We start from the raw sequence: 72,089 nt of genomic DNA, 5'->3' as shown, positions 1-72,089 counted from the left end.
CACGTTTAATGCTTACTTCAGGAACTCTTGTAAACAGGCCTGCTGGTGACAAAATCTCTCAGCATTTGCTTGTCTGTAAAGGATTTTATTTCTCCTTCACTTTTGAAGCTTAGTTTGGCTGGATATGAAATTCTGGGTTGAAAATTCTTTTCTTTAAGAATGTTGAATATTGACACCCACTCTCTTCTGGCTTGTAGAGTTTCTGCCAAGAGATCCACTGTTAGTCTAATGGGCTTCCCTGTGTGGATAACCTGACCTTTCTCTCTGGCTGCCCTTAACATTTTTTCCTTCATTTCAGCTTTGGTGAATCTGACAATTATATGTCTTGGATTTGCCCTTCTTGAGGAATATCTTTGTGGCATTCTCTGTATTTCCTGAATTTGAATATTGGCCTGTCCTGCTAGGTTGGGGAAGTTCTCCTGGGTAATATCCTGGAGTGTTTTCCAGCTTGGTTCCATTCTCCCTATCACTTTCATGTACACCAATCAGACGTAGATTTGGTCTTTTCACATAGTCCCATATTTCTTGGAGTCTTTGTTCATTTCTTTTTACTCTTTTTTCTCTGAACTTCTCTTCTCACTTCATTTCATTAATTTGCTCTTCAATCACTGACACCCTTTCTTCCAGTTGTTTGAATCAGCTACTGAAACATGTGCATGCATCATGTAGTTCTCATGCCATGGTTTTCAGCTCCATCAGGTCATTTAAGGTCTTCTCTACACTGTTTATGCTAGTTAGCCATTCGTCTAATCTTTTTTCAAGGTTTTTAACTTCTTTGCAATTGGTTCAAACATCCTCCTTTAGCTTGGAGAAGTTTGTTATTACCAATCTTCTGAAACCTTTTTTCTCTCAACTCGTCAAAGTCATTCTCCATCCACCTTTGTTCTGCTGCTGGTGAGGAGCTGCATTCCTTTGGAGGAGAAGAGGTGCTCTGATTTTTAGAATTTTCAGCTTTTCTGCTCTGGTTTCTCCCCATCTTTGTGGTTTTATCTACCTTTGGTCTTTGATGATGGTGACATACAGTTGGGGTTTTGGTGTGGGTGTCCTTTCTGTTTGTTAGTTTTTCTTCTAACAGTCAGGACCCTCAGCTGTAGGTCTGTTGGAGTTTGCTGGAGTTCCACTCCAGACCCTGTTTGCCTGAATATCACCAGTGGAGGCTGTAGAACCACAAATATTGCAGAATGGCAAATGATGCTGCTTGATTGTTCCTCTGGAAACTTCATCTCAGAGGGGCACCAGGCTGTATGAGGTGTCAGTTGGCCCCTCCTGGGAGGTGTCTCCCAGTTAGGCTACTCAGAGGTCAGGGACCCACTTGAAGAGGCAGTCTGTCCATTCTCAGAGCTCAAACTCCTGACTGGGAGAACCACTACTCTCTCCAAAGCTGTCAGACAAGGACGCTTAAGTCTTCAGAAGTTTCTGCTGCCTTTTGTTCAGCTATGCCCTGCCCCCAGAGGTGAAGTCTACAGAGGCAGGCTGACCTCCTTGAGCTGTGGTGGGCTCCACCCATTTGGAGCTTCCTGGCCGCTTTGTTTACCTACTCAAGCCTCAGCAATGGTGGGCACCCCTCCCCAAGCCTTGCTGCCACCTTGCAGTTCCATCTCAGACTGCTGTGCTGGCAGTGAGCAAGGCTCCGTGGGTGTGGGACCCTGCAAGCCAGGCACAGGATATAATCTCCTGGTGTGTGGTTTGCTAAGACTGTCGGAAAAGCACAGTATTAGGGTTAGAGTGACTCGATTTTCCAGGTGCCCTCTCTCACGGCTTCCCTTGGCTAGGAAAGGGAATTCCCTGACCCCTTGTGCTTCCCGGGTGAGGCAACGCCCGGCCCTGCTTTGGCTCACAGTCCATTGGCTGCACTCACTCTCCTGAACCCACTGTCCAACAAGCCCCAGTGAGATCAACCCAGTACCTCAGTTGGAAATGCAGAAATCACCCGTCTTCTGCGTCCCTAATGCTGGGAGCTGTAGATTGGAGCTGTTCCTATTCAGCCATCTTGGAACCTCCTATTCCATATTCTTTCTTCATTATAATCTCTATAGAGTGTTTGCCTAGAGACTTATAACCATCATTTTCTCTTCTTCCTCAATCTATTTTTACTTTTTCTTTGACTTTTTATAACATTTTCGTAAGTATTTATTTTTGTTTATACTGTCACTATTTTTACATACACTTCAGTGACTTTTTTCCATTTCTTTCATAAACTTTTCCAGCTTACATTTTATCTACTTTTGTCTCAAAATCTCTTGTTCTTATATTTCTATTCTGTACTACTGTTTTATATGAGCAATTATCTTGATATATACACAGTGATATTTAATTTGTGATATTTAATTGTGTTCATTATTTTTATATGTTCTGTGGCAAAAGCGAGCAAACTATTTCCTGGAAAACAAATCACTTTGTACAGCCATGAGATAAGAAGACATTTTACATTTTTAAATGGTTTTAAAAAGCTCAAAGGAATAGCTTTTTATGATATGTGAATATGTTGCAAAAATCAATTTAGTTTCCACAAATAAAGTTTCATTAAAACACAGCCATGCTTCATTTATGTATAGTTTATGACTAATTTTACACTACATTAGCAGATTTGAATAGTTGCAACAGAGATGATATGACCAACAAAGTTACATTATTTACCATCTGGTCCATCAGACAGAAAAACATGTCAAGCTCTGTTCTATGTCAGCTCATTCTTCCGTCCTATTTACTTTCTTTCTCCTTCCTTCTTTCCTTCCTTCCTTCTTTCCTGTCATCTTTCCTTCCTTCCCTCTTTCCCTCCTTCCTTCCTTCCCTCCTTCCCTCTTTCCTTCTTTCCTTCCTTCTACATTCTACTTGTCATTTATTTACTTTTCCCATTGCTGTACTTCTTTTTGAGTGTTGATTCTTTTACAATGTTGGCATGATTAAGTGTAATTAGCCAATGAAAACAGAAAACTGTGTGAGTGTTGATATCATCATTTACCTTTTCTGTTCAATACCATATAGCAATCATTACAATACTTTCTACAAATAATCAGTGCCTAAATTTCCCTTGGTCACTGTCACCGCCTCTACTGCATTACAGAACTAGTCAATCCAGGAGAGCTCAGGTGAATAGTACATGACCCACACCACTGAAATAGTGGTGCAATTCCTTCTATTGCATCTTTTATCTGTGAAATGTACATTATGTTGGAGCTTTCTGAGATTATCAACCATTGGCAATTTTTTCTCCTATTCTTTTGTTTAGCAATCTCTGAATTTCACAACTTATTTTTTGTTTTTGTCATTTGGTGTTTCAAATTTCTTCAGATTCCATCACCTATAAAGTTTGCATGTTTATTTTTTCATTCTTGTTGCTTGTAGAGATCTGAAAGCCCAAGAATGAAACATCACCTTTACAATGCTATTGTCTTGGGGTCTCTCAGGTGTCACTTTTCCAGCCAGAAACCTCTGTGGCCAGTGGCGCCTTTGCCTGAGTCTTGGTGGGGACTGCTGGGCTCGTTCTGCTTACTGGACCTTGCAGACCATGCTCAGCTTGCGCTACTGGCCAAAATCCCATGTCTGCTAAGGGCAAGCCAGGTGTGGAGTGTGAGGGGTGTGTGAGCGAGTAAGCACAAGGTCCAGCCACTGTGCACAGCCAGGCATGGCAGCAGCTGTGGTAGGACAAACAGCTGCAGGCACCAGTACAGGTGCTGGCTCCATGCAAACCTGTGGCTGGATCAGATGAATGGCAAGTGACTTCTGCTCTGGGCACCCTCATCTGGTTGAGAGGAATGCAGTGGTGCCTGAAAACTTAGAGATTCTAGAAACTGCAGAGCCCCAAAGAGGCTATCAAACATGGTTCAGGAAGTCTTTAGGTCTGTGCTCCCTGAAGGGCCACAGCTCTTCTCTCCCTATTGCCCACAATGTGGCAAGATGGGGAGTGTGTGAGTGTGTTTCAGCCCTGTTTGTGTTACAGATCTTTTCATACGGCCATTTGGCAGGTCCCAAGTTCTTGTCCCACATCCATGAAGAATGAAGTACTCGGATAACTGGAGTGTGAGCAAGGAAAAGAGGTGCTTTATTGAGTGATAGAACAGCTCTTGGGAGACTCAAAGTGGGTAGATCCTTTCCTCACACAAATTGTTCTGATGAGTGCAGCCCTCAGTGGAGAAGAGACCCAGAGTGGGTAGCTCCATTTTGCAGGCAGGTTACCCCAGCGAGTGTCTAGTTGTCAGTGGAGAGGAGACCTGGAGTGGGTAGCTGCTTTTCACAGCTGGTACTCCCAACATCTGTGTGAGTCTAGGTGGGTCTGGAGTTTTTTGACCTCATAAGGGAGAAAGTATGTGCTGATTGGGCCATGGGATGGATCAGAAAAAGCATCATAAGTTCTCACTCTGGGCCACAGACTCCACCTGGAACTGACAGCCTGGTGCCCAGGCTTCAGGCCATCTCTGACTTGAAGGTGAGGCTTCACCAGGGAGCCACCCCTTTCCACCCAGGAGCTTTTCTGTCTCCTGTCACCATCAACATGTTGTCCACAGCACCCCAGCTGCTTGTTCTATGGGGGGCTTGCAGGTCTATGCTGAGCCACCCTCAGTACCCCCTTAGCATTCATTCCATGCTCATTGGCACCCAACATCCAGAGGAGGCTGAGGCAGCAGGGGACTGGCATGTCAGTTCCCCCCAGAACACGCACATACCCAGCAGGGTTATAATAGCATCTGAGTTTGGCCACAGCTTTGCTCCACCCTGGAACAGGTTCTGGGATCTGGGAGAAGCCAGGGAGTGAGATCAATCACTTCCAAGCCTGTGGGGGCAAGGGGCTTCCTGGACCCCCAAGAGCTCGGAAATGCTGGGGCTGGAACTGTGGCTGTCTCTCAACTCTCCCTAGCTCCTGCTGGCCCTACAGAGTGCATAGCCCCAGCCACACCTCTCCTGCTGCAGCCAGCTTCCTCATAGTTGCTGCTCTGAATGGGCCGTTGTCACCATCACTATCTCCAAAATGAAAATATGATTAAAGAAACTTCTTGAGTAGTCTGCATTAGAATAAGATTAATTAACCAAAATCGTCATATTATTTGCTTTTTCAGTGATTCTGAAAGAGTAGGTCATTAATAATATCTCATATTTAAAATGAAACAATAAAAAAATGCTGTGAAATTAACTACATTTCCACCTTCTGTTATTCGTTAATTGCATGATAGGCATCTTAAAAGCATACATTTAGAGGAAGAACCTCCAACTTGTTTTTCTTATTTTGTTTCATGTACCCCAAACCAAAATTAAGACTACAGTATAATCTGTACAGTCCTTTGAGATTCATGTTGGTTGAAGTAAACTTTCATGGAGTACTAAGGAAGAAATAGAGACTCAAAGGAATATATAAATTCATAAATACAAAACTAGCTGATTTTATTATTGGATAAGCAAATACTCTAAATACCTACAAGTAGCAAGGTACAAAGCTGTAGTTAATTTTGAGTTCTATTCATGTAGAATTTGCACATATAGTTGATAAATATCATCCTACTTTTAGTAAATAGTTATCATATATTCAACTTATATCAGGAATTACATGGTGCTTACTCTGACATTCTTTTTTTTTTTTTAATTTATTTATTATTACTATACTTTAAGTTGTAGGGTACATGTGCATAACGTGCAGGTTTGTTACATATGTATACTTGTGCCATGTTGGTGTGCTGCACCCATCAACGCGTCATTTACATCAGGTATAACTCCCAGTGCAATCCCTCCCCCCTCCCCCCTCCCCATGATAGGCTCTGGTGTGTGATGTTCCCCTTCCTGAGTCCAAGTGATCTCATTGTTCAGTTCCCACCTATGAGTGAGAACATGCGGTGTTTGGTTTTCTGTTCTTGTGATAGTTTGCTAAGAATGATGGTTTCCAGCTGCATCCATGTCCCTACAAAGGACACAAACTCATCCTTTTTGATGGCTGCATAGTATTCCATGGTGTATATGTGCCACATTTTCTTAATCCAATCTGTCACTGATGGACATTTGGGTTGATTCCAAGTCTTTGCTATTGTGAATAGTGCTGCAATAAACATACGTGTGCATGTGTCTTTATAGCAGCATAATTTATAATCCTTTGGGTATATACCCAGTAATGGGATGGCTGGGTCATATGGTACATCTAGTTCTAGATCCTTGAGGAATCACCATACTGTTTTCCATAATGGTTGAACTAGTTTACAATCCCACCAACAGTGTAAAAGTGTTCCTATTTCTCCACATCCTCTCCAGCACCTGTTGTTTCCTGACTTTTTAATGATCGCCATTCTAACTGGTGTGAGATGGTATCTCATTGTGGTTTTGATTTGCATTTCTCTGATGGTCAGTGATGATGAGCATTTTTTCATGTGTCTGTTGGCTGTATGAATGTCTTCTTTTGAGAAATGTCTGTTCATATCCTTTGCCCACTTTTTGATGGGGTTGTTTGTTTTTTTCTTGTAAATTTGTTTGAGTTCTTTGTAGGTTCTGGATATTAGCCCTTTGTCAGATGAGTAGATTGCAAAAATTTTCTCCCATTCTGTAGGTTGCCTGTTCACTCTCATGGTAGTTTCTCTTGCTGTGCAGAAACTCTTTAGTTTAATGAGATCCCATTTGTCAATTTTGGCTTTTGCTGCCGTTGCTTTTGGTGTTTTAGACATGAAGTCTTTGCCCATGCCTGTGTCCTGAATGGTACTACCTAGGTTTTCCTCTAGGATTTTTATGGTATTAGGTCTAACATTTAAGTCTCTAATCCATCTTGAATTAATTTTCGTATAAGGAGTAAGGAAAGGATCCAGTTTCAGCTTTCTACTTATGGCTAGCCAATTTTCCCAGCACCATTTATTAAATAGGGAATCTTTTTCCCATTTCTTGTTTCTCTCAGGTTTGTCAAAGATCAGATGGCTGTAGATGTGTGGTATTATTTCTGAGGACTCTGTTCTGTTCCATTGGTCTATATCTCTGTTTTGGTACCAGTACCATGCTGTTTTGGTTACTGTAGCCTTGTAGTATAGTTTGAAGTCAGGTAGCTTGATGCCTCCAGCTTTGTTCTTTTGACTTAGGATTGTCTTGGAGATGCGGGCTCTTTTTTGGTTCCATATGAACTTTAAAGCAGTTTTTTCCAATTCTGTGAATAAACTCATTGGTAGCTTGATGGGGATGGCATTGAATCTATAAATTACCTTGGGCAGTATGGCCATTTTCACGATATTGATTCTTCCTATCCGTGAGCATGGTATGTTCTTCTATTTGTTTGTGTCCTCTTTGATTTCACTGAGCAGTGGTTTGTAGTTCTCCTTGAAGAGGTCCTTTACATCCCTTGTAAGTTGGATTCCTAGGTATTTGATTCTCTTTGAAGCAATTGTGAATGGAAGTTCATTCCTGATTTGGCTCTCTGTTTGTCTGTCACTGGTGTATAAGAATGCTTGTGATTTTTGCACATTAATTTTGTATCCTGAGACTTTGCTGAAGTTGCTTATCAGCTTAAGGAGATTTTGGGCTGAGACAATGGGGTTTTCTAAATATACAATCATGTCATCTGCAAACAGGGACAGTTTGACTTCTTCTTTTCCTAACTGAATACCCTTGATTTCTTTCTCTTGCCTAATTGCCCTAGCCAGAACTTCCAACACTATGTTGAATAGGAGTGGTGAGAGAGGGCATCCCTGTCTTGTGCCAGTTTTCAAAGGGAATGTTTCCAGTTTTTGCCCATTCAGTATGATATTGGCTGTGGGTTTGTCATAAATAGCTCTTATGATTTTGAGGTACGTTCCATCAATACCAAATTTATTGAGCGTTTTTAGCATGAAGGGCTGTTGAATTTTGTCAAAAGCCTTTTCTGCATCTATGGAGATAATCATGTGGTTCTTGTCTTTGGTTCTGTTTATATGCTGGAGTATGTTTATTGATTTGCGAATGTTGAACCAGCCTTGCATCCCAGGGATGAAGCCCACTTGATCATGGTGGATAAGCTTTTTGATGTGTTGCTGAATCCGGTTTGCCAGTATTTTATTGAGGATTTTTGCATCGATGTTCATCAGGGATATTGGTCTAAAATTCTCTTTTTTTGTTGTGTCTCTGCCAGGCTTTGGTATCAGGATGGTGTTGGCCTCATAAAATGAGTTAGGGAGGATTCCCTCTTTTTCTATTGATTGGAATAGTTTCAGAAGGAATGGTACCAACTCCTCCTTGTATCTCTGATAGAATTCAGCTGTGAATCCATCTGGTCCTGGACTTTTTTTGGTTGGTAGGCTATTAATTATTGCCTCAATTTCAGAGCCTGCTATTGGTCTATTCAGGGATTCAACTTCTTCCTGGTTTAGTCTTGGAAGAGTGTAAGTGTCCAGGAAATTATCCATTTCTTCTAGATTTTCCAGTTTATTTGCGTAGAGGTGTTTATAGTATTCTCTGATGGTACTTTGTATTTCTGTGGGGTCGGTGGTGATATCCCCTTTATCATTTTTAATTGCATTGATTTGATTCTTCTCTCTTTTCTTCTTTATTAGTCTTGCTAGTGGTCTGTCAATTTTGTTGATCTCTTCAAAAAACCAACTCCTGGATTCATTGATTTTTTGGAGAGTTTTTTGTGTCTCTATCTCCTTCAGTTCTGCTCTGATCTTAGTTATTTCTAGCCTTCTGCTAGCTTTCGAATGTGTTTGCTCTTGCTTCTCTAGTTCTTTTAATTGCGATGTTAGAGTGTCAATTTTAGATCTTCCCTGCTTTCTCTTGTGGGCGTTTAGTGCTATAAATTTCCCTCTACACACTGCTTTAAATGTGTCCCAGAGATTCTGGTATGTTGTATCTTTGTTCTCATTGGTTTCAAAGAACATCTTTATTTCTGCCTTCATTTCGTTATGTACCCAGTAGTCATTCAGGAGCAGGTTGTTCAGTTTCCATGTAGTTGAGCGGTTTTGATGGAGTTTCTTAGTCCTGAGTTCTAGTTTGATTGCACTGTGGTCTGAGAGACAGTTTGTTATAATTTCTGTTCTTGTACATTTGCTGAGGAGTGCTTTACTTCCAATTACGTGGTCGATTTTGGAGTAAGTACGATGTGGTGCTGAGAAGAATGTATATTCTGTTGATTTGGGGTGGAGAGTTCTATAGATGTCTATTAGGTGTGCTTGCTGCAGAGATGAGTTCAATTCCTGGATATCCTTGTTAACTTTCTGTCTCGTTGATCTGTCTAATGTTGACAGTGGAGTGTTGAAATCTCCCATTATTATTGTATGGGAGTCTAAGTCTCTTTGTAAGTCTCTAAGGACTTGCTTGATGAATCTGGGTGCTCCTGTATTGGGTGCATATATATTTAGGATAGTTAGCTCTTCCTGTTGAATTGATCTCTTTACCATTATGTAATGGCCTTCTTTGTCTCTTTTGATCTTTGATGGTTTAAAGTCTGTTTTATCAGAGACTAGTATTGCAACCCCCCCTTTTTTTTGTTCTCCATTTGCTTGGTAAATCTTCCTCCATCCCTTTATTTTGAGCCTATGTATGTCTCTGCATGTGAGATGGGTCTCCTGAATACAGCAGACTGATGGGTCTTGACTCTTTATCCAGTTTGCCAGTCTGTGTCTTTTAATTGGAGCATTTAGTCCATTTACATTTAACGTTAAGATTGTTATGTGTGAACTTGATCCTGCCATTATGATATTAACTGGTTATTTTGCTCGTTAGTTGATGCAGTTTCTTCCTAGCCTCGATGGTCTTTACATTTTGGCATGTTTTTGCAATGGCTGGTACCGGTTGTTCCTTTCCATGTTTAGTGCTTCCTTCAGGGTCTCTTGTAAGGCAGGTCTAGTGGTGACAAAATCTCTAAGCATTTACTTATCTGTAAAGGATTGTATTTCTCCTTCACTCATGAAACTTAGTTTGGCTGGATATGAAATTCTGGGTTTAAAATTCTTTTCTTTAAGAATGTTGAATATTGGCCCCCACTCTCTTCTGGCTTGGAGAGTTTCTGCCGAGAGATCTGCTGTTAGTCTGATGGGCTTCCCTTTGTGGGTAACCCGACCTTTCTCTCTGGCTGCCCTTAAGATTTTTTCCTTCATTTCAACTTTGGTGAATCTGGCAATGATGTGTCTTGGAGTTGCTCTTCTCGAGGAGTATCTTTGTGGCGTTCTCTGTATTTCCTGGATTTGAATGTTGGCCTGCCCTACTAGGTTGGGGAAGTTCTCCTGGATGATATCCTGAAGAGTGTTTTCCAACTTGGTTCCATTTTCCCCCTCACTTTCAGGCACCCCAATCAGACGTAGATTTGGTCTTTTTACATAATCCCATACTTCTTGCAGGCTTTGTTCATTTATTTTTCTTCTTTTTTCTTTTGGTTTCTCTTCTCGCTTCATTTCATTCATTTGATCCTCAATCGCAGATACTCTTTCTTCCAGTTGATCGAGTCGGTTACTGAAGCTTGTGCATTTGTCACGTATTTCTCGTGTCATGGTTTTCATCTCTTTCATTTCGTTTAGGACCTTCTCTGCATTAATTACTCTAGCCATCAATTCTTCCACTTTTTTTTTCAAGATTTTTAGTTTCTTTGCACTGGGTACGTAATTCCTCCTTTAACTCTGAGAAATTTGATGGACTGAAGCCTTCTTCTCTCATCTCGTCAAAGTCATTCTCCGTCCAGCTTTGATCCGTTGCTGGTGATGAGCTGTGCTCCTTTGCTCCTTTGCCGGGGGAGATGCGCTCTTATTTTTTGAATTTCCAGCTTTTCTGCCCTGCTTTTTCCCCATCTTTGTGGTTTTATCTGCCTCTGGTCTTTGATGATGGTGATGTACTGATGGGGTTTTGGTGTAGGTGTCCTTCCTGTTTGATAGTTTTCCTTCTAACAGTCAGGACCCTCAGCTGTAGGTCTGCTGGAGATTGCTTGAGGTCCACTCCAGACCCTGTTTGCCTGGGTATCAGCAGCAGAGGCTGCAGAAGATAGAATATTTCTGAACAGCGAGTGTACCTGTCTGATTCTTGCTTTGGAAGCTTCCTCTCAGGGGTGTACTCCACCCTGTGAGGTGTGGGGTGTCAGACTGCCCCTAGTGGGGGATGTCTCCCAGTTAGGCTACTCAGGGTTCAGGGACCCACTTGAGCAGGGAGTCTGTCCCTTCTCAGATCTCAACCTCCGTGTTGGGAGATCCACTGCTCTCTTCAAAGCTGTCAGACAGAGTCGTTTGCGTCTGCAGAGGTTTCTGCTGTTTTTGTTATTTTTACTGTGCCCTGTCCCCAGAGGTGGAGTCTACAGAGACAGGCAGGTTTCCTTGAGCTGCTGTGAGCTCCACCCAGCTCGAGCTTCTCAGCAGCTTTGTTTACCTACTTAAGCCTCAGCAATGGCGGGCGCCCCTCCCCCAGCCTCACTGCTGCCTTGCTGGTAGATCACAGACTGCTGTGCTAGCAATGAGGGAGGCTCCGTGGGTGTGGGATTCCCCCGGCCAGGTGTGGGATATGATCTCCTGGTGTGCCTGTTTGCTTAAAGCGCAGTATTGGGGTGGGAGTTACCCGATTTTCCAGGTGTTGTGTGTCTCAGTTCCCCTGGCTAGGAAAAGGGATTCCCTTCCCCCTTGCGCTTCCCAGGTGAGGCAATGCCTCGCCCTGCTTCAGCTCTCGCTGGTCAGGCTGCAGCAGCTGACCAGCACCGATTGTCCGGCACTCCCCAGTGAGATGAACCCAGTACCTCAGTTGAAAATGCAGAAATCACTGGTCTTCTGTGTCACTCGCGCTGGGAGTTGGAGACTGGAGCTGTTCCTATTCGGCCATCTTGCTCCGCCCCCCTACTCTGACATTCTTTACCAGGCTTACTACGACGTTTTGTCTTTCTTACTTCTGTATTGGTACCCATAGATGATATCCTTTTATACTGTATCTAGTACATAAAATAAATCACATATTTCAACATTCTTCAGGAAGTTAGATTAAGTTCATATTCCCCAAAGAAAACATAGTTCTTTCAACTCACATGAATATTATAATTTTGTTATTTATTTTATTACTTCAAAATGCAAGCTCTTGCATACAAATATTTAGCCTTTAAAAATGTCTTTTATAAAGAATAGATTAAGAATGATGTCACCAAGATGACAGAGTAGGAGATACCAGACCACATTCCTCCCACAAAAAAAAAAAAAAAAAAAAAAAAAAAAAAATGTTGACAGCTATTCATAAAACAAACTATCCCAGAAAGGGCTTAAAAGCAATTTAAAGAATTTACAGCAACACAATGAGAAAACACACACACACACACATAAGAAAAAAGAAAGAAAAAGGCAAAAGAAATGGAGATGACCCACATGAAAAGGATCACTGGCAAGATCAGCATATCTGAGATACCATTAGACTGCTAGGAGTAAAGAAGAAAGGTAGAGGCTATCAGTAAAAGCCTCATGGCAGGAATTACAACCATGCCTATGAACCTGCTCTGCAGAAGACACAGCATCTCCTGCCACTGAGGTAACCAACAGGTATTCCTGCCACAGAATACCAGAGAAGGTTGTACAGCCATACAAGCTCCTCCATCCACAAAAGTGACTGCTGTTGAACTGTTTAAAAAAAGGAGCAGTTGCCTCTCCCAAACCTGAATGTGTCCTGACCCTGGAGCTGTGGCTAAACCGCAAGTATCTACACTCTAGATCAAGCCTCTGTGGCTGCAGTGGGCCTGTCCATTTCTCATATATTGAAGCCATTGGCACAGTAAACTGGCTTATATTTAAATTCAGAGCCAGTCACTCACTGTGCATGCCTGTGTTCCAGACACTGCCACAACCAACATAGAGAACTAAGCACTGATCACACCCCACAGCCAGTCTAACTCTGTTCCTATTACCGACTCCCTGGAGACTTCATAAGCATTTATTTCTTACAAAAGGTTACTCACGCAGTGATGGGGGTGCATGGAAGCCAGGCATCAGCTTAGCCACCACAGAGAGCTAGGCCCCACTCTGACCTTGGAGCTGCTCAAACTCTAAGTGTAGCTGTGCTCCTCTATCAGCTCCCTTGGTTGCTTCACAAGTACCTGTGCCTTGCAAACTATTGCCAGCACAGTACCAAAGGTGTCTGTGCACTGACACCAGTGCCATTCCTGCCCCAGGTCCCCAATCTTCAGTCCCTCTACACGTGCTCACGTTTCAGGTCTCCGCTCTGTGACCACTCCATGGGCACCATTCACAAGACACTGGTGCTACCACAACTCGGAGCAGGACCACCAGCCAGACTAAATGGACAGAGAGACACCCTTAACTACAAATTCCCTGATGGGAGAAAAAAAAAGAATTGCAGAACCTTAACAGCTACTGCCACCAAAGACCCCAGCAACACTCATCACCACTATGAAAATCTATAGCATTTGCTGCTAAAGATTTCTGCACTCTTAATGAGGTCAGCTGACAGGGTTGCATAGAGACAACATAGTTGCACTATAACTGGTGCTAGAAGTGCTGAATCCCACCCCGTAAGAACATCACACTCTCTTTTTTGGGGAAAATATTTCCACACTAAAATTAGTCCATAAAGTCTGCAAGAGATGACTGCTTCATGAATTGCACAGACATCAATATATGGCAGCAGAAACACATATAAAGAAACAGGAAAACATAACACCACCAAAAGAACACTGTAATCTCCCAGTAGCTGATTGGTAAAAAAATAGACATATATGAACTACCAAAGAATTCAATACAATTTTGGAAAGTGATATAAGTGATCTTCAAGAAAATAAATGGAAAATAATTCAAGGGAAGTAAAAGTAATAAATAAGTGCAAATATGAGAAATTTAACTAAGAAATTGAAGTTACAAAAAAATCAGAAACCTTGAAGTTGAAAAAATACAACGAATTAAATGAAGATATGCAATAGCGTGCATCAATTGCATAACTGATCAAGCAGAAGAAAGAACTTTGAATTTGAAGACAGATTATTTGAAAATATACAGTGAGAGGAGAAAAAAAAAGAATAAAGGAAAAGGAAAAAAGCTTACAGGATATATGGAACATGACCAAGAGAGGAAACTTTAAATTTTAGGTGCCCATGGAGCAGCCACAGAGCAGAGGCCTGAAACATGGGCCCATGTGGGGGGACTGCAGTTTGGGGACCTGGGCCAGTAATGGCACTGGTGCCAGTGTGTAGACACCTTTGGTACTGTGTTGGCAATAGTTTGCAAGACACAGTTACTTGTGAAGCAACCAAGGGAGCTGAAAGATAAGAAAGGAGAGAAAATGAGTAGAAAGTTTACTTAAACAAATAATAACATAAAACTTTTCAAATCTATGGAAATATATAAATATTCAGGCATAGAAAGGTCAACGGTTTTCAATCAGATGCAGTTTAAACAAACTACTGCCAGACATTGTATAATCAAACTGTCAAAATTAGAGACAAAGAGAATCTGGAAAGCAGCAAGAGAAAAGAATCATATCACATATAAGGGAATTTCAATAAGGTTAGCAGTGAACTTCTCAGCAGAAATCTTACAGAACAGGAAAGGGCATGATATATTCAAAGTGCTGAAAGCGAAAAAAGGAAAGAGAGAGAGAGGGAGAGAGAGAGAGAGAGAGAGACAGAGAGAGAGAGAGAGAGAGAGAGACCAAGAATATTTTACCCAGCAGAGCTCTACTTCTGAAATAAAGAAGATATAAAGACATTCTTAGAGAAACAAAAGCAAAAGGAGGTCATCAGTACTGTACCTGTCTTACTAGAAATGCTAAAGGGAGTTCTCCAAACAGAAAGAAATTGATACTAATTAGTAACATGAAAATATATAAATTTATCAAACTCACTGGTAAATGTGAGTTTACAGTCAAATTCAGAATATTCTCATACTATAGAGATGGTGTGTAAATCATTTATATATCTTAAGCATGAATGTTAAAAGACAAAGCTATTAAAATAATAATAGAAACAATAATTTGTTAAACAATATACAATATAAAAAGACGTAAATTGTGACACCAATAATAAGATGTTGGCAATTGGAGATGTGGACTTAAAGTGTTTAGTTATTTTATGTGGTAAAGCTAAGTTATTATCAGCTTAAAATAGCTTGGTATAACTATATGATGTATTATGCATGTTTCATGGTAATCACAAAGCTAAAACCCATAGTAGATACACAAAAGATAGAGTAATAAATCAAAGCATATACTAGAGAAAATTATCTAAATGTGAAGGAAAACAGCAAGAAAGGCAGAAAAAAGCAAAGGATATACAAAAATAAGAAATGACAGCCGGGCGCGGTGGCTCAAGCCTGTAATCCCAGCACTTTGGGAGGCCGAGACGGGCGGATCACGAGGTCAGGAGATCGACACCATCCTGGCTAACACGGTGAAACCCCGTCTCTACTAAAAAAATACAAAAAACTAGCCGGGCCGAGGTGGCGGGCGCCTGTAGTCCCAGCTACTCGGGAGGCTGAGGCAGGAGAATGGCGTGAACCCGGAAGGCGGAGCTTGCAGTGAGCTGAGATCCGGCCACTGCACTCCAGCCTGGGCGACAGAGCGAGACTCTGTCTCAAAAAAAACAAAACAAAACAAAACAAAAATGACAGTAATGAGTCCTTACTTTGAGTGTGAATGGATCAAATTCTCTAATCAAAGGTATAGAATAGCTGAATGGTTGAGTAAAGCAAGATCCAACTACATACTGCCTACAAAATACTTCACATTTAAGCACACACATAGATTGAAAAATAAAAAGATAGAAAATATATTTCATGCAAATGGAAATCAATAAAGAGCAGGGCAGGTGTAGCCATACTTATATAAGACAAAATAGAAATTAAGGAAGAACTATAAAAGGAGACCAGAAAGTTTAAGGGATCAATTCATCAAGGAGATATTACAATTATAAGTATATGTGGACCCAATATTTGAGCGTCTAAACATATAAAGCGAATATTAATAGATCTAAAGAGAAAGAGAGATTGTAATACAGTGATCCACCTGCAATAATGGACAGATCATTCAGACAAAAAAAATCAATAAAGAAACATTGCACTTAAGACTAAATGAACCTAACAGACATGTACAGAATATTCCATTTATCCATAGTAGAATACACATTTTTCTCCCGTGTACATGAAATATTCTCCAGGATAGATCATGTTGGGCTTTAAAATGTCTTAACATATTTAAGAAGAATGAAATCATATCAATGATATTTTTCAACCACAGTGATATAAAACTAGAAATGGATAAGAGAAATTTCAAAACATTTACAAATGTGTGGGATAATAATATAAAAATACCTTCGGATAAACAAAAGTGAAAACACTGCATACCAAAATTGTGGGATGCAGAAAAAGCAGTTCTAATAGGGAATTATAAAGCAATAACCAAATTCATCAAAAAGTAATAAAGATTCCCAAATAAACAGCCTAATGTTAGAACTCAAGGAAATAGAAGAACAAACTAAGCCCAAAGTTAGTAGAAGAAATAAAATAATAAAGAGCAGAAGTAAATGAAATAAAGACTAGAAAAACAATAGAAAAGATCAATAAATATAAGAGTTGGTTTTTTGAACAGATAAACAAAATTGACAAATCTTTAGCTAGGTTAGGAGAAAATAGAGAAGACTCACATAAATTAAATCAGAAGTGAAAGAAGACATATTACAACCGACACAACAGATTCACAAAAGATTATAGGAGATAACTGAACAATTGTATGCCAACAAGTTGGATAACCTAGAATAATAAATACATTTCTGGATTCATATAACTTACCAAGACTGAATCATGAAAAAATAGAAAATCTAAATAGACTAATAGTAAGTAATGAGATTGATTCTCTAATAAAGTGTCTTCTATAAAATAAATTCCTGGGACCTGATGGTTTTATTGCTGATTTCTACCAAATATTTAAAGAAAAACTAATACCAATCTTTCTTAAACTCTTCCAAAAAGTTGAAGAGTAGGGAATTCTTCTGAACAAGTTTTAGAATGCCAGCATTACTATGATACCAAAACTGGATAAAAGCACTACAAGAAAAGAACTTCCAACCAATATTCCTCATGAACTTAATGAAAAACCTCTTAAGAAAATCCTAGCAAGCCATATTCAACAGGACGGTAAAAAAATCTTTCACCATGATCAAGTGGAGTATACCTCTGGAAGGCAAAGATGTTTCAAAATATGCAAATTAATAAATGTAATACACAGTATTAATAGAATGAAGGAAAAAAAACATGATAATCTAAAAAGATGTAGAAAAGACAATAGGCAAAATTTAACATCTATTTATTATTAAAATTTTCAGCAAATTAAGTATAGAAGAAATGTACCTTAACACAATAAAGGCCATAGAGGACAAACTCATAACAAGCATCACACTTTGCAATGAAAAAAGGAAAACTTTTCCTTTAAGATCAGTAATAAAACAAGGATGTGAACACTTTTGTCACTTTGTATCAGCTTGTTTTCACACTGCTAATAAAGAACTATCTGAAACTGGGTAATTTATACAGGAAAGACATTTAATTGACTCAGTTCTGCATGGCTGGGAAGGCCTTAGGAAACATAATCATGGCAAAAGAAGAAGCAAACACATCCTTCTTTACATGGTGGCAGGAAGGATAAAGTGCTGAGCAAAAAGGGGAAAAGCCCCTTATAAAAAGATCATATCCTGTGAGAACTCACTCTCTATCATGAGAACAGAATGGAGGTAACTACCTCTGTGATTAAATTACTTCCCACTTGGTCTCTCCCATGACATATGGGGATTATGGGAACTACAATTCAAGGTGAGATTTGGGTGGGGATACAGAGCCAAACCATATCACACTTGTATTTAACATATTATAGGGAAATTTAGCCAGATCAATTAGGCAAAAAATAAAACAAAAGAAAAGACATTAGAATTGGAAAGGAATGAAATTATCTTACACATTATAGTTATGCTCTAGATGATATAATCATGGATATAGAAAAATCTATAAATTCCACTAAAACCTCTTAGAAGTAATAAATGAATTCAGCAAATTTGCAGGATACAAAATTAACAAACATTGGTAGCATTTTTGTACACTAAAAATGAACTATCAAGAAATGAAGAAAACAATCCCATTTGTAGTAGCTACCACATAATAAAATACTTCAGACGAAATTTAACAAGGGAGGTGAAAAATCTGTACACTGAAAACTATACAACAATGATAAAAAAAAAAAACATGACACAAATAAATAGAAGGATAACCAGATAACCAGATTCACCGGTTGGAAGAATTAATACTGTTAAAAATGTTCATATTACTCAAAACAATCTGAAAATTCATTACAATCTCTATCAAATTTCCAATGATATATATTATAGAAATAGAAAAAAAACTATCTTAAAATTTTTATGACACCACAAAAGACCCCAATTAGCCAAAGCAATCTTCAGCAAAAAGAACAAAGCTGCAGATATCACAATACCTGATTAAAATCTGCCACAAAACTATAGTAATCAACACAGCATGGCATTGACATAAAAACAGACATATAGGCCAATGGAAAAAAACAGAGATCTCAAAAATATATCCATGCATTTATGGTCAATTTATCTTTCAAAAAGATGCTAAAAACACAAAATAGTGAAAGAAGTCTCTTCAACAAACATGGCATTGAAAATGGGTATCTATATGCTGATAAATATAAGTGTACTCTTATCTCTTAAGATATTCAAATATCAACTCAAAATTAAATGAAGACTTAAACATAAGACCTATAACTGTAAAACCACTGGAAGAAAACATGGGGGAAAGTTCCATAACTTTGGTCTAGGCAAAGACTTTTTAGACACAACTCCAAAAACAGAGGCAACAAAAACAAAAGTAGACAAATGGCATTACATCAAACAAAATCTTCTACATAGCAAAGGAATCAATGAACATAGTAAAGAGATAAATTATGAATGGGAGAATATATTTGAAAGACATACATCTGATAAGAGGCTAATATCCAAAATGTAAAAGAAAGTTTTAAAAACTCAATAGTTAAAAAAACAATTGATTTTAAAATGGGCAAGGTACCTGGATATACATTTCTTTTAAAAAAGACATATAAATTGCCAATAAGTATATGGAAAAATGCTCAACATTACTCATCATCAGAGAAAAGCAAATAAAAAATAAAATGATATATCATCTCATGCCTATCAATGTGGCCATTATCAAAGCAAAAAAGATAACAAGTTTTGTCAGGAATGTGGAGAAAAGGGAATCCTTGTAAAGTACACTGTTGGTGGGAATGTAAATTAGTACAGCCATTATAAAAAACTGTATGGAAGTTCCTCAAAAAAAAGTGAAAATAGGACTCTTGTATGATCAAGCAATCCTACTTCTGGGTATACACATTCAAAGGATTTGAAATCAGTATACCAAAGAGTTATCTGCACTCCCGTGTTTATTGCAGCACTATTCACATTAGCCAACATATAAAAGCAACATAAGTGTCCGTCAGGGGATGAATAGATAAAGATAATTTGGGATATAGACACAATGAAATACTACTTATCTTTTAAAAATAAGGAAATCTTGCCATTTGTGACAAAATGGATGAACCTGGAGGACATTATGTTAAGTGAAATAAGCCAGGTGCAGAAAGGCAAGCACCACATGATCTCACATGTGGAGTGTAAAAGAGTTAACATAGAAACAGAGAGTAAAATGGTGGTTACTAGAGACCATAGGTTGGGAATTGGGGAGATGGCAGTCAAAATACAGAAAATTTCAGTTAGACAAGAGGAGTAACTTCAAGAGATCTATTATATATCAGGATGACTGCAGCTAATAACATTATGCTGTATACTTGAAAATTGCTAAGATAATAGATTTTAAGTGCTCTCACCACAAAATAAGAATATTATGTGAAGTAATGTATGTGCTAAATAGCTTGATTTAGCCATTCCACAATGTATAAATATATCAAAACATTTTGTCATATCATAAATATATACTATATTCACTTTTTAATTAAAAAACAAAAAATAAAATTAAACATTATACATAGTGTTAAATCTCTAACTTTTAAAATAGTAAGCCTTTTATTTAAAGTATAATAAAGCAAATATGACAAACTTTTCCTTTTTTATTAGAATACTCTACCAGAATTCTGGCCATAACAGCAAAGGCATAAACGCTATGAAAAATAACAATAGTCTTTTTGAAATAAAATAAGAATTCTTTTGTTCTCCATCAAAATCCTTAAATTGTGCATAAATTTAAACAAACAGAAACAACAGCAACAAAACCTACTCAGATTCCCTATCTGGAATTAATTATTTAGCCATCATCATCTATTGTTCTTAAATGAGCAAACACAGCAGGAAGGCACTAAAGCAAGAATGATAATTAACTTCAGAAATCACAGATACCTACTAAGTTCAATAGTTATTACTATGCAAGGTCACTTTCAAATGAAGTCCAGAAAAATTGAAGCTTGACAAACATAGGTTGAAGAAATTCACGCACTTCATTTGGGGCTTTCACAGTAACATGTAGCCCCAGGTTGGAAATCTAATTTTATCATTTCAGTCAATCCTTTTTAAGATTGTTTGATTTGGAAAACAAAACTAAAGAAAATCATTCTTGTAGCTAGTATACCTACATTGACTAAAATGATGTAAGGTTTTGTAATAATTACTTTTAGGTAAATTTTGTTTAAAATGCTGTTATTGTTTTATGTTTTGTTAATGCAATATAAATATTTAATAATGTATTAGGATGAGAATTTATATTGCAATAATAATTTTATATGTCTAAATTCCTAGAAAGCATTATTTGAGATACTACTATTTGTATAACAATCAATTGCAAATATCAAAATATATAGAATGTAACTTGGAGAGGATCTCATCAAATTTGAGGTGAATAGAACATTTAAATAAATAAATACACTAAGATATTTTGAGCCATTGAATAAAATAATGCATGAGTCCATACTTATATAATCAAGTAAATAAAAATATAGAAAGTTCTTCATTATAATAAAATGCAAAATACTGAAGAAATTATGGAATTTTTAAAATTGTCATTTGTTAATCACCATAGGAACAGTAGGTTCAGGCAGAAAAAAAAATAATTGGTACTAAAACATTTGGTTAGAAATAAAATATTTTGCCAGGTACAGTGGCTTGCACCTGTAATCACAGCTACTCTGGAGGCTGAGGTGGAAGATCTCTTGAGCCCAGGAGTTTGAAGCTACTGTAAGCTATGTTAACGTCACTGAACCCCAGCCTGGGTGACAGAGAAAGTCCTTGTCTCTAAGAAAAATAAAATAAAAAATGTTTTAAAAAAAGAAATAAGATAATTACAGTCTTAAATGATCTCCCTCCAAGGTACTTTTATCTGCAAAGAAAAAAATAGTAAATTTACAATTGAGAAATGTAATGATCATTACCTTAGTAATTGAAGTTCATATCACAAGAAAAAAATATCCTATAATATGGTTGATATATAATGCAGATGTATCCGTTATTCTTTCTGTAAATGTTAACCAAAATCTTATTATGTGGAAATATCAAAAATGACAAGGTCATCAAAGACAAAAAAAAAAAAAAACAGAAGTACTATGAGGATGCTCCTGATTAGAGTTTACTAACATAAACCATGACATCAATGCCAAGAAAATTCATAATTAGATCTTAGACCAGGAAATATTATTTTATTTTGCTGCAAAAGATTTTACAGGAATAGTTTGTGAATTATAAGTAAGTTCTGCGGACTAGCTTATAGTATTTTTCAATTCAAATAAACAGGTTAATATTTATTTTGAAGAATATTTTTAAATATATTGAGAAATAAATTACAGAAGTAGATGGAACAGATTATTAAAAGCATTCTAAAAAGGAAGATAGGAACAGAGAGATGGATGGAGGGAGAGAAAAAGTGAGAAAGAAACAAAGAATAACAAAGGGTAGCACATTACAAAACATTAACATTAGTGGAATTTGGCCTAATTCTAGGACTGGAGCAGAAAATATATAAGTTTAAATCATCTTGTAGTGCCAGAATATGAGAAAAATGTTTTTTTTTTAATTTTTTTTTCCCTATAAAACTGCAACAAATGTTGATGGATATGTCAAAGGGGATCAGGAGTCAAATGCAAAAGATTTCAGTGACCAAAGCTGGAAGAATTTGAATAATAAAATAAAGTAGTCCCAGATTACAACCCAAAGTCTAAAAGAAATATCCATTAATCCATAGTGACATAATCAAATTCCTGAACAGGTAAATAAATGGAGGAGAAGAGAGACATCTTCCCCTGTGGAAGAATTTCAAATAATTTGTATAAATACTGTACCTTAAATAGTTAAAGCATAACTATCCACTCCTTAAGTGTGAATTGAGCCTGGTGACCTCCTTCCAAAGACCGTAATATTGAAAGGCGGGTTAAAACTTTTTCAAAAAAGGCGATTCTTGCAGTGGAGAAATCTGTCAAATACCATGTCAGCCAGGTGATAAGTTTCACATCAACAGTTAAATCAGGTGCAGATACAATACAGAAATAGAATTTGTCTGAGACATTGCTGCTATGATTGGGCATAGACACTAGCTCACCCATTAACACCAATGACAGCAGACCCTGAACACTACTCCTACAATTATTTCTACTACTGACCACAGAAAAGGGATGAAATCATTATTGCTATAATCACCAAGATTAGAGTAGAGTAGGGTACAGAGTATAATATAGTCATGTCAATAGTATGTACTCCTGATATGATGTGCTAAAAATGGCATACTACCTCTGTGATTTTCCTCCTCAAAACATATTACTCCAAGCTAATTATGGGAAAAAAAATCAAAGAAATCCTAATTGAAGGACATTCTACAGAATACCTGACCATTTATCCTTAACATTATCAATGTCATCAAAGACAAGGGAAGTCTGGAAATCTGTCACAGCTAAGGGGAGCCTAAAGAGACATGACCAATGGATGTAAGGTGTTTTCCTGGATGGGATTCTGAAAGAGAAAAAAGATGTTGAATATAAACTAAATACATTTGACTAAAGGAAGCTTCACCTAATAATGTATCAATACTGGTTTATTACAAATGCAGCACACTATTGTGTGTGTATATATAAAAATTATACATATGTATATATATATATATAATTTTTTAAATTGAGTGTTTGTTGTTGGCTAAGTAGGTATTCAAACTTAGATCTCAAGAAGAATCACAATATAGGAGTGACAAGCAGAGCAATTGACAAAACAAAATGAACAAACTCTGGAAATAGAAACTCAGGATTGTTATACAACATTTTCCTACTACTAAGGTACTAGAAAAATTTTATTTTACTGTTAATTTAATTTCAAGAGAGTTTTTGAGAAAGGCCAAAAAAGCATGTCTAGATTCAACACAAACTAATTGTATTTCAAAACTACCAAACTTAAATGTGAACATGCATTTGTTTAATATAGAGAAAACATGTTAATTCACTTTAAACCCGAGTCATTGTTTCAAAGTCATGTCAATTTTTATCACATTAAAAAAAAAATTCTTGCCTATGCCTTTGCTCATTCAAATCCTTGACATGCTTTTGAAGAAGTATTTATTGGAAGCACAACAGAAGAGTTAGTAGAATCTGAATTACTAGTTGCAAATAGCAAAAATGAAATAAGGCAAAAAATGAATTCATAAAGGATACTGTTGATTTTCACATTTCAAAACTTCTGGGTGGACCAAATAATCAAGTTCAGATACGACACAGAAATATAATTTGTCTGAGACATTGCTGCTACTATTGGGCATAGACACTAGCTCACCCAATAACACCAATGACAACAGACCCCGAACACTACTCCTACTACTATTTCTACTACTGACCATGGAAAAGGGATGAAATCATTATTGCTATAATCACCAAGATTAGAGTATACTCTGCTCTATTCTTGCTTCATTTTTGTAGGTATTGCAGATTCATAATTTGGATTAGTCTGTTGATTGGAAGATAAGGTTACATGTCACAGAATTCAAAAAAGGAAAAAAAGAAATGACTTGAACACTTTCTTTTCAGCATTATAATAAATAGTGGCTGGCAAAGTTATCTGAACTTAGAAAGTGGGTTCAGATGTTAGGAAGCCACCTGTGTTTACAGCATAAGCTACCAAACAACAATTTTAGACAACAGACTTTCAGTCAATGGGGAACTGACAGGCTTATGCAAGACAATAAGAAAATTGAATTTTAGAAATAAACTATGGTTGCAAAAGATAGATTGGATTGTAGATCATAAGATCTGTTAGAAACCCATTGCAAAGGTTTGCTCAAGTATATTTTTTTCAAGGAAACACATTTTTCTCCTAACAATCCTTTTTAAATGTTATTCTAGTGTCTTCATTTGCATAGAGTGGTAAAGAAGATATGGAGTACTATTTTGGTTCTCTTTCTTGAAGACATTTTATTTGGCTCCATTAGATTTTCAGTCAAAAAACTTAAAAATTGTTTGTTGTTAGAAATAGAAATATAATTACAATGTATCTAAATGACTGCTTGATTTCTAAATTCATTTTTAATTTATTGCCCTCATTTTCAAATTTTAAGAAATTTAAAAATAATTTTACCTAACCAGAGCAATTAGGCAAGAGAAGGTAATAAAGTTCATCTAAATTGGAAAGGAGGGTGTCAAACTATCCCTATTTACAGAAGACATAAACTTACTTCTAGAAAAGCCTAAAGACTCTACCAAAAAGTTCTTAGAAATTCTAAACAAATTCAGTAAAGTTGTAGCATAAAAAATCAACATACAAAAATTGGTAGTGTTTCTATACAGGAACAACAAGTTAGCTGAAAAATAAACCAAAAAGGAAATCCCATTTACAATAGAGAAACAAACAAAAATACCTAGAAATAAATTTAATCACAGAGGCAAAAGACCTCTACAAGGAAAACTAAAAAATACTGATGAAAGAAATTGAATAAAGGATACAAATGGAAAGACATTCCATGCTCATGGATGGAAATAATTAATGTTGTTAAAACGACAATACTATCCAATGCAATCAACAGAGTCAATGAAGAAAAAAACCTAAAATTTGTAATCTAGCCATAAAACAACCTCTAATAGCCAAAGCAATCCTGAACATAAAGAACAAAGCTGGAGGTACTACACTACCAGACCTCAAAATATACTGCAAAGATATAGTGACCAAAAGAGCACGAACTAGCATGAAAATAGATACATAGACCAATTTAACAGAATGGAGAACTCAGGAATTAATCAATGTATCTACAGCCAACTAATTTTTGACAAAGTTGCCAAGAATACTCATTGGGGAAAGGACAGTATCTTTAATAAATGGTGCTAATAAACATGGGTATTCATATGTGGGAAGTGAAACTAGACACCCACCTCTCACCTTTTAAGAAAATCTAAATGGATCAAAGATCTAAATATAAGACTCAAAGATATAAAACTACTAGAAGAAAACATGAGGGTTACACTTTAGAACATTGACCTGCAAAAAGATTTTATGAATAAGACTTCAAAAGCACAAGCAATAAGAAGACAAAAATAGGTGGAATTATAGCAAACCACAAAGCTTCTGCACAGCAAAGGAAACAATCAACAGAGTGAAAGGACAACCTACACACAGAATGGGAGAAAAGATTAACCAACTACTCACGTGACAGGGGATTAATACACAGAAGATATAAGGAACTCACACATCTCAACAGCAAGCAAAACAAATAAGTTGATTTAAAAATGATCAAGTGATCTGAACAGATATTTCTCAAAAGAAGACATCAAATGGCTAATAGATATATGAAAAAATGCTCAACATTGTTAATTATCAGGGAAAAGCAAATTGAAATCACAATGAGGTATTTTCTCATCCTAGTTAGCAAGACTATTATCCAAAAGATAAAAATTAACAAATACTGGTGAGAATGTGGAGAAAAGAGAATACTTATACACCCTTGGTGAGAATGTAAAATAGTATAATACAACCACTGTGAAGAACAATATGGAGGTTCCTCAAAAAACTGCAAATAGAACTACCATATGATCTAGCAATCACACTACCAGGCTGATATGGTTTGGATCTGTGTCCCTGCCCAAATCTCATGTTGAATTTTAATCCCCAGTCTTGGAGGTGGGGCCTGGTAGGAGGTGATTAGATAAAGTGGATGCTTCATGAATGGTTTAGCACCATCCTTTTGGTGCTATTCTTGTGACAGTGAATTCTAATGAGATCTGGTCTTTTAAAAGTGTGTGGCAACTCCCCTCCTCTCACTCCTGATTGCACCATGTGAGATGCCTTACTTCTTCCTTGCCATGCACCATGATTGTAAGCTTCCTGAGGTCTCCACAAAAGCAGAAGCTGTCATGATTCCTGTATAGCCTATGGAACATGAGCCATTTAAACCTCTTTTCCTTATAAATAACCCAGTCTCAAGTATTTATAATGATGTGAGAATGGACTAATATACAGGCACTTATCCAAATGAAAGGAAATCATTATGTTGAAGAGACATTTGCATGCCCATGTATATTGCAGGACTGTTCACAATAGCCAAGATCTTAAATCAACCTGGTTGTCTAACAACGGATTAAAGGATTTTTAAAAGGTGGTATATATGCAAAATAGAATACTATTCAGCCATAAAATAATGAGATCCTGTAATTTGGGGCAACATTATGGAACCGGAGGACATTATGTTAAGTGAAATAAGCCAGAAACAAAGGAACACTGCATGGTCTCACTCATATATGCAATCTAACAAAAGAGCTCATAGAAGTAGAAAGTAGAAAGGAGGATACTGGAATGTGGAAAGGTTAAGGAGAGAGTGGATATAGAGAGATTTGCTAAAGCATACAAAATCACACCTAGATAGGAGGAGTAAGTTCTAGTGTTCTATACCATTGTAGGATTACTATAGTTAACAAGAAACATCTATAGTTTTAAATAGTTAGAAGGAGGATATTGAATGTACTCAACAAAAGAAATGATAAATGTTTGAGATGATGGATATGATAATTACCCTGTTTTGATCACTCTCTATATTATATGTATTGAAACATTGCTATGTACCCGATGAATATGCAATATTATCCTCAATTTAAAATACTAAATTAAATTAATTATTAAAAAATGAATGATGTTAGACTTACAGAAAAGTTATAGGAAAGGGGAATATAAGGTAAGGAGTACAAAGTTTCAATTATACAAGGTAATTAATTTCTAGTGATGTGTTATACAGCATGGTAACCCATATCTATTGATAACTTAGTGTATACATAAAATTACTAAGAAAGTACATCTTAAATTTCTTATGCATGCACAAAAATAACAATAATAATAATAAATGAGGAAGGAGGGAACTTTGAGAGATGATGTTTATGTTTATGGTCTTAATTGTGGTGATCGTTTCATGAGTATATACCTATCCCTAAATTAATCAAGATGTATATATTAAATATTTACAGCTTTTTATATGTCAATTACACCTCAATAAAGTGATTTTTTTAAATTAAAGATGAGTTACAAAAAAATACAATGAGTTCCCATGTATCCTTTATTTCTCCGATAATTATCATCTTATTGCATCTTATGCAAAGACAGCACAATTTTGGAAACAAAAACATTTATATAGATACAAAACTATTAACCAATCTTCAGACATTAGTTGAATTTTGATGGTTTTCCACTAATGTCCTTTTTCTAGTCTATGATTAAAGGCAGTATTACTAATTGTATTTTGTTGTCAAATTTTTAATATCTTTTAGCATATGAAATGTCCTCTATCCCTCTTCTTCCATGACCTTCCCACTTGTGAAATGATGAAGCCAGTTTTTTTTTTTTTAGATTGTCCCCCAATTAGTGTTAGTATGATGTGGTCTCATGATTAGATTGAGGCTATGTGTTTTTACCTGATGGTGTGCTTTTCTCAATGCATCATGTCACAGTTAACATGGTGTAGACATATCCTACTATTTGTAATGTTAATTTTGCTGATCGAGTTTCTAATGTGGTATATGCCATGCTCCTACACTGAAAAGTTACCATTTTCTCTTTATAGTTGTCTCTCGAAATCCTTTCTTATACGTTTGGCCATTAATACTGCTCTGTCTTCTTCCCCCGACACAACCATCACCTTCATTATTTACATATTTCTTGACCATTTTATTAGGATTTTTAAATAAAGAAAGATAAATGTGGGAAGACATCCATGAGCATTAACTGGGTGTGTTATAAACCAGGCACAGAAGTAAATAAGAAACACAGGAACTCAAGACTTATGGGAAACATAACTTGTAAAGAAATACAATAAATATACAGTTATGCTTAGTTTATTCAAATCTCAGTACTATTTTGTGGAAATTATTTTTACATATTAAAGATTAAAGAAGATTAAATATTTTGTTTCACATTTAGCAAATATTTAAATATTCACTGTTAATAACTAATTTCTCTTAAATCACATATATCAAGAAATCCATTCATTTGGAAAGCTTTTACTGAGTGCCTACTGTGCCTAGCATAGAGCTGGGCACTGGGTCTCATCTGATCCTCTGAGTTATCTCCCCAGCTGGCATGTTTGTTTGGCAGAATGCATTACCCTGCAGCTATATAACTCATGGAGGCTTCATCTTCAAAGAGCAGTAAAACTATCCTGTTTTAAAAAAACTGACATGATTAGATGAGTTTTAAAAACTCACCTAGAATAATCCCCCTTTCGATTAACTTAAACTAAACTGTTTAGTCACCTAATCAAGAGAGTATTATCACATTATATTTGCTGGATTGCCCACACACAAAGGGAAATAAGTACATAGGGAGTACATATGGGAATCTGAGGATCCATCTTGGAATTGTATCTACCACGCATCACATGATGGATGTTTTTACCCACAAGTCCCATAAAATCAGACATAGTTTGCTTTCAATATTGGAGGAGAAGATAGCAAACTGATCCAAAGTGTGAACATTTATCTGTAAAGTTGATTATTGGCAATAACATTTTCCTTGCTGTTCTCATTTTAAAATAATTTTCAACTTGTTGAATATTGTATAACTTAAGATAGTAGAATTAGAGTCCAAAATTATATGTGTTAAAGAATTATAGAAGTGATTATAAAACCTTGCAACTATTTGATTCCTTTTAATAACATGATTGACTAGGGTTTGGCATTATTTTAGAGCAAAATTCTATAAACTTTACTTTTTATCCACAATGTATTTGCAAGAAAAGCTAAGAGAAAATTCTATGATTTTTACTATATCTCTCAGTCCATCAAGAACAAAGATGTATCAGAGGAGATCAGATGTTTGGCAGGGGTCTAGTTGGTTTATTACTAGTTGGTAATACTATTTGGTTTATTACTGAGTTGAAAAACACAAAATATTGCTCTTCCAAAGTGAGCAGAATTGGTCAGCAGTAAGTTAATTAGTTGCTTTTTGTTGTTGTTGTTAGAGTGAGTTTGGCTGTGTGTGTGTGTGTGTGTGTGTGTGTGTGTGTGTATTTCATGGTACACTTTAATCTAAAATTTTATCTCCATCTATTGCTTAATTTTCAACCCTTTGGCCATGTTTCATTATCACAATTACAACATTTTCATCTAGCTACACAATGCCCTTGCAATTATCATTTTATTATAACTGTTGTAAAAGTCATTTGGAATGTAGGTTAAAAATCAAATAGTGAAACATGCAATACTAACTTTTGTTGGTGCTGTGGATATATTTATAAAATAATAGGTGAAGTCTAGATGTTAAATTTGGCACTTCTCTGCCTGATTGCTGTTTGCTACTACAGGCCTACACATATTTTTCCTTTTTTGTGTGTGTTTTCAGGACAAGCCCTTAGTAAATTGAAAGAACCATAAAGGAAAGGGACAGAGAAAGGAATGAACAAAGGATAAATGAATCAACTCATGTCACTTCATCTTTCTTACTCATGATACTTTATGTGACAAATGCAACTTCTATTTAGTTGTTATATTTAAATTCATTTAAAATACCAATATTAAATTTGAAAATTAGTACTTGCAATAATGACTTCTGAAGGGAAACATAGGACTTCTGAGATGAAAACTCAATGGAAAATCATCCTGTTAACCCAAATAATCACAACAGTCAAGATATAAAGCTTTAGGTAAAAGAGTCCAGAGAAGAAGTTCATGATTCAAGTGTATGGAAATATTAGTGTCACTGCTGATGGTGAAGTTTGTAGTGATACTGGTATTTGGTCATTTTAGTTAGCATGCTTTCAAACCAATATTTGGAAACTTAAAAAAACCCAGAAGTTACTGAGCAAAATAATCCCTAGTGTAATATAGTTTTGAGTTAATTGTAATAGGCTATATAAACATCTAAAATCCCTTAAGTACTTTCTTCAATCAGTTTTGTGTTTGGAGAAATGAGGATAAAAATATATAGCTTAGTGTTTTCAAATGTTCTTTGTAAAATAATTTCACGATGTGGCAAAGCTTATTTTCCTAATTTAGAAGAAAATTACACAATTACATCTGCAATCTCATAATAATCATGAGATAACTAGTCCATCCAGTTTAGTCATTTACATAGGGCAGACAAAAATTCATTACTTTTAAAAATTAGTTGCAATCAAGACCTTTATTGAATAGACATTAACAAGATCTTTGAAACTGCAAAATGAAGATGTAATAATCTGATATGTTTCAGAAAATGCTATTAAATGCCATTTAGAGTTTCAGATATCCTAAATTATAGACCTATTACTTTTCACATTGATTTTTATCTTTTAATTTCTTACTTATCTCTGCAAGATGTTCTTTAATATCTCATAGGTGGAGAAAAAAACAAAACAAAACAAAAAACACAAAAACCTCTAATTCTAGCAGACACTGTGGTCTCTATTGGAATCAAAGAAGTTTCATTGCATGTTATATACATAAACTAATATAGCCCAGCTCCTTACAAAATAGAATTCCTTTAAAAAAGGGTAGAAATGTCAAAGAAAAAGTAATATTCCCATGTAATAAGTGTGCTTTTCATTCTGACATAGTTTGCTATTTTGTTAAACAATAGAATTAGATAAAATTATATTTAAAGATAAATCTTTGAAAATGGTAACTATAATTATTTAATTTCAGGATATATTCCTTTTCTGAAAATTGTACAGCCCATTTAATTAGATTTAAACTATCGTTTTCTATTGATTACTACCTGAATGCAATAGAAATTGTAGCAATTTAGAAACATTTTCAACTTCTTAAAAAGGAGCAATGCATTTCTCTGCATTATATTTACCTAGCATCTTAAGCTAATGTTGAAGTTTTCATTAGGTTTAATTTCTTCTTTCAGGTTTTATTTTTTTTATTTTTTTTTCTCACAGACTAATGGAATAATACTACACACATTTATAGGCATATAAAATGGAAGCTACTCTGAATAATTCATAACGTCTGGTAAAACCTCTTTGGTTGAACTATCTTTGGAAGTTTTCACAAACTGAATATCACCAAGACTTTAAGAAATTTTCCTACAAGATATATGTTTATTTCTCATAAATATATTAACAAATACTCTTAACTAAATTATTAGCAGACCAGAGAGGACTTTTCTGTTTAATTTTTCAATCTGAAATAAAAAGCTAAATGACAAACAACAATTAATCAAAAGGAGAATATATCTGGACAGTACACATAAAATTTATTTTCATTTAAGATACTATATAGCTAAAAATTAAAAATGTAATTAATGCATAAACCACAGTAGTAGTGTTGCTTTCAGAACCAAGTAAGAAACTGTTTTCAGGAATTTTGCTAGCCTTGCCCTATTCCACTAAATATTAGTACATAGTCTTCTGACTGGAGTACTTGTACCCTGGAGGGCAGTTGAGGAATCTCAAAGGTATTTTTGGGTTCCTGATGTTTTTCAAATAATCAGTGCCCATATCATTAACTTCTGTATGAACTCTTCCTATAATTGATCTGTCTCAGACTGTGCCTTTGAGGCACTCTATATATTCTGTTTTTCCATCTTTCATTTCCTCCTTCTCAATTTAAAAAATAAAGTCCTGGGCAACAAGAATAAAATTATTTCTCGAAACAAATAAATAAATATATAAAGGCATGACCTTCACTACTCCTTAATCTTGGCATCAAGCATTGGCCTAGAATGCAAAAAACCCCTGTGGGTACCGAGAAGACAATTTTAAATGCTTGTTCTGGAGGACCAAAGGCAGCAGAGGGCACTATGACTAACACTGCAACCTGGAGCCAGATGGCCTGGCTGGAAATCCCTGTCTGGGCATGATGTAGAGCATGAGCTGAGCCAGTCATTCAACTTTGCCACACCTTAATTTGATCATCTTTAAAATAGAGATAGCAGAAATATTTACTTCATAGGGCTGATACAGAGATTAAAATTTTGAATAATGTTGAAAATGCTTAAAACAATGCTCTGCTTAAATATACTGATTGGTTTGACAGCTTATAATTCATTTATGTGCTAAATACAGAAAAAACATTCAGTCACAATGTATGACTTTTTTGGAATTACATCTAACTTTTATCAATAATCCTTACTAAAAATTACTAAAGTTTTACATCAGTTTGATACTGCCCTCATTTGTGATTAATGAAAGAAAATCCCCTTTTTCTCATTATTCTCACTTAATATATAATAATTGTAACTGTATATTATGTTGTGTTGATTTAAATGAAGTGGGTAGGATCAGTATATTGACTATTTTGTTCTTTTTTATTTGTCATTAAATGAATAAATCGTCATATGGTTGAGTTAAACTTCAACACTTCTGTTTTATATCAGTTTTTCTGGCAGTATTATTAATAGTGTCTTCTTAAAATTCTAGTTTGTATAATTATATGGTCAATCTAAATTTTTATCATCTCATCTTGGTTTGAATGCTTTTAATAATGTGTCTCAAAAACTCGCTGTAATTTGGTTTTCAATGCATTTTATAATATTCCTCAGAATAAATTTTAATATAGCTATTTAAATTTGAAACTAGTGTCAGGGTTTTTCTAGCAGAGTAAGATTGGTTTGACAACAAGGACTGGCTTTGAAAATTAGTTTATGTGATTGGCATTTTTCATAAGCTAAATGGGCTAAATGTGTCTTTCTAAATATTTGACTAAAATGTTTTTAATAAAACGCATTTATATAAAAACTTGCATCAGCAAATTTTTGTTGAATTAATATTTCAATGTTGCTGTTTAATGGATTAAACAGGTTGTTTCTTAAATAAAATAGTAACAGGTAGATAATTATGGCCATTTCAAAAGGCACAACAAATTATGTGATATGCTTTCCAGGAACGGAGAGAGAAAATGACTCCATAAATAAATCTCTTGGCAGTTCTCCTGCTTTTTGCATTAAAATAAGATTGGCTTGAGTCAAGTTACATGTTGATATTATTTAAAAAGAAAAAGTATTCTTTTCTCCTTGATGTCTTCCCTTATAGTTTTCTGTGACTCTTAGGACCATTGATGTCGTAATACTGAGAGGGCCAACATTAGTAACATGGTACTAAGAGAAAAAAGTCAATATTTAGGTTTAAATTCAGTCCATACAAGAAAAGGAGTACTTGAGATTCATACGTAACATGTCCTAGGTAACCATGGTAAAACTGCAAGCATGAACCAGAATTCATTTTATCAATTTCGATCAACATATACAGTAGAAAAACCATGATATGAGTTAAAAAACTGAAATTTGAAATCTTGGTAATTCAGTAGTTTTGCCTAATGGTCAGGTTCAGATTTTGGTCATATTGACAATTTGTCTTAAGTGGAAAGAGAGAAATATTCTCTAAATTGAGGAAACTGATAACTTTAAAGTCAATTTTAAATTGATCACTAGCATGAATATTAAAATCAGTGATGATCAAAGAATATGGGACAAGTATAAAACTGCCAAAATACAAAGATATTCAAAATTTAAGAAAGCCCAAATATCTCTCTGGGACTAAAATATAAAATTGGATTAAAATTTGATTCTAAAAATGGAAAAGCACTAGTTTGTAAGTTTCCTTAACTATAAAATAACATTATGGCATGTTATACAATGTATTTTCATATCAATAAATTTGAACTAATATGATGTTCCTCCGGCTTTGTTTATAACATCTACCTCATTTCCTCATTAATACGAAGTTAATTAAATATTCCACAGATTGTTTTTATCCATATGAGTAATAATTTTACTCAAAAAAAAATTTACTCACTAGAAAAACTGTAAGAAAGTATCATATAATAATTTCATATAGTTTTATGACTTTTACCTGTTCGGAGGTCTTCCAACAAGATACCCAATGAACTCACCTGAGAGAGATGGTAGAACTTTTTTCTAGAGCAGTGCTCTTTATTTGAGCTTTTAAGTTTAGGTGTGTCATTTCTTGGCTCTCAGTGTTAAATCCCACATGGAAATATAATCTACTTTTTTCTAATTTCAGTTTTCTTTTCTATAATGTATTTTGGTTTTGGTTTATTAACTTACGTTTGGTAAGCTATTCCCCATAGGTGGCAGCAGTGATTGAAATCTGATTTTAACGTGGCTGATGCCTGTAATCCCAGCACTTTGGGAGGCCAAGACGGGCAAATCATTTGAGGTCAGGAGTTTGAGACTAGACTGAACAACACGGCGAAACTCTGTCTCTACTAAAAATACAAAAATTAGCCAGGTGTAGTGGCGCATGCCTGTAGTTCCAGCTACTCAGGAGGCTGAGTCAGGAGAATCACCTGAACCCGGGAGGCAGAGGTTGCAGTGAGCTGAGATGGCACCACTGCAGTTCAGCCTGGGCAACCCTGTCTCAAATTAAAATTTAAAAAAAAAATCCAATTTTATCCTCCAAATATTTGTTAAATGGATTAATAATTTAGAGATGACAACGTTCTGTTGGATGAGAGGTAATGAAATATCTCTGCTCAGCTAGTGTTTTTTGTTTGTTTCTCTATTTAAGCTTAACTCAGTTAAGAATCCTGTGCCCCTTGGGAAGGAGAATAGTTATTTGATACAAGAACGAATGACTTTTTTATGGTTTTGTATTAATTGTGAAACATGATGGAAAGTATGGAATTAAAGCTACAATCTCTTTGTGTGTTTATTTTTCTAAGTGTCTGTTATTCAGAAAGGCATTTGCCCTTTGTTGTCTGGTTGTGGAACATTTTTAATTTCTTCACAGTATTATTAATAACTTAGATTACAAAGGCTCTTAAATTAAAAATACTGGATTGACTTATAGAAAATAATAAATCCTTATAGAAATTGAATAATCCTAAAATTCACAGGAATAAAATAATATTTAATGTTTAAAACTTTTAATGTGCTTTAAATGTACTTTACAGTATTTATAAAAACTAATTCAGAAATATGTTATGAGTCTTTGTTCACAGAAATTAGGTAAAACTTTGACAAACAAGGCTAATTTAATAATTTTAGTTTAATAAAAACAGCTATGCCTACTCTGATTTATCGATGCTAAGTACAATACAAATGTACTTTTTTATTCAATTTGGGGATATTTCCATAAATGTATTCAAGTTGAATGACCAAATAAGTTAACATTCATCATATTTAATATTCAAAGTTATGAAAAACGCAAATTTATTTTTTACTAAATTGAATAATTATTCTGACATTTAAAAAAATTTCAGCAGAAACTATATTCTGCAGTAAGTCCACTTGAAAATAATTTCCAAGATATTCAGGTAATTCAAAACCTTTGACTGATACCAAGGTAATTAATAGATAATACTTGAATATATGGCAATCTTCCTGAGAAAATAAAGTGTTGAAACATCATTTACTATGAAGAATAATTTTAAGCTACATGAATTTGCCTCCTATTTTTTACATGCTACGAATAAGTTATATCTTTGGGCTATGTTAACAAAAGTGTTTAATTTTGCCATTTTGAGAAGCTGTGCTTGAAACATTTGTAGTTGCAGAAAGCTGGGTTCCATGCAGCCATAAGCTCTGCAAGTCTGCTAAGGTGCTGGTGTATGAAAGACAGTTCTCAATTCTTCACTCCGCCTGTGGATTTGTCTGGAGCTAAGAGAACAAGCTAAGAAGTTCTCTTGGGATGTAAGACTTTTAATGCCAAAACCTACAAAAACCAGGAGGATTAACCTACTAATAGTGAGTTACAATGGTTAAGTTATAATCATTGTAAGTAGTTTTGACGACACTTAGGAGAAATAGTGATACAGAAATATAACAATGCTTGCTTTCTGCTTTTCAAGAAAAGGAGGGTTGAGAGAGAGAGAGAGAGAGAGAGAGAGAGAGTGTGTGTGTGTGTGTGTGTGTATGTGTGTATCTACATGTTTTGCATTCAGATGCCTGTAGGAGCTAAAACTTTTTGATGAATCCCCTAAACACCTTTGTCGTTGTGGGAAAAACTATCAATATTTACTTTGCTGAAACTTGAACTAAGAATTTTTAAAACGTTATTTATTGATTCATTTGATCGAGGCAACAATACGTACATGATATATGAATAATCTTCTATATTTTTTATGAAATTAGTCTAAACTTCCAGATGCCCTCAGACATATTTTAAAGTAAGATGTCAGTGTGTTACATCATAAAGAAAATAAATTAGTGTAATAAAAATCAAAATCTCAAAGTGAATTTTATTTGTCCTTATTTATAATATCTGAGTCTGAAAAGTTACGTGTTCTTAGAAACGTTCACCTGATTTTGGTGGATTTGTTTCCATGATTTATTACTTATTGCCATTGCAATATGAAAGACTATTCTTTTTCTGTATAATCTGCTTAGATTCTATAATTTACAAGAATAATTTTCTCTTATTTATGTTGACTTTATCATGCCCTTGAAAATTCAGAAAAACACAAAATTTCCTACCTTATAAAAGAGCTAAGGTTCTTTACAATTGTATTACATTGTATGCTTATTGATAAATGTTTTATTGTCATTTGAGTAAAATGTGTAGCCACATACTATTTATCGGGAACTTACACTTCTATTTTAATCATCTTTAAATCTCCTCTAACAATTTTTTGTTTGTGACTTCCCCACATCATATCCTAACTATAGAAAAAATAAAATAAAATATTTAAGATATCTTTTATGCTAAAAACTAATTTTTAAATACTCCAAAGGGTCCCTAAAAAATCACAAAGATTTGTTCTTTCACTGTCTAGTAGGATGCTGGAAATAATTTGGTTTATTTGATATGTTACTGTTGATAAGCTAGAATGGAAGAGCTATTGAACCAGAAGATATGGTTAGTTTTATTTAAATTTATAAGTAATAATGTCATTAATATAAATATTTTAGAAATTGTATTATTTATGGGAAGTCTCTAGAGATTTATCAGTGTCTTCGCTTTTCACACTATCTTAAACTCAAGAAAAACACTGATGTAGTTAGTATCAACATTCTGTCAAATTTTCTTGTATATCACAGCTGGTGATGCTTTGCCTAATGATAATAGGCAACAGCAGCATCATGCTATAAGTCATAATTTTAGTTATTATTTAAAATGTTAACTTGTTCACAACTTTACTTATTGTATTTGAATTTACTATCTTCTAGTTTAGTGGGTTTCAATTGGGAAATGCACATCAGACTTACCTATAGAGTTTTAAAAAGACAAAAATATCTAGGACCTATTTCACAATCATAGAATTTCTTTAGTTGATATTCTTATTAAATTCTTGGTATGTAATTGGTATATTATATAATATAATACCATATTATATGATACTATGGTTTGTATAGATGTACACTGCTTCAGGATTATATATGCTTTAAATCAGTTTTTTTTTTTCTGTTAAAATTAGGTCCTTTGATTTTATAAATTACACCTAATATTCCCTGTGTTCTTCAAAATGAAACTTACCATAATTGGAGGCATTTTTCCTAAAATGTATTTGAAATGGCTTTATTATTTTTTTTGCATGCCACAAAACTACCAGATTTCCTTGTCAGTTATATATTATTCTTGTCATGAAGTCTCATCAGACCTTCTAATTTGAAAGTTATCAGTAATTGATTTAATCACAGTCATTTTAAGTCTCTGTCACCTACAGATATGGTTTGTTTTACTCCCATGCTTTCATGGAAGTTCTGCAATCAACCAGCAGGAGAATCGCTTAAACCCAGGAGGTGGAGGCTGTAGTGAGCCGAGAATGTACCACTGCACTCCAGCCTGGATGACAGAGTGAGACCCTGTCTCAACAAAATAAATTAAAATAAAAAATAATATAATGGCCAGGTGTGATGGCTCACACCTGTAATCCCAGCACTTTGGGAGGCCGAGGCGGGCAGATCACGAGGTCAGGAGATCGAGACCGTCCTGGCTGACACGGTGAAATCCTGTCTCTACTAAAACTACAAAAAATTAGCCGGGCGAGGTGGCGGGCGCCAGTAGTTCCAGCTACTCGGGAGTCTGAGGCAGGAGAATGGCCTGAACTCGGGAGGCGGAGCTTGCAGTGAGCCGAGATCGCACCACCACACTCCAGCCTGGGAGACAGAGTGAGACTCCGTCTCAAAATAAATAAGTAAATAATAATAACAATAAAATATATTTTTCTAACTATCATCCCTTTTCCAAATCAGGAATTCTCCTTGAGTTTTCTTCAATTTCCATGGCAATATCTTTGCATAGATTCATCAAGAATTTATCCTTTTAAAATAAAAAATATAAAGGGAACTACTCATTAGGCAACAAACGCCTTGTCTGAAATATCACATTTGAGAATGCTGCTCCTTTAATCAGAAAGGTAAGCTACTTTAAAGAACTGAGGTCTACTTTCTGGAGCCAAAAACGTATAAATCCCTCTCAGAAAAACCTAATTTGCTTTGTAGGGTCTCAGATTGAGAGATGCTGAAGATCATTTCGTTGCAGGCAAAAGACCTCAGAGTATTTGGGGAACTTTGAGAAGAGAGGAATTCTCCCAAACGTATAGGTATCACAGGAAAAATATGGTGGAGAGATTTTCTTGGATTTAATTCCTTAAATCAGGATAGCAAATAATAGGGGCTTTTACAAGTTCAATCTGTTTCCTTACAAAAATCTTCATCAAAATAAATGTAAGAAGACTTATGTGAAAAATTAGCATTCTCCATGTATATATGAAGCCAAACCTAATGAAACCAGCTTTAATTTGTTTTCAAGAATATTATTTAACCGGGTCTCTACTAAAAAAATACAAAAAACTAGCCGGGCGAGGTGGCGGGCGCCTGTAGTCCCAGCTACTCGGGAGGCTGAGGCAGGAGAATGGCGTGAACCCGGGAGGCGGAGCTTGCAGTGAGCTGAGATCCGGCCACTGCACTCCAGCCTGGGCGACAGAGCGAGACTCCGTCTCAAAAAAAAAAAAAAGAAAAGAAAAAAAAAGAATATTATTTCACGGAGTTTTTTTTTTTTTTTTTTTTTTTTTTTTTATCACAAAGGGGAGACTGTTATGAAAACAAATAAAATAAAAAACACGAAAGAAAAGTCTACTAGATGTCTCTAATGGAAACTGCGTTTTTAGAACATATCCTTATAGGTGATTCTATCCTTTCTCTGCTATTTGGCTCTCACACTCTTTGCCGTGCAGATAATTCACAGCAACGCAAAAGAATCTTTATCTACAGCCATCAGAGTAAGTGATTTGCTATTTCTGGTGAAGGTTCAATTAACTTCACCATCCAGGATGAAGAAAGTTTCATGTCTCTGTGCATCATTTCAACTATTCCTCACTACACATAAATCTGCACTTTTGACTTCTATTTTGAATTTATTGTGTCATCCACCTGCTTCCCCATTAAAATTGAATAAAATAAAATATAAAATAAAATTCACACATAAAAATGTGTGAAGTAATTTTTATGTTTCCCTGTACAAATTTGAAAGTAAAATTGGCAAGTGTTCAAATGACTTAGGCTTCAATTCACATATTCTTCTTAGTTGAGCAGAGCATGCCTCTAAATCCAATGAGCCTAATATTATCACAAACATGGTACTTACTTTGTGATAATACTAAATTAGGTATAATATCTTCCCAAGGATATCTTTTAAATCATCATACTATTGTAAAGTATGTATTACTGTATGCCTACTGCTATTCACTTGTTTTTCTGGGTCTGCTGGCTGCCAACAGAATTCTCAAGTGATCAAGTTCAAATCTCACTAGGCAACGCTGTATCGATGCTCCTAAGACCCTGCTACAGAAATTTATTCATTAAGATTCAGCCCCACCTCAGACTCTGAGTCATTCATTTTCACATCCCAAGAAGGAGTAAGACTTCACTGAGGTAAGAATGCACCACTTGACAGCACACGGCATATTAAAGAAAATTGTGTTACTGAAGACTGGGATGTATATGGGAGGTAGGCAAGAAATGAGTTATAAGGTAGATTATAAAATATATGTAAAGTTTTTGTCAATTTCAAAATACGGCTTATTTTTATCAGCAATGCTCAACATTCAGCTTTCATTACATTTTAATATGCCAGAAATCTTTAGCTAAAATAAGAGAGTGCATTCAGTAATAGAAAGCTGATTCTCAAATCACTTAGCAGGCATATAAATTCTGCAAGATTGTTCTTCCCACATTTTGCTGGCATAAAAAAATAACTTCTAACATTTTTCAACTAGCAAAGTGTCCTCTGTTTGTCATAAAATACCTTTTTACTTCTCATGTACATAAATGGTAAATAAACCTATTTAGTTCCCAGGGCTTCTGTATGTTACCATGGCTCTAAATATCGTCTATTCTTGAAGTGTTTATCAAATCTAAATTAAATCTAAATTTAATCTGATTTTACAGGCAATTCTGAATAACTGGGTTCCTCAACTGTACTGAATGTCATTTTACTGTTTTGCATTGTTTTTAATGCATGTTATAAATGACTTGTTTTTTGAACCTCTACTCAGTAATTTCCAAAAGAGTTCAAACTATGCACAGTTAAATTCTTGGTATTCCAATGACTTATTCTTCAGCAGTTTTACATTTCACAGCATTTATAGGAAAAAAGTTAGATTGAATTGATCGGCATTATTTTACACTGAAAAGCTGAATCTTATGTCTTTATGTTGCCTACATAGTTTGTTTAATTCTATTTTGGACGAAGAAAACACTTTTATGTCATCAGAAAATAACAATAGCCCCAGAATGCATCTATCAATTTGCAAATTGTCAAGAGATTCTGGTCACTGGAGCGTGAAGGTGGATAGAAGGAGGAAGCATGATTGCTGGTTACAATTGTGCTTAAACACGATTTTAACATTGAAAATCACAGATTAGACGGGGTGGAGCAAGATGGCCGAATAGGAACAGCTCCAGTCTCCAACTCCCAGCGCAAGCCACACAGAAGACCGGTGATTTCTGCATTTTCAACTGAGGTACTGGGTTCATCTCACTGGGGAGTGCCGGACAATCGGTGCTGGTCAGCTGCTGCAGCCCGACCAGCGAGAGCTGAAACAGGGCGAGGAATCGCCTCACCTGGGAAGCGCAAGGGGGAAGGGAATCCCTTTTCCTAGCCAGGGGAACTGAGACACACAACACCTGGAAAATCGGGTAACTCCCACCCCAATACAGCGCTTTAAGCAAACAGGCACACCAGGAGATCATATCCCACACCTGGCCGGGAGGGTCCCACACCCACGGAGCCTCCCTCATTGCTAGCACAGCAGTCTGTGATCTACCGGCAAGGCAGCAGCGAGGCTGGGGGAGAGGCGCCCGCCATTGCTGAGGCTTAAGTAGGTAAACAAAGCTGCTGGGAAGCTCGAACTGGGTGGAGTTCACAGCAGCTCAAGGAAACCTGCCTGTCTCTGTAGACTCCACCTCTGGGGACAGGGCACAGTAAACAATAACAAACACAGCAGAAGCCTCTGCAGACGCAAACGACTCTGTCTGACAGCTTTGAAGAGAGCAGTGGATCTCCCAACATGGAGGTTGAGATCTGAGAAGGGGCAGACTCCCTGCTCAAGTGGGTCCCTGACCCCTGAGTAGCCTAACTGGGAGACATCCCCCACTAGGGGCAGTCTGACACCCCACACCTCACAGGGTGGAGTACACCCCTGAGAGGAAGCTTCCAAAGCAAGAATCAGACAGGTACACTCGCTGTTCAGAAATATTCTATCTTCTGCAGCCTCTGCTGCTGATACCCAGGCAAACAGGATCTGGAGTGGACCTCAAGCAATCTCCAACAGACCTACAGCTGAGGGTCCTGACTGTTAGAAGGAAAACTATCAAACAGGAAGAACACCTACACCAAAACCCCCTCAGTACATCACCATCATCAAAGACCAGAGGCAGATAAAACCACAAAGATGGGGAAAAAGCAGGGCAGAAAAGCTGGAAATTCCAAAAATAAGAGCACATCTCCCCCGGAAAGGAGCGCAGCTCATCGCCAGCAACGGATCAAAGCTGGACAGAGAATGACTTTGACGAGATGAGAGAAGAAGGCTTCAGTCCATCAAATTTCTCAGAGCTAAAGGAGGAATTACGTACCCAGCGCAAAGAAACTAAAAATCTTGAAAAAAAAGTGGAAGAATTGATGGCTAGAGTAATTAATGCAGAGAAGGTCCTAAACGAAATGAAAGAGATGAAAACCATGACACGAGAAATACGTGACAAATGCACAAGCTTCAGTAACCGACTCGATCAACTGGAAGAAAGAGTATCAGCGATTGAGGATCAAATGAATGAAATGAAGCGAGAAGAGAAACCAAAAGAAAAAAGAAGAAAAAGAAATGAACAAAGCCTGCAAGAAGTATGGGATTATGTAAAAAGAACAAATCTACGTCTGATTGGGGTGCCTGAAAGTGAGGGGGAAAATGGAACCAAGTTGGAAAACACTCTTCAGGATATCATCCAGGAGAACTTCCCCAACCTAGTAGGGCAGGCCAACATTCAAATCCAGGAAATACAGAGAACGCCACAAAGATACTCCTCGAGAAGAGCAACTCCAAGACACATAATTGCCAGATTCACCAAAGTTGAAATGAAGGAAAAAATCTTAAGGGCAGCCAGAGAGAAAGGTCGGGTTACCCACAAAGGGAAGCCCATCAGACTAACAGCAGATCTCTCGGCAGAAACTCTCCAAGCCAGAAGAGAGTGGGGGCCAATATTCAACATTCTTAAAGAAAAGAATTTTAAACCCAGAATTTCATATCCAGCCAAACTAAGTTTCATAAGTGAAGGAGAAATAAAATCCTTTACAGATAAGCAAATGCTTAGAGATTTTGTCACCACTAGGCCTGCCTTACAAGAGACGCTGAAGGAAGCACTAAACATGGAAAGGAACAACCGGTACCAGCCATTGCAAAAACATGCCAAAATGTAAAGACCATCGAGGCTAGGAAGAAACTGCATCAACTAACGAGCAAAATAACCAGTTAATATCATAATGGCAGGATCAAGTTCACACATAACAATCTTAACCTTAAATGTAAATGGACTAAATGCTCCAATTAAAAGACACAGACTGGCAAACTGGATAAAGAGTCAAGACCCATCAGTCTGCTGTATTCAGGAGACCCATCTCACACGCAGAGACATACATAGGCTCAAAATAAAGGGATGGAGGAAGATTTACCAAGCAAATGGAGAACAAAAAAAAGCGGGGGTTGCAATACTAGTCTCTGATAAAACAGACTTTAAACCATCAAAGATCAAAAGAGACAAAGAAGGCCATTACATAATGGTAAAGGGATCAATTCAACAGGAAGAGCTAACTATCCTAAATATATGTGCACCCAATACAGGAGCACCCAGATTCATCAAGCAAGTCCTTAGAGACTTACAAAGAGACTTAGACTCCCATACAATAATAATGGGAGACTTCAACATTCCACTGTCAACATTAGACAGATCAACGAGACAGAAAGTTAACAAGGATATCCAGGAATTGAACTCATCTCTGCAGCAAGCAGACCTAATAGACATCTATAGAACTCTCCACCCCAAATCAACAGAATATACATTCTTCTCAGCACCATATCGTACTTACTCCAAAATCGACCACGTAATTGGAAGTAAAGCACTCCTCAGCAAATGTACAAGAACAGAAATTATAACAAACTGTCTCTCAGACCACAGTGCAATCAAACTAGAACTCAGGACTAAGAAACTCAATCAAAACCGCTCAACTACATGGAAACTGAACAACCTGCTCCTGAATGACTACTGGGTACAGAACGAAATGAAGGCAGAAATAAAGATGTTCTTTGAAACCAATGAGAACAAAGATACAACATACCAGAATCTCTGGGACACATTTAAAGCAGTGTGTAGAGGGAAATTTATAGCACTAAATGCCCACAAGAGAAAGCAGGGAAGATCTAAAATTGACACTCTAACATCGCAATTAAAAGAACTAGAGAAGCAAGAGCAAACACATTCGAAAGCTAGCAGAAGGCAAGAAATAACTAAGATCAGAGCAGAACTGAAGGAGATAGAGACACAAAAAACCCTCCAAAAAATCAATGAATCCAGGAGTTGGTTTTTTGAAAAGATCAACAAAATTGACAGACCACTAGCAAGACTAATAAAGAAGAAAAGAGGGAAGAATCAAATCAACACAATTAAAAATGATAAAGGGGATATCACCACCGACCCCACAGAAATACAAAGTACCATCAGAGAATACTATAAACACCTCTACGCAAATAAACTGGAAAATCTAGAAGAAATGGATAATTTCCTGGACACTTACACTCTTCCAAGACTAAACCAGGAAGAAGTTGAATCCCTGAATAGACCAACAGCAGGCTCTGAAATTGAGGCAATAATTAATAGCCTACCCACCAAAAAAAGTCCAGGACCAGATGGATTCACAGCCGAATTCAACCAGAGGTATAAGGAGGAGTTGGTACTATTCCTTCTGAAACTATTCCAATCAATAGAAAAAGAGGGAATCCTCCCTAACTCATTTTATGAGGCCAACATCATCCTGATACCAAAGCCTGGCAGAGACACAACAAAAAAAGAGAATTTTAGACCAATATCCCTGATGAACATCGATGCAAAAATCCTCAATAAAATACTGGCAAACCGGATTCAGCAACACATCAAAAAGCTTATCCACCATGATCAAGTGGGCTTCATCCCTGGGATGCAAGGCTGGTTCAACATTCGCAAATCAATAAACATAATCCAGCATATAAACAGAACCAAAGACAAGAACCACATGATTATCTCAATAGATGCAGAAAAGGCTTTTGACAAAATTCAACAGCCCTTCATGCTAAAAACGCTCAATAAATTTGGTATTGATGGAACGTACCTCAAAATCATAAGAGCTATTTATGACAAACCCACAGCCAATATCATACTGAATGGGCAAAAACTGGAAAAATTCCCTTTGAAAACTGGCACAAGACAGGGATGCCCTCTCTCACCACTCCTATTCAACATAGTGTTGGAAGTTCTGGCTAGGGCAATTAGGCAAGAGAAAGAAATCAAGGGTATTCAGTTAGGAAAAGAAGAAGTCAAACTGTCCCTGTTTGCAGATGACATGATTGTATATTTAGAAAACCCCATTGTCTCAGCCCAAAATCTCCTTAAGCTGATAAGCAACTTCAGCAAAGTCTCAGGATACAAAATTAATGTGCAAAAATCACAAGCATTCTTATACACCAGTGACAGACAAACAGAGAGCCAAATCAGGAATGAACTTCCATTCACAATTGCTTCAAAGAGAATAAAATACCTAGGAATCCAACTTACAAGGGATGTAAAGGACCTCTTCAAGGAGAACTACAAACCACTGCTCAGTGAAATAAAAGAGGACACAAACAAATGGAAGAACATACCATGCTCATGGATAGGAAGAATCAATATTGTGAAAATGGCCATACTGCCCAAGGTAATTTATAGATTCAATGCCATCCCCATCAAGCTACCAATGAGTTTCTTCACAGAATTGGAAAAAACTGCTTTAAAGTTCATATGGAACCAAAAAAGAGCCCGCATCTCCAAGACAATCCTAAGTCAAAAGGACAAAGCTGGAGGCATCACGCTACCTGACTTCAAACTATACTACAAGGCTACAGTAACCAAAACAGCATGGTACTGGTACCAAAACAGAGATATAGACCAATGGAACAGAACAGAGTCCTCAGAAATAATACCACACATCTACAGCCATCTGATCTTTGACAAACCTGAGAGAAACAAGAAATGGGGAAAGGATTCCCTATTTAATAAATGGTGCTGGGAAAATTGGCTAGCCATAAGTAGAAAGCTGAAACTGGATCCTTTCCTTACTCCTTATACAAAAATTAATTCAAGATGGATTAGAGACTTAAATATTAGACCTAATACCATAAAAATCCTAGAGGAAAACCTAGGTAGTACCATTCAGGACATAGGCATGGGCAAAGACTTCATGTCTAAAACACCAAAAGCAACAGCAGCAAAAGCCAAAATTGACAAATGGGATCTCATTAAACTAAAGAGCTTCTGCACAGCAAAAGAAACTACCATCATAGTGAACAGGCAACCTACAGAATGGGAGAAAATTTTTGCAATCTACACATCTGACAAAGGGCTAATATCCAGAACCTACAAAGAACTCAAACAAATTTACAAGAAAAAAACAAACAACCCCATCAAAAAGTGGGCAAAGGATATGAACAGACATTTCTCAAAAGAAGACATTCATACAGCCAACAGACACATGAAAAAATGCTCACCATCACTGGCCATCAGAGAAATGCAAATCAAAACCACAATGAGATACCATCTCACACCAGTTAGAATGGCAATCATTAAAAAGTCAGGAAACAACAGGTGCTGGAGAGGATGTGGAGAAATAGGAATGCTTTTACACTGTTGGTGGGATTGTAAACTAGTTCAACCATTATGGAAAACAGTATGGCGATTCCTCAAGGATCTAGAACTAGATATACCATATGACCCAGCCATCCCATTACTGGGTGTATACACAAAGGATTATAAATTATGCTGCTATAAAGACACATGCACACGTATGTTTATTGCAGCACTATACACAATAGCAAAGACTTGGAATCAACCCAAATGTCCATCAGTGACAGATTGGATTAAGAAAATGTGGCACATATACACCATGGAATACTATGCAGCCATCAAAAAGGATGAGTTTGTGTCCTTTGTAGGGACATGGATGCAGCTGGAAACCATCATTCTTAGCAAACTATCACAAGAACAGAAAACCAAACACCGCATGTTCTCACTCATAGGTGGGAGCTGAACAATGAGATCACTTGGACTCAGGAAGTGGAACATCACACACCAGAGCCTATTATGGGGAGGGGGCAGGGGGGAGGGATTGCATTGGGAGTTATACCTGATGTAAATGACGAGTTGATGGGTGCAGCACACCAACATGGCACAAGTATACATATGTAACAAACCTACACGTTATGCACATGTACCCTACAACTTAAAGTATAATAATAATAAATAAATTTAAAAAAAAAGAAAAAAAAAGAAAAAATAAATAAATAAATGCATGAATTTCCATTAAATTTCAAAAAAAAAAAAAAAAAAGAAAAAGAAAATCACAGATTAAATACATCTCAGTTAACTTACTGAGCTTAACTCTGGCATTGCATTTGGGTCCAGTAGTACAGATAGAGTTGTTAAATGCCTGCCTTGATTTTATGGTGTTAGTTAGACTTGGGACCATTTTTTAGATTCTCTGATTAGGAAGTAGTGGTCTGAGTCAAAGCTAATCTGGTTAGCATTTTTGCTCATAATTCCCCAGCATGAGCTAGTATTGGAATCTCTGTTATTTTGTTTAACTAATAAACAAAGCTGTGCAATAATAGTGAGGTCCTCTTAGTCTTGGAATGTATGATGTTTGCTTTCACTTAAAATCAAGTGTATTCACTGTAATTTTATTATTTATATGAGACACTTCCTATAAGCCATGAAAGTCAGAAAAAAAGTAATTTTAAAATTTATAGTTGGCAAAAAGATGTCTGTAATAAAAGTATTAAAAGTTTCCCAGACATATTTATTTCTAATACCAACTACAAGAATTAAGACAAGCCTCACAGGTTAAGGGCATAATCCTGTTTAAGATTGGCTTTGCTTCAGACACCAGCCGCAAGTTTTGAGGTACCCAGGCCATCCTCACATTTAAATAACTGGCTGTAAATTTGGACATTCACACTAACCTCTGAGGTTCGATGATTCACTAGGATGACTCACACAACTTAGGAAAGCAGTACACTTACAATTACAGTTTTATTATACCAAAAGGATACAAATCAAAGCTAGATAAGAAGAGATTCATAGGACAAGATCTGGTAGGGTCCTAAACATAAAGATTTCATTTTTCTGTCTCTGTGGGATCAGGATATGTTCTGGCTTAGTGATGTGTGAAAATACGCAGAGTATGCCAACCAAGGAAGCTTACTCAAGCCTCAATGTTCAGAGTTTTTATTGAGGTTTGATAACATAGATCTGATCAAAGGACTCATTGGTCACACAATTGAAGTTAATCTCTAGCACCCTTTTCCCTCTCCAGACATCAAACTGATACTGCATGTCTCAAAGCCTCAATCCTCTAATTACATGGCCCATCTTTCTGGTATACCCAGATCCCATCCTGAGTCATCCTGTTAGTATAAGCTAATAGGACTCCATCATGAGTCATCTTCACAGCATGAAACATTATGAAAAAGAGCGATACTCCTATCACTCAGGAAATTCCAATGTTCTAGAGGCTACCTCCCAGGAACCAAGAATGAGCCTAGCCAAATTCTTTATTACATGGGAATACCAATTTGACATAGCAACAGAAATTTAACGTGTAACTTCCATGATGTCTTAAACTTCATGAAATCAATAAAAATCTCTCAATTATTTGAGACATAGCAGTGTCTATACCTTTTATGTGACTTCAAGATTGCAAGAAGCCAGACCACTAAATACAGATTTTGGTATGTGAATAAAGAAAATCTATTACTTCTCTTTTTTACATATTACTCAATCAAGTTTACATTTAAATGAAAATGAGAATAATTATGCAATAAATAGCAGTCTAATGTATTGTTTGCCAATGTGTTCACTATAAATGGAATCTATAGGTCTCCTTCTTTTGGCCATATGGACAGTTATTCTTCAAATGGTAGAACCAACCTGGAAGCAAGGGGACAGGAACTTCTTCCCAGAAGCAGCTTTAGACTGAGTCTTTGTGTTTCTACAAATATGTTCAGATACTATCCTGGTATCTGAACTGGTATCTGTACTATCTATGATATAATGCAAAATCACCATTATACCATATTTTATAATAATTTTTATATTATATTTATGAATAATTTTTATTGTATTTTTGTGTATATCGGATAACTCTCTTGGATATAAAGATTTCCATCATTTTTCTGTGGAAAGGATTTCTCTGCTCATATTTTCCTCAAGTCTGAAATGTTCTCCATGCTCCTCTCCTTTACATTGTTCCTTTTCCTCCATCCTATAACACTTAGTCTTTCAATAGAAATGTATTTTACCCCTAAGATTCTATAGAATCAATTAAAGCATTTGAAAATGCCAGATTATACATCGTTGTTTTATATGTGTGGCTCTCTCTTCCAGTGAAATAATCAGTTATGTAAGGACTGAATAGGTATTTGAATTCAGCATTATGTATGGAAGAATAATGCAACACACCTAGAAGGAACTCTGTAAATGTGTATTTGCATCTCCAGGTTATTATTCTTTAGTTTGTCTATTTCTCTCAGGTAAATTTTTTCATATGAGCCCTTCTAGTGCTAAGGGAGACTTTTAAAGATTACTGTGTGGTCACTAAGATTCATGTTTATAATATTATGTGGATCATATTCATGTTGTACTAAGAATTTCCTCTCAAGAATATTAAAAGAAAGTTATGATCTGCTTCTATCCAGAGCTGACTTGATCAGTGGTGTTAAAGGGGAGATCTAGAGTCATATTCCCTATAGATGCATATGTTTGTTTAGGAAAGACTAGAATACAAATCAAGTTGCCTCAAAGAGTTGTAATGCTTCACAGATTCTGATACATAAACTATACATGCATAATGTTATTGTTTTCCATGTAAAGAAGCATCTAGAGACTAAACTACAAGGAGTAATGGCCTTCTATTTTGATTTTCTGTATCTTGCTTCTTTCCAATTTGCTCTGTAATTTTTCTGGTTTATCATCTTAGAGTAGGTCACTTCTGAATATAAATTATTTCTAATTCCTCTCTATTAGATAAAATAAAATATGATAATTGAAGCCTTCTAGAAATTACAGAAAAACCAACTTTGAATTTACAGAGCATACAGTACACTTTGTGTACCCAAGAATTTGGCAGATTTTACTATTCCTTGTTCCTGGAATGCATATGCATGGTTTTCCCACTTAATTGTCTGAGCTTAGAATGCTGCTGCTACCATGTCTTATTTCCATCTGATAAAACACAAGCTTTCCTTGAAGATCCAGCTCAAACATCATCTTCATGCAGCCTTCTCTGACCTCCTTTTCTTCCTCATCCGAAGTATGCAAAGCACTTCTGGAATGTTGGCAGTGATCTGTTTATTGATCTGGGTCCTGGTTACATGTATGTGCTCACTTTTGAAAATTCACCACACATACACTTAAGATGTGTGCACTTTTCTGTGTTTACACTACTTTTTTTCTCAGCTGTATTGAGGTATAATTGACAAGTTAAATTGTATATATTTACAGTGTAAAATGTAATGATTTGGTATAAATATACATTGTGAAATGATTACCGTGATCAAATTATTTAACACATTCATCACTTCTCTCAGTTCCCCTTTGTGGAGTGTGGGTGTGTGTTTGTATTTGTGTGTGTGTGTGATGAGAACACTTATGATCTAGTCTCTCAGCAGATTTCAAACATACAATACAGTACCATTAACTATAGACACCATGATGTGAATTAGATCTCTAGAATTTATTCATCTTATCAGATGTGTATCTGTATTACATTTAAATTAATAAATGAGGTGACTCACATATTCAAAAGTCATTGTCACTGGATATTAAAACATTTTGGAAGCAATGAAGCATTATACATCATACTGTCATGGAAATATTTGGAAATGTTGTAATACATTATTTAAAAGATTATTATTTGATAATATTTTATTGGGAAGCCAGAATGATGTATCATTAATAAGTGTTGTAAAACTTTTATATATAAAAGAATCTTTCACTTACAGCCAAATATTTTCTCATTCTTCTCTGAAATGGCGTGTAAGCATGTTCCTCTTATGACATTGTTCTTATGCCTCGTTTGTTAATATGAGTATATATCAATATCGTTTCTCCTATTATTACATTCTCTTATTATTATCCATCATTACATCAGTATTTGTTACAATTAATTAATTTATATTTATTATTAATGAAATTCATATGTTAATCAGATACTCTTCCTTTTTATCTTATGTCCTTTTTAGAAGTACATACTTTAATCAGGCATCCTCAGTTTTTACCCAATGTTATTTTTCTGTTCTAGGATCCTATCCAGGATACCACATTACTTTTGGTTGTCATGTTTCATTGAGCTCCTCTTGACTGTAGTATTTCTGTCAGATATTTCTTTCTCTGATGACCTTGACAGTTTGAGGAGTGCTGGTCAAGGTATTTTAATTCTCAGTTGGAGTTTGTCTGATGTTTTTCTTATGATCGTGCTTGGTTAATGGCTTTTTAAAATGAAAACCTCATAGAAAATTGCCATTCTCGTCATATTACATTGGGTACCTACTATTAACATGACTTACTACTTATGATGTTAGTCTTGTTCAGCTGGCTAAGGTAGTGTTTGTCAGATTTCCTCATTGTAAAGTTACTTCCCTCCCACCCTCCGTACTGTACTCTTTAGAAAGAAAGCAAGATGCACATATCACTCTTAAGAAGTAGGGAGTTATGCTCCACCTGTTTGAGAGCAACACGTCTTAAATTATTTGGGATCCTTCAGAGATTAATATTTGTCTCTTTATTTTCATTATGAAATTCAATCATCTATTTATATCAGTATGGACTCATGGATATTTTATACTTTGGGTTTTAACCCAATATTGTATTATATATTTTCTTGCTCAAATTTTTCCAGCTTTGAACCTGGAAGTTCTTTCAGTTGGTCCCTGTGTCCCTTTGTCATATCCCATTCATTGTGTGTGTGTGTGTGTGTGTGTGTGTGTGTGTTGTGTGGGTGTGTTTAGTACTTTCTTGCTTTCTGTCACTACAAGGCTGTCTAGGCTCATCTTGTATACTTCCTTGCTTCACTCTTAGAATCAGCTATTTCTCCTGGAGTTATGATTCTTTTACTGGAGAATGGAATTAGAAACTGAAATTTTGACACTAGGTACACTTATTACTATTAGCGTATTTTTCCTTCTAGGCCTTCACAGCTGACAGATCCAAGAAATACTTAAGAATATACTAACCCATATATCTACACATATCTACAAAAATGTCTATATATATTTATATGTGTTTGTATATATACTAAGCTAAACATGAATTTATAACTCAAATCCATTTTGATTATGGACTACAGTAATGTGTTTAACTCTGATCCATTACCTCGTGAATCATTTTAGCCTTCTTCCTTTGATTATCTGTAATCTCCTACCCCATTATTAAGAAACATGATCACCATTATCCATCATCCATTACTTAATTTTTCAAATCTGTTACACATATATGTAGATTTCAGAATCATTGATCTATACCATATGGGAAGCAACTTCATCAAATAGAGAACAGTTATATGTGCAGTTTATTTTGCCTTTAGTTTTACACACTCAAGTTGCTTTAATCAGTACTGTTTCTTCCCACCACCTTTAGTGACATTATTTCTTATATTTATAATGTAGTTACATTGTTTGCCATCATTTGTATTTTATCCTTGGATCACATGATCTCAATTTTTTTTAATTTGTATAAATTAAAATTTACTCTTTTTGCCCTGTAGAGTTCTATTGATTTTGAAAAACATGGTGTCACATATCCAGCACTACAGTATCAGACAGAATAGTCACACCATCATAAGATAGTCCCTGTGCTTCACCTATTCAATTCTCCTTTGTCCTGACCCTGAACCCTTGGTAACCATTGATATGTCCGGTGTTTCTATAGTTTTGTCCTTCTTTACCAGAATGTCATCTGAATAAAATCATATAGCAGTCTTTTCAGAATGGCTTCTTTCATGTGAGATGCATTTAAGTTTCAGTCAGGTTTTTCAGTAACTTAATAGTTCATTCTTTATATGAATAGTATGCCTTTATATGAAAAAAAAAAAAAAAACTTTGCTTCAATCCATTTACCAACTGAAGGGGATCTATGTTGCCTCCAGTTTGGGGCATTATGAATAGAGCTGTTATAAACATTTGTGTGCAGCATTTTGTGAGTACAAAGGATTCAAGTTATTTTGTAAATACCTAGAAACACAGTTGCTGCATCATATGGTAAGAAAGGTTTAGCTTTGTAAAAAACTGTCACATTGTCTTCCAAAGTTACTATATAATTTTGCATTCCCATGAGCAATGAGTAAAAGTTCATGTTGCTCTGTTTCTTTACCAGCAATTAGTATTGTCGATTTTAGAAAAATTTAGTCATTCTGATATGTGTATAATGGTTTATCATTGTTAATTTGATTTGAGTTTCCCTAATGACAAAAACAATGCCCAATGCATTTTTAAAAAGCTTATCATCTCCTATATATCTTTTTTGATGAGGTGTCTGTTAGACTGTTGGTCTTTTATTTTTACACTGGATTTTTTTCTTATTGTTGAGTCTTTGTGCATTACTGAGAGTTCTTTTTATATTTTGGATATATGTCCTTTAACAGATATATGTTTTGCAAATAATTTTCTCCCAATCAGTGGCTTGTATTTTCATTTCCTTAGCAATGTCTTTCACAATGCAAAAATTATTACTTTTCATTAAGTTCAACTTATCATCTTTTTTTTTTAAATTGATCATGATTTTGGTGTTGTGTATAAAAATTCATCACCAAACTCAAGGTTATGTAGATTTTCTCTTATGCTTTGTTCTGGGAATTTTATAATTTTGCATTTTACATCTAAGTGTATGGTTCATTTTGAGTTAATATTTGTGTGGAATCTGTGACTAAGTTTATTTCCTTATTTATTTATGTATTTATTGGCTGCATGTGAATTTCTAATTGTTCAAGCACCATTATTTTAAGTGACTATTCTTTCTCCTTTGACAACCTTTGCTCATTTGTCATATCAATTGACTATATTTGTGTTGTTCTATTTCTAGACTCTCCAATATGTTCCATTTATCTATGTATCTATTTTTTTTCCACCAATACCATGCTGTCTTGATTACTGCAGCTTTATGGCAAATTTTTGGATTAGGTAGTACGAGTCCTTTATCCCTCCTTGTCTTGTTCTTCAGTATTGTGCTGGCTATTCTAGACTTCTTTGCCTTTTCATAACAATTTTAGAATCAGATTCCCAATATGTATAAAAAATCTTGGTGGGATTTTGCTTGTTGTTGTGTTGACTCTATAGGTCAAGTTAAGAACAACTGACATCTTAACAATATGGAGTCTGCATATAGATATATGTACATATTTTGATAAATTTATATGAAGACATTTCATTTTTATTATTACTGATATAAGTGCATTTCCACCTTTTTAAATTTTATATTTCAATTTTGCATGGCTGGTGTATAAGGAAATAATTGGATTTTTGTATTGACCTTGAATACTGCAAATTTGTTATAATTGTTTATTAGTTCTATAGGTTTTCTTGTAAATCCTTTGGGGTTTGATGCATAGACAACCATGTCATTTGTTAACATGGTTAATTTTATTTCTTCTTTTTAAATTCATCCATTTATTATATTGTTTTCTTACCACATTACACAGACTAGGACTTCCAGTATGATGTCAAATAGTGTGACAGGGTGAGACAGGGCATACTTTCCTCTTCCCAAACTTAGTGGGAAAGCATCCAGATTCTCACCATCAATATGATGCTAACTGTAGAGATTCTGTAGATCAATTTTAGCTGTGGTATATTTATTATGTTCTCTTTTTTTCTTTCCCTCCTTTCTCTCTTTGTGTAGGTTTTTCCTGTCAATTTTAAAAAGTTCTTTCCGTTTCTAGTTTGCCAAGCATTTTAATTATCAGTGATTTTAAGATTTGTCAAATGCTTTTCCTGAACCAACTGGTATGATCATATTACTTTTTCTCTTTTAGCCTGTTAATACAGTGTTGATTTTTGAATGTTGAGCCAGCTTTGCATAGCTGGCATACATCATACTTGGTGGTGGTGTATAATTCATTTCACACATCATTGGATTTCATTTGCTAATATATTTTGAGAATTTTCACATCTATGCTCAAGAGAAACATTGATCTATAACGTCTTTTCTTATCATAATATCTTAATCCAGTTTGGATATTGGGGTAATCATGGACTTGTGGAATGAGGTAGAAGTGTTCCATCTAGCTTCTATTTTCTTGAACATATTGTAAAAAGATTACTTTTTTTTTCATAAATTTTTGGTAGAATTCACTGTGTATCTAGACTTGCTGATTTCCATTTTGGAAGGTTATTGATTACTGATTTGACTTCAGAAAGCAATACAGATTATTTATCTTCGTGTGAATTATAATTTATGGCTTTCAAGGAATTGGCTGCTGTTACCTAAGTTATCAAATTTGTGGGCATACTGTTTATAGTGTTCCTTTATTGTCCTTTTAATGTTCATGGGATCAGTAGTGATGATTCTCCTGTAATACAGAGAGTTGTTTGTTTGTTTTATTCTGTAATATGCTATCTCAACAGAGTTTTGAGACCCTGGCTAGAAACTGATCAATTCCCCTTTTTGAGTAGCTGATTAAATCCCATGAGAACCCCTTCCCTTATGGAACTGTCACACCTCAGGCCGTTATCCACCTAATCTAATCACTTGAGAGCCAGCTCCAGCTAAGTGAGAATAGCTCCTAACCCTAGAGACTGATAAAATTATTCAGACTAGCCAATCCACAGTGACCCTGTAAAATGTAGATATTCACATCCTGTTTGCCATACATGTTACCCACTAAAGATCCAGCTTGCCATTACCATGGCACTGTTTACAACTGCCTATGGGGTCTTTTCTCACAGCCTTCTCTAGTTCACGTCTGTAAGTAACAGAGTTCTGCATTCCATCTAGCCAAGTGTCATTCATTGTTGTGTCCTACCATTAAAAACAATTAAAATTTTTAAAAAACATTTGGTATAATGAGTACAGTGGCTAACTGCTGACTCCTAGGCATCTTCCTCAGGGGATTCCTCTTCCTTGAAAAAATGTGTTCAAACCACTGCCCTGACTGGGTGGATGGATTTCCTGCCTGTTGGAGAGCTTTGCTTTAGCTGAGTATGCTTGGTATTGTGTGGTCAACGTCTGCCTTATCTTGACCTTACCTAGTTGCTTCAGTGTGAAAAACTCCGTAATAATTATAATAAATGCAAAACAGTTTAACGGTATAATTTTCCAAGAACAAAAGCGTCTAGGTATGAGCACCACCTTAATAAGCAAAGGAAACTTGAACTTCACCCACATCCCCTAAGGCCCAATGTTACATGTGTTTTGACACTGGTCATAGAGCTTAGACCTTTTTGGGGGTGTATAAGGGACTGATCTCTTATTAGCTCACATTCTTCAGCCTGCCTTCTATCAAAGGCGACAGACGCATGACTCCTAGTTGGGAGAAATAATGGCTTCCCAGCATATAATTTTATGTTGCCCATGTAAGAACTGTGGTATTATCTGCCTTACTTGCTGTTGTTTTCCTAACTGCTATTGCCAGTGAACTTCTCGCTTCTGGACCCTTAGAAGTATCATGGATTATGCCCTGGGAAGCCAATATCTCAATGTTTATTACAAAAGGGGCCTCTGGATCAAGGGAACAAATATCTCATTCCTGCACTCCTCTTTTATCCCTTTCCCAACAGAATACCAACTAGTTATCCAATTGCTTAAATCATACAAGACTGCAGACAGTATGCTCGGGCCTTACTAAGTGCCACCATGTATCCACATGCAAAGGAACAAGGTAGGTAACTGCACTGTCCCAAGGAGAGGCTGCTATAGCTCTTTTTAATACAAACCTTGAATCCTTAGAGATGGACTGGGAACCCTTAAAATAGAGAACACTAGGAGGCAGGTGTCTGGGACTCCCCATACCCTTTCTTTATAACCACTTGGAAGGTCCACAGTATGAGTTTTGGGATGGAGACAGAAGCTGAAAGCCTTTAAACCAGAAAAGACAGAGCTGTAGTAAAGAGTAGTTTCATTCTTCAGCCCCTGGGTTGCAGTCTAGCAATTTTCAGCTGTACCACTCTGCAATCTATGCCCGTGTTACAAACAAAAATATAATCCTCCATGTTTCGAGGAGAAATATGGGTGATCTCCTTTGGTAAAGAAAAGCCATAGATTTAAATCCAACATAAACCCAAGGTTCTTAAATCATACAATCATTGCCACAGGGCAGGTCCCTAACCCTAATGATGATATTGACTTGAGGATCTCTAGTGGGAAAGAATTATGAATATTATCAAGATAAGGAGAATCACTCCCACCCTCTTGGCCTCTGGTAGCATGATCCCTGATACCCACTGCCTACTCAAAAAAGGGGGAAAATAAAAAAACCCTGGTTACAGGAGGAAAAATATTAAATAAACAAAATCTATGTGTATCACACACACATATATAGCACATATTAACATAATTATATATATGAATATACATACATATAATATAAATATATACATAATTATAAACAACATACATATATTATCATAATAATATATATTACATTAATAAAGTAACACATATATTAGCATATATTATTTATTATATATTATATATTATTGTATATTACTGTATATTATTATTTAATCATATATGATTAAATTGAAATCAAGGTCCATAATTTAACCCAATTAAACATTCAAAATGTACTTAAAATTTATTGAACAAAATGGTTAAAGTGGCACTTATTGACTTTTGCTCCTGTAAAACATAGGTTCTGAATTAACTTTACCATTTGCTAAAATGAACCAATTAGCAAAGCTTCATTGACTTCATAAGACAGTCTCCAACTTACAATGGTTGAACTAACAATTTTTTGACTTTACTATGGTATGAAAGCAATATGCATTCAGTAGAGACCATACTTTGAGCACCTGTAAGAACCATTGTTTTTCACTTTCAGTACAGTATTCAATAAATTGTATAACACTTTGTCATAAAGTAGCCTTAATTTTAAATTCATGTTGCCCAGTTGTAGGCTAATGTAAGTGTTTTGAGAATGTTTAACATTGGCTAGCCTAAGCTGTGATACTTGGTAGGTCAAGTGTATTAAATTCTTTTTCTGCTTACAATATTTTCAACTTACAATGGGTTTATTGGGGTATAACTCCGTTCCAAGTTGACAGAAATCTCTACTGGGGCTCAAATTACAGTTATACATGAGGATTCCACTAAATTTAAACATTGTGCTCTCTGTAAACTTAAGAGAGTAACAAAATATAAAATAGAGAAAAAATAAGTATGCTTCAATTTATAGCCTTGAATAATGTCCTAAAATATGCCTTAGGGCACATATATACTCTGATACAATGAGGAATAAATTAGAATTAAATTAAGTCTCTGGCACTTTACAAAACTGCTTGACAAAATGGGACTTCATGGACATCCAGTTAAAATAGTGACTATGGCACATTGTAAGTTAAAACAGGGTCTTCAAAGATGAAACTGTATTATATAGGATATTATTAATAAATAGATAATTTTCTCTATTGCTTCTTCATTTGATAGCCTGACTTTACCTGTTTTAAAATCTGGAAAAAATAAATAGTGCTTTATAATAGATTACTACCACCTAATGCTGTGGTTATAGCCATTAAGTCCCCCATATCTGCTACCCATTATTACAATAATAACCAACTTCACCTAATCAACAACCAGTAAATAGTTTGCTATTATAGAATAGGCTAATAAGTTCTATTCAGTGCCTACTTCCGAAACAGTCTCTTAGCCACAGTTTGTCTTTACCTTGAATAGGACACAGTATATATTTACTATGTACTACATTTTCCTTTCACCAGGAGTGCAGGTATGGTATAACAATGATGGTATACCATTGGTGTAACCTTGATAAGATTCTCCTCTAAGGAGAGCCATTTGACATACTCCTTAAGGGCATACTAGCCTAAGATCTTTTAGTTTGGTCTGGGTTATGAAGGCAAGATATTCTTCATTTTCAAATTTTACTTAATCTCACTGATGCTACTACTTACGAATCAGCTTTATTTAAATGGGGTACCCTTTTTTAAAAGGCTCTAGAATCTGTCCAAATTAAAATTGTCAGGCACTCCCTTTAATGTCTTCAGAGACTTCTTCACTTTAGAGGCTTTCCTCCTTTCCTGCCCCTGGAGTCTCTGGACCACACATGATGACTGCAAGCTGCCATGAATTTCTAATGCAAGAAACCCCATATCACCTTCATTCTATACACTCTTAGAGCAAAAATTGCTGGTCTTATACTGTGCTTTCCTGGACAGAGATGTTTTCGAAGACCCTGTCTGTGACCCTTCATACCCAGTTTCCCATTATGAATTAAACCACAAAAGGAGCACTCCACAAGCTCTGCAGAGTTACTGAGGCCTCCTTGATACAGAATATAGCAAAACCCTAGTCCTCTGGTGTATTCTACTTGCAGGAGGTGGTGGTCTCAATCTCTTGACAGATGCCATGGTTCTGAGGGAGGTTACAGCTCCTAAAGCTTCCTTGGGTATCAGGGGAGTCTTTTGGGATTCACTGAGTGAATAACAAAGGGAGTTTATAGACTGCATATTTCATTACCGCCATCATAACTATTGTTGCTGTTTTCTATCTTTTAACCAGAATGTTCCTGATAGTTTCAGAAGGGACTGAAGAATCAGGCCAAACCTCAGTCAGTCATTTTACCACTGGCTGCTCTGGCTAACAAATGACTCTATATACATAGACTAAAAAATAAAAATAGAAATGAGCCATTGCCTAAGAGTTGTTCCCTTTAGGGCAGATAATTTTGGGAATCCATTGCCTTGCAAATACTCAAAATATAAATCAAGGTCACACATATCCTTACGTATATTAAGGTAACAAAACAAGGTCTCACCAGGACACTCCTTATCACTTCAGAGTTACAGACATTACTGATGGTAATCAAGTCACATATTTCATTACTCAAAATATACAAGGTTGAACTCTTGAAAAAGACATTTGGTAAAATGTTCATCTACCTGCTAGGTCCTAAGCAGCTGGTTACATTGAGAAGCCTAGTGGGTTCCTCAAAGCATTTCTATTTAGATGAAAAAATTACAAATAAATCCCTAAAAGGGTCTCTATCTTGCCTCAGCTATAATCTTTCTTAGTTCAATGCCCCTTGACTGCTTCATACCAACCTAAAAACCTGCCCATTTTCCTATCCTAGATTTAGATGGAGATATAGCTCAGTTTCATGTTTTTAAAGACTCATTATTATATTAGATTCTTTACTAATGTCTCCTTATCTTTATAGATTTCTGATCCTGCCCCCATCCCATAAAGATTGGAGGCCAGATAAAGGGCATATCCTCTCCTGGGACCTGTTAACCATAGATTATCCATAAATGAGTCAGGCATCTACTCATTCAGTATGGGACTCATTTGAGCCTAAATTTCTACCACCTTAAAACTTTCCTCATTATTTGAGTTGTAAGCGATGGATAATTAATCTGGGCTGTGCCTCTTATCATATCCAGGATATTAAAATTAGTTATCTAGGGCCATTTTTTACAGACGGTAAGGAATATGAAGAAAGGAGATAGAAAACTCTAGTTAATAAATTAAAATCACATTTGGAGATAATAATTGAGTCAACATCATGTCCCAGAGTAACAAAACCAAACAATCCCTCCTTGATAATAATACATGCTAGAGAAAAATCATTAACAGGCAACAAAAGCCCATCAAGTGCCGCTGCACACCATTCTATTGACTGTTGGTCTTGTTATTATTGGTTTGGGTGTTTTCATTGGTTTGCGATCAGAGGGCCAAGCTCTTCAAGTAAGCCATTGTTTCAGCCAAGCATGGCAAATGCTGAGGCCCCACTGAATTTTGTTAATACAAGCCCTGCATTCAAAAGACATTGATGGCTTGCCAGTTACCACCAAATGGATGACTGAGGCGTAGGCCCCTAGTGATTGCCAAAATTGTAGGGCCTGACTATAGGCTAGTGCCGGAGCTCCAATCTCAGTCACAGATATTTTAATAGCCAAACAATTTGATACCCTATTATCAGCATACACCCAAATCAGATTATGTGATTTAAAACCTATTAGTCACAGAAATTCTATCATCCCTATCTGGGAAACCCTTGGACTATTGGCAACTTAGATTTGGCCACCTTTAATTGGGCCATGAAATACACCACTTGAGTTTCAGTGCTTTAGCCTATACACAACAAATGTAACAGATGCCAACATCACCTTTGCTCGCTTTGCACACACAACACCCTTTGATTAAAAGTTAAGCACAAGCTCCCAGAGATAAGACAAGTCAAGCTCCCAGGTTCAACATTCAAATTCAATATATGTGTGTATGTGTGTATGTGTGTATATATACATATACGTTTGAAATTGTCTGATACCAATTTTGTATTTAGAAATGGAGTACTACTGTAATAAGTAACTAAAAAAATTTTAGTGGTTTTGTAATAGGGCAGTCAGTGGAGGCTGGAAGATTTGGACACAAATAGATAATGTCTGAACTGACCTGTATTGACTATTAAAAGAAATCTGAATTTGGAAGATGCTGCTGGTGAGGGCTCAGAAGGAAGTTAGAAACAAGCATATTACTGAAAATTGGAGAAAGGGACCCTTGTTATGTAGTGGCAGAAATATTACTTAAATTTTGTCTTGTAATTGTGTAAAAAGTAAAACTTTTAAGTAATGAATCCACATATATGACTAAGAAAAACTCCAAGGAAAATGTCGAAGGTGCCATCTGATTTCTTCTTGCTTTTTATTGTAGAATGGAATGGTTAGATTGAATAAAGAACTGTTGAAAAAAAAATGAACCAGAACTGGATAATTTTGAAAATTCTCAGTCTATCTAAATGGCAAGAAAACTCACTAAAAGTTAAAAATCGCTGCTGAAAAATGTGAGAGAGAGAAATCAAACAGTGTAAATGTATAATTTTTACTAAAATGTCAGTAGGATCCAAAAGTCTGATTATTCAATCACATTAAATGTCTTTTCTATAGATTAAGAGATTCTTGAGATCTTAACCAAATCAGAGGACATCTAGAAAGTTTAAGGATGCTCTACTTCAGCCATCTATGCAGGAGACAAAGAAAATATATTATATTGAAAAGATTTGTGGATATTGCTTTTGTCTACTGGAGTTAACCACAGTGAAATCCAGGCAATACTTGTTGAGAAATTAATTTTAGCTGAAACACTGGGCTAAAAGGGCAAAGTATATAAAATTAAAATAAAATTAGTATAAAATTAATAAAATTACATTTCTATCACGAGGTGGAATGGGAAATCTACTTAGATGCAAACATGTGCTGCTTTTTATGAAAAAGAAGGATGACTCGAAAAGTAGAACCCAGAGTCCACAAGAAGGAACCAAGAGCAATAGATAACTTATTCTTGGGCCTTGAAAATTGTTAGACTCCTCAAATTTTCCCAGCTGGATTTCAGGATTGCAATAGGCAAAGAATTCCTGTCTAACTTTCATTTCACCCCAGTTTGAAGAAGAATGTCTCTACTTCTTACCTATGTCTCATTTATATCTATTCCCATATTATATATTGAGTGTGTTAAGCATAGGTAAAATGTCTCTTTAATTTCTTAGGACTGCAGATGGAAATCGAGTGTGCCCATGCTTGTTGAATAGATTATCCTAAGAAGACTCATGTTTAGATAAGAAGATTTTGGAATTTGAGATGATGAGACAATGAGATTTAGATTTAAATGATGAGATGTTGGATTTTGAGCTGATACTATAAGGATAAGGCTTTTGGAGACCATAAGATAGGTGAACCTATTCTGCATGTGGCAGGGACATGAAGTATTGGTGGCCAGAGGGCAAAGTGTGGTAGGCAGAATTCTAAGATGACTCCACTAATTCAAGCTCATGTTCCCTTTTCCTTGAGTGTACATTGAATCTGCAACTTGGCCATACCAATATAATATATAAAAGGTGATGGATTTCACTTCCTTGATCAGGTCATATATAAAACTTTGTTTTTGACAGAGTGGAGTAAAAGATTTTCTAGCTGACCTTGACAAGGTAAGCTGCCATGTTGCGAGAGGCACTGTGAGAGGGCCACGCGACAAGGAACTCATGGCAGCCTTTAAAAGCTGAGAACAATCCCTAATCAACAGTCAGCAAGAAAATGGGGACCTCAGTTCCACACCTGCCTGTATCTTAATTCTGCCAACATGATGTGAGCCTTCGTACTCTAGAAAGGATCTTGAGTCAGCTAACACCTTGATTTCAGCCTATTCAAATGGAGGGACCTGCTAAGCCTGTACAGACTTTGCATCGATGGAAACTGTGAAATAATAAATGTATGTTGTTTTAACATGCAAAGCTTGTGGTAGTTTGTTACATAGCCATAGCAAATTAATATCATTCTAATAATCATCAAATCTCAGGTGTTTGCATACAAAAAGCAAGAATTTTGTTTTTAATTCACAATTATACCTATTTCCTCTTTGATTTTAATGTATATGGCAATGAATTTTGCCTCAATTTTCTTGTCTGTGAAATGCAGGCACTGTTACATAATGTATAGTTTTTTAACTAATAGAATGAGATCCATTATTTCAAATCACTTAATATTGTACTTGTTCCATTATGAATGCCAACTAAAGTTAGTTTTCTTTTCTCCTTCAGCAGCAGTTTTGTCTCAAAATGAGAACACTACATTTAAATAGAAAATAAGAGACCATAATGTGCTGAGTGTGAAGTGGCTACTGAAAGCAAGAAAGACAGAAGCAGAAAGTGAAAGTGCTCAAGTGGGGATATGGGCTTAAGTGTTATTTATAGACACTCTTCCCATTGCACCTTACAATTCCACCAGCCACTCGCAGAATTAGCCATACTAGTGAATAGAGTCGGCTTGTTATTCTCTTGCAGTACTTGCAGAATGAAGATAAAGGACTGACTTTTGTTGCAAACTCGACTTGATAATGAGTAATAATTGCTAGCCAAAGGGTCTCTATATAACTCCTAGAAACACCTAAGGGAAGTACAATTAAAAACAAAATTTGAATCCTAAACATTTTCTCAAGTTAATGATAGAGGTTGTGTTCCATTGATAAGAAGGTATCGTTTTGAATGTTGTTAAACTGTTTTTTTAATTTCCATGTCCTCAAAGTGCATACGATTGAAAAATAAGTTAAAATAGCACATTTTTAATAGAAATTGAAAAAACAATTGTCAATTTCTTTTATGTCAGGTCATCACAGTCTTAAGCAGTATTTTATGAGATCCCAGTGCATCTGGTCTCTGGTTTGCAGTTCAACTTTATTGAGTTTAAAAATTAATAAAGGCTATGATTTTTTAAATATCAAGTTTAAAAATAACAAACTGGATTAACAGGGTGATTTTCTTTACTAGATAACTAATGGATAAGTATCACTTCATTATTTTCTTCACCAGCATTCTAAAATATGAAATGATATTTTTTCATGGAACTTGAACTACAGCAATGAAAGAACTTGAAATTAATATAATCAAGGTAGATTATGCAGCACCAGAATGAAACATTGCGAACATCAAAGCAACTGGATATTTTATTCATTTGCTCCATTTTCTACTTAGGAAGAGAGATGTTTCTTTTCACAGATGTATTTTCTAATCCCAGGTATTTCTCCATAATTTTTATTTATCTCATTATAAACAGTATGTCAATAAACATTTGATAAAAAGATTTCTAAAAGAGATATACTATCATGCATACAAACAGAACAGAGATAGCAGCTACTGGTTGGTACTCAGGATTCCACACCCCGGATCAATATATCCTCGAAGGTTCACCAGGAATTCACAAAAGTGAAGACTAAATTTAAAATAGTTTCTTTGAGAAAGGATAACAGCACAAGCTCATTTCTTTAACAGATTCTTACATGGGCATCTCTGTGCAAGAATCAGTGCCCTGATTGTTATCTATCAGCATCAATTTTTTTTTAACAACTCTGCAAGTCTTTCCCATTGCAAGAAATGTACTCTTTCACCTAAGACATAGAAATTAGCCTCAGATGCTATTTTTCACAGCTGCAGGAATAACTGGCTAGTAATTGGAACCTTGGAATTGAAAGTGAAGTTGTAACTGATTGCACCTGGGAGAGAAGGCCAATGAGTTTTCTTCTTATGAGAAAAATATTGGTTTAACAAGTTGATTCTTTGTAATTGTGGCCTACAAGGCAAAGGAGAATAATTAATGTATGTTATGTTGGCTGTCCATTGAAAAAATACCTATTGCTAACTACAACTGGAAATATGCAGTGTTCTGTACAATCCTAATAGAAACCATCACAGACATCATGTCAATTTTGCATATATACATAAATGCCAAAATAAGAACCTCAAATTTAGATGAAGAAATAAATTTAGGGAAAAATTCTAGTAACATAATTTAGTAAAATGTACATAACAAACATAAGCATAGAAAACAGCTTGTGCAAGAGTTATTTTGGAATAAACAGTTTGATGATACTAACAGTATTTTGAAAATGCTTCTGCACAGTTCAGTAATTTAAAAAATATATAATCATACCTAACAATTTAACCTCATATTTTAAAATATTGATGTCTGTTTTTTATTAATTTAATGTAAATGTTTGGATGTTGTCTCTATACCTGGCAAGTGTTCTTGAATAATGGTTGCTCCATTAGGCTTATTTTACTCATTCAAGTATAGGAGAATTGCTGTGTTACGCCAAATGATTCTAGAATATTGAAAATTATTGGGTTGTTTCTTAAACCAAAGTATAGGCTTGTAGAGGACAAGCACAGAAATTTAACAGCGTGAATCGAAATTGGCTGAAATGTTCTGCCAAATAAAGAGTTTAATAATAGAGCTACATGAACCTTGACTGCTTCCATTTATAAGATATTTGCAGAAACTTTTCCCCATTCGTGATGAATAAGTCTAGAAATTCTGATGTAACTTCAGTTTTCAATTAGACTCTAAACAAAATATGAAATTCAAGACATCATCTTTCTTACTGCTGAGATGCTCTCCTTATTAATACCCTATATATACTTAACTATTATTTGCAACAAAAGCTACTGCGACTTACATTCTAGCCACTATCATATGTGTAGTAGTCTTCAGGAATTCATTAGATTTCTGATGGTTTTGATGAGGAGGACTTGGTCCTAGGAACTTTTATCATAATATCCCTGAATTCTATTTCACCACTTAATGGCTTGAAGTAATATCCAATTGATTTTTTTGCAAACTTTTCGTGTTTCTCTGTTACATAGTGAACACTTGATTAAAATCCTTTGAAAGAATAAATGAATGTATGCCTAGAAATCAAATGAAGGGATTCATGCTCATTTCAGCTGTTTCCAAATAAGCTGTCAGAAAGCTTTGGTGCTAAGGCAAACTTATTTGAAGCTACAGTACTGACCCTAAATTATCTATTCAGGTGGTGAAACCTCATGTTTATGAGTGGTTCTGTATGAACAATAAAAAAGCCTCAGGAATTCATGAAGCTTAGGAAGAGCATAACAAGTTTTTAGGGCTCTGGAAGTTGTTGAATTGAAATAACTTCCTAAATGTTATGAGTATATGTACATTTATAGGAAGAAAATATCACTGTTATCAGATTCTGGAACAGATGCAGGAAACAAAAAATCATTAAGAACTATGCTTTTATGGAAAATATGTCACTTCCCTTCACATTGTTTTCTTTCACAAATGTTAATTAGGGATTTCATTTGTGGTTGAAGGGGAATTCATGTAAGATTCACAGAACATAAAATAGTAGGGGTTGAAACTAAAGCCTGTATTTGCCCAAAACCTTAATTCTTTCATGTGAAACCTAAGTTTTAAAAGGACTGCAGTTAAAAAACATGAATTTTTTAAAGTTTTTTTCTCTAATTTCTTAGAATCTTAAACGTTGGTACATTTTTAACAGTAAATGCAAAAATAGACTTAAAAGGATTAAAATGTCAATAAACAAATATTCCAGGAAATGTTTTCAGCATATTTACATGACACTTGCTACTGTCCTCAAAAGACAAGTAACCATGGTGATTAATGTTGATTTACACATGTTGGGCTTCTGTTTGTTTCTGGCAATATCCATTATGTTTGCTACACAACTTGGCCTTAAACACCAGGAAAAAAAGGCTGAGGGCCGAGACAAATTATTTTAATAGTATGCATTGATGTTTAATTAAGAAGCTGGATTTAACAAAGTGATAATCAAAAAAAATCTTATTTAAGAAATAAACTAAATAAGAAAAAGCTCATAAGATTTTGTCAAAACATTTGATGAGAGGATATTTCCTGCATAATGAAAACAAGGTAAATCATTACATGATTATCAAAAGATATTTTGAACTCTTAGCATCGTGCACATATTTACTATACAATTTCCCAATAATTTCTGAATGCTTTGGTTTTTAATAGAGCTTTATAATTATAAATCTGTAAACTCATTTGATTATTACAAAAAACCTGTGAGCTACACAGAAAAGGAATTATTTGCCTTCACAAGCCCCTTTTCCATTTTATTGGCTGGGAGATCAAGACTCAGAGAAAATATGTGATTTTTCTGCTGTCAAATAGTAATGAAGCTATTATGAAAATTAGGAATTTTAAGTTCAATAATATGAGAACTTAGTGTTTTGAATATTTTAAGATATAATTATCCAGAATATGATTAATATAACAAAAACCCATTCTCAATATTAAAGAAATAGATCAACAAATCTTACATAGTTACTTTTATTATCTTTCCTCAGTGTTGGGCCAGAGAGTCATTGTAACTCATATATTGCTAAAGATATATAAACTAAGTCTGATTTGTGGTGTTTCTTGAAAATATTTTGTGTACTTCATTCAGAGGAACAAGCTTATGGCCTGGGCCTTTACCCTGTGTTTTTTTACTCCTCATTTCTTCCTGCCTGAAATGCAAATGTGATTGGCTGATATGAAGAAATCTTTTTACGACCATGAGTATAGGTATGACGACCAACACATTAAATAAGCAAAAAATACAAAAAGTGTTTGTATGAGCAGTTGATTGCCTGCTTCCACCTCTATTGTTTAAACTACTGTTAAGCGGTTTTCCTTTTTGTTCTTTCAGTCTACATCAATCCTAACTGATATTCAAGTATATAGATTTTGTTTGTTTGTTTTTCTTACGTTTTGTTTTTAAAAGAGAAAATCTCTAACATCTTAGATTTAGGCATTCGTACCAAAGCTTTCCCATTAAGCATCTCCTAAAAATATTCTCTGTCTCTACTGTCCTAAGTGTTCCCAGTTATTAATGATTATTGTCTAAATGCCAGAAAATTCTCAAGAAGCTCTCCCTTACCCTAGTGATGCATAGTCCTTTCACTGAGGAAGTTTAAAATCTAGTGATACACAGATAATGTTATTGTTCTGGTCCAGGGCAACTGCTTTGTTATTAGCCATACTCTCTATGGTAATTTTTGTTTTACTGAAGCACATGACTCTCTGTCTTTCTGCTAGGGAAGGTGAAAGAACATAATTCAGAAACACAAAGCATAAATTTAAATCCAGAGTTAGTATCTAGTAATTTAACCCAAAGCATCTGTCAGGTTTTGGAAGCAAAGGTGGGATGCTGCTGTAATGTCACAGTTCCATAGGATATTAAACTGCCTCATGCACTGACAGTTGCCCATGTACATTTTAGTTGAACTAGTTCCAGTCATGCTATTCTAACAATAGTAATTATTAATAACGATAGAATACTGAAACATTTCTTTATTTATGTAATTTATGGAAACACAATAAATACACTTGTGTTTTTCATCTACAACAATTAATAAGTCCAGTTCAGTAACCCTAACCACATTCAGATTTCAGGATAGATAGGAATATAGTATCAACTGATTTTCAATAGACTTTTTGATATTTTCTGAAAAAATATAGAAAATAGGAAATTTATAATTTGCTGTTACATATATTTATATCAGTGAACTTCAGGTCATAAATAAAACAAGAAAAATTCAAGTTAATTGCTGGTGGATTCATAGATTTAATATGTTTCTCAATTTAAGCTTAGTCATATTATTTGCATGTATTCCTTCTATAGTCTGAACCATATAAAATCGTTATATTTATAGGTCAATGGAAGTATCAGTAATTTTATATAATTCAATCAAGTATTTGGTTTACCCTGCAGTACTTGGATGTTTATGTTATTCATATTTTCTTCTATTGTTTTTCATTTATCAAATGTTTATTGAGTACCTTGTTAATACTAAATAAGGTCCTGGAGTCTGGGAATTCAACTGTGATGACAACTGGGCTTTGCCTTTATTTGCAATACACTTTGCCTTTTGTTTTGTTTTGTTTTGTTTTTACCAGAATAATGTTTCTAAATCTCTTTGATATTTCATCGGCTGTGTCATTAGCATCTCTTGTATAGTTACTTCTGTGGTTTTACAAATATTTTAATTCTGTGATCAAGCCTCATATTAGGTAAATACACAACCCTAAAATATATATGGGTATTTAAGTAAAGAAACCCTCAGAAATCTATTGAATTTTTAGAAAAATCTTGTGATCTGAATTAACTTCAGAATAGTTAGCGTGCTAAATGTTGCATATAATAAAAATTCTAAGTTCGAATCAAATTTTATTAGAAAAAGCATTTGGAAATACTGACAATTCTTTCAAACAATATTGTCTTTATTCTGTTAAAATCTGTTGATTAATAGTTTTTTTTTTTACATCAACCCTTAGAGCTTCCTCTTTTATTGGCTGAAATTATCACATTAAAATAAATAAATATTATATATGAATACATTATATACGTTTATATTTATATACGTTTTAATAGTTTTACAGAGGATATTCTCAATATAATTTACCTCTAATTAACTTTGCTATTACTGTACTTTGACCAAATTGTGGGTAGAGATAAAAATAAGGAAATGGCTGCCAGTTTCTCAGTTTTTCACAAGGTTGCATTTGTGGGAAGTGTTGTTTAAACATACTAAGAGTTCAATTATGTTAGTTCTTGTTTTGTTTTGTAAAACATCCTTTTGTTCATCTTTTGTTAGTTATTTTCCAGGCATTTCTCACTCTGTAAGGATCACAACACTGTATTTTGAAGAATAACCTAAACGCTCAATTTCTAATTTAAGAATTCAAAATTCTGCTTTCTTCAGTTATATAACCTAAATGCACAATTTTAGAATTCCTTAATTTCTTTACCCTTCACCTGTTTCTGAGAATCTCCCACACAGGATACTCTCACTTAGCTTCTATTTCCCTTCACAAACTGCCAAATTTAAGACAGTAAATTGTTCTGTAGCAAGTTATCAATCCTGCTGTATTTGCCTTATAATTGTAGTTAAACCTTTGTTTCTGCTATCCCGTCTTCTTTCTATACCTAAGTCCACATCTCAGTGGCACTAATACACTGTGTTTCTTTATAAGCCTTATTGCAAAATATATAGTCTCCCATCTGAGGCATTCTGTCTATACATTTCCTGAGGCAAAAGACCATGATGTACTTTTATTACTATCATATGCACTTGACAGTTGACCCTTTCAAAGTCTAAAGAATCTCAGAATGTTGAATTACCTCTTTCTATATACTTCTTACTCAGGCTTATTTTGTATATTGAAGAATCAGATCAAAAGGTAAAATTTTTCTACCACACCTGATTTTACTTATATATTTTATAATTATGTGTTTAGCCCAGTGAGATAAACAGCTCCTAGAAGCTATGTCCACTTTAAAATAACAGGGATGATCAGAATTACATTGCACAGTTGTCATTAATAAAAGAGAAAGCTTATAGGAAAAGGGTGTTAACTGATTAAGAAAATGAGTTATTATTTTTTTAATTTAACTGTTTTTTTAAAAATATTATTATTATACTTTAAGTTGTAGGGTACATGTGCATAATGTGCAGGTTTGTTACATATGTATACTTGTGCCATGTTGGTGTGCTGCACCCATCAACTCATCAGCACCCATCAACTCGTCATTTACATCAGGTATAACTCCCAGTGCAATCCCTCCCCCTCACCCCTCCCCATGATAGGCCCCGGTGTGTGATGTTCCTCTTCCAGAGTCCAAGAGATCTCATTGTTCAGTTCCCACCTATGAGTGAGAACATGCGGTGTTTGGTTTTCTGTTCTTGCGATAGCTTGCTGAGAATGATGGTTTCCAGCTGCATCCATGTCCCTACAAAGGACACAAACGAAAATGAGTTATTTTTTAACTAGCAGTAAAAGACGAGATATAAATGACAGAAGAGAAAGGAATACAATCTAAAATTGAGAGGAAATACTTAATAAAAAGGAGGAATTATTTAATATGATTATAGCTGAAATGTAAAAATGAAATATAATCTGTATGTTGATATAAACATCAAAGTGCAAAGCATGTTAGTCAATGCAACACTTACCCAAAAATAAACTTGAGAAATAAATGTTTGCATAATTTTAATGATTATTTTAATAAAAATAATTTTAATAATAATAATAAAATGACAATTATTTTAATAGTTTAAATATGTTAAATATTTTAACATAATTCAACTTAATATTTTATCAAATATAGATCTTTCAATAAAGATAAGAAAGAAAAATGAATGAATGGATTAGAAAGAGAAGAAACTGATAACTGATTAATGGGCTATTCTGATTTGTAACATTGTCTCTTAAATATATAATTTAATTTTACTTCCATTGTTTTCAAAAGAAGAATATACATGTAAGTGGTATAAGTTAAGATTAAAGTTATACAAAGCATTTAAAATATAGTCTATATACAAAGCACTTAAAATATAGTTTAATTTAATCAGTTGAGTGTTAAAAACACTTTTTCTTCCAAAATGGACTGTGTGGGTAAATACAACCTGAAACATTTCTGTAATATTTTCTTAATAGAAGGTTTTAAAAGGTGGTAAAGAGCAATGACTTTGGCATCATAATGCCTGGATTCAAATTCT

Source organism: Macaca nemestrina, chromosome 8, assembly GCF_043159975.1.
Source record: "Macaca nemestrina isolate mMacNem1 chromosome 8, mMacNem.hap1, whole genome shotgun sequence".
In the NCBI taxonomy this organism is placed as follows: Eukaryota; Metazoa; Chordata; class Mammalia; order Primates; family Cercopithecidae; genus Macaca; species Macaca nemestrina.
The sequence above is the reverse complement of the archived record's forward strand: the minus strand, read 5'-3'. Positions refer to the sequence as shown.